This window comes from Chenopodium quinoa, unplaced genomic scaffold (genome assembly GCF_001683475.1).
Source record: "Chenopodium quinoa cultivar QQ74 unplaced genomic scaffold, ASM168347v1, whole genome shotgun sequence".
Classification (NCBI taxonomy): Eukaryota; Viridiplantae; Streptophyta; class Magnoliopsida; order Caryophyllales; family Amaranthaceae; genus Chenopodium; species Chenopodium quinoa.
Window position 1 is genome coordinate 642,139 of NW_018742225.1, and position 72,089 is coordinate 714,227.

General features: G+C 36.4%; 2 protein-coding genes and 1 long non-coding RNA gene across 8 annotated transcripts in view; 1 reads left to right on the plus strand and 2 right to left on the minus strand.

Moving 5' to 3' along the window:
- Nucleotides 1–2,814, minus strand: part of LOC110734753 (interactor of constitutive active ROPs 2, chloroplastic-like) — a 4,102-nt gene extending 1,288 nt beyond the window's left edge. The window contains exons 1-3 of one of the 4 annotated variants that reach the window (XM_021914907.1): nucleotides 2,338–2,814; nucleotides 1,051–1,261; nucleotides 1–574 (exon numbers count right to left, since the gene is read on the minus strand). The exon at nucleotides 1–574 is cut by the window's left edge and continues 1,288 nt beyond it. In XM_021914907.1, coding sequence (XP_021770599.1) covers nucleotides 1–574; nucleotides 1,051–1,261; nucleotides 2,338–2,357 — 805 coding nt within the window. In that variant the 5' untranslated portion in view covers nucleotides 2,358–2,814. The other 3 variants (XM_021914902.1, XM_021914914.1, XM_021914920.1) reach the window with 3 other exon arrangements.
- Nucleotides 2,815–13,064: 10,250 nt separating this feature from the next.
- Nucleotides 13,065–21,966, plus strand: LOC110734775. Of its 2 annotated transcripts, XR_002513915.1 has the most exons (5): nucleotides 13,065–13,502; nucleotides 14,949–15,069; nucleotides 15,499–15,657; nucleotides 21,222–21,295; nucleotides 21,500–21,966. It is a non-coding gene; the product is annotated as an uncharacterized LOC110734775 (long non-coding RNA). The 2 variants fall into 2 exon arrangements; XR_002513916.1 differs by lacking the exon at nucleotides 15,499–15,657 and having other exon boundaries at nucleotides 13,067–13,502.
- Nucleotides 21,967–34,310: 12,344 nt separating this feature from the next.
- LOC110734782 lies at nucleotides 34,311–39,420 on the minus strand. Of its 2 annotated transcripts, XM_021914932.1 has the most exons (6): nucleotides 39,244–39,420; nucleotides 39,051–39,101; nucleotides 37,081–37,410; nucleotides 36,924–36,993; nucleotides 36,668–36,813; nucleotides 34,311–35,685 (listed from the first exon to the last, which is right to left on the minus strand). In XM_021914932.1, exons 3-6 carry the CDS (start codon nucleotides 37,399–37,401, stop codon nucleotides 35,533–35,535), a joined length of 690 nt encoding a protein of 229 aa, XP_021770624.1. In that variant the 5' UTR covers nucleotides 37,402–37,410; nucleotides 39,051–39,101; nucleotides 39,244–39,420; the 3' UTR covers nucleotides 34,311–35,532. The 2 variants fall into 2 exon arrangements, 1 of the variants encoding a protein (XP_021770624.1); XR_002513917.1 differs by lacking the exons at nucleotides 36,924–36,993; nucleotides 37,081–37,410 and having other exon boundaries at nucleotides 39,051–39,414.
- Between the last annotated feature and the right edge of the window lie 32,669 nt (nucleotides 39,421–72,089).

Consider the following 72,089-nt stretch of genomic DNA (forward strand, 5'->3'; position numbering starts at 1 on the left):
TCTCTGCACTTTTCATGGTTTCCTCTAATTGCATTTGAGCCTCTCTAGCCACTTGCAGCGCGTGAGCTTCATATCCTTTGCAGTCATTAAGCTGCTTCCTCATACTCTCAACCAGCGAAAAAGTTTCAGAAAGCTCCACCCTTAAATTTTCAATCTCAGAATGTGCTGTTTCTGCATGCATACTCTGAGTAGCTTCAGACTCAGCCACCATTTCAAGCTGTCTTTTAAGTTTCTGGATCTCATTTAGGGCAGAGGCCAGTGCAGCAGAATCCATAGAGTGCTGCTTTTGGATAGCCTCAAGCTCAGATTGCCAAACTCGATCACGTTCTTGAGACAGTTTGCGGAGTTCTTGAACCCGAGAATCCTCACAAGTAGAAAGCTCCATCAGCTGCTGCTGGGACTCTTCAAGTCTTGCCGACATGACTGAGAGCTGTTTCTTTGTTTCTTCAGACTCTTGTTGGGCACGTCGCTTTTGTGTTTCAGATGAGATCAGCTGGTCCTTTGCCTTCTTAAACTCAGCTTCGAGTTGAGAGAGCTGAGATTCTAGCTCCGACAATTTGCTGGGGGTATGCTTCTGGATAAAAAAAATACCAAATGATAACTTTGTCAATAATAGTTAAAAATATATAAGATGAGGAGGAGAAATCTTGTTTGAGTGTCCGCCCATCATTAGTTCTTTCTTTCCATATTACTTATCCCCATCCGCCAGTTCAGACTGATATAATTTTACATTGAACATTTTTATTACGGAAAGTTATGCAACTGCCTTAAACATTACAAATAGTAGGCAGTCAAAGAAAGCATAATCGATCAATTTAAGAAAGAATTAAAGTATTAAACAGCATTATCTGCTTGGTGGGTTTCAAACTGAAGTTTTTCCATGTAATAGATATTCATATATTAACAGAAGCTTGCCAAAACATGTAATGTTTCTTGATTAACATAAGATGAGTTTATTCCTAAGGTGCAGCTAATTGAATACTTAATAAATTGTAGAGCATTAGAGTCTAATCCAGTTGATCAGACTCGTTTGCAGAATGGATAGACTACCTCATTCATTGGGCTTTGTGGTGATCCACGTTCCAAGACTTTTGGACTCCTTTTTTTAGGTGTCTTACTCAAAGAATTTGGAGAAGCAATTGATCCAGAACCTGATCCTGCCACCTTGAGTGGCCGAGCAATCTGATTTGTCGTGGGAGATGACTTCTGGGAAGATTTTGTGGAAGAAGGTTTCCTCTGAGGCATTTCTGATGAGCCATTCCTACTGTCCATAACCAAAAAAAAAAAAAAAACAGTAATTAATAGAAGGACAATCCAGCCGATGAATTCCCGCCTTCCCGGTGAAGGAATTACTTTGCTATTTTACTCTTTTTCAATGCTGGTTTAAACGGCCAGTAAATTTAAACAACAAGATAGGACAAGTTCACAAGCCAACAATTTTCCCTGCTAAAACCAAAACTCATTCATAGTTATCTGTTGTATCCATATGACAGTGGATATTTTCTTTAGTTGTGATTCTTGTGAACAGTGGAAGTGTCACAAATACAAGCATCTTTTCTTGTCAAAGATCTCCCTATTCTTTTATCCAATATACAACTTGCACCACGCGAGCACACACACACAAGGTAATCAAAAAGACAAAAACGGAAGTTAAAAGAGCCACTCGATTAAGTATATCATGTTCACTGCAAGTCCATTAAGAATTAAGCAGAAAAAAATTTATCTATATATCAATGTAGTTGAATGATATTCAATTCAAACAAGCAGTTTAAAAATGAACTGATACTCCATTCTCCACAGCTACACCCAAAAACAAAATTCCTTCTTGCTGCTTAGCTTAATTAAAATGAAGACAAGCTTCATTAGTAGGAAAGTTTTATTATACAAAAAAATATTATATAATCCATATTATAACCAACATACCATTGGCGTCATTTTTTCCCCCCTTTGTCTCCTTTCCTAATTCCTAGGCCAAGGAATGTGGGTAACAAAATCATAGTAGGGTATAACATGCCAGATGTGCCCTACAAGCAAACATTGTCAACAATTATGAGTGCACACCTGCACTTGAGGACAGTAATCACTCGGTCACTAAGACAAAAATAAAGCAGACATCTTATGATCTACATTAAACTGATATCCTAAGCAACCAAATTAAATACTTGACATAAAGACATTGAACATACATATTACCGCTTCAAGCACATAGCCGTGACTCATGAGCAGCGAATATGATAAACAGCAAGGTCAGGGAAACAACTTAGAAATGAGTTGAATTTAGAAAAGCAGAGATAGTTGTAAGTCTCCCTTAGGATTTAAACACAAAGCAGACATTACCTCTCTTTTGGAGTCTGCATATTTCACCCGCTCTTATAAATAACAAACAAGAAACAGCAATGGTCAAATTAGCCTTCTCCCTGACCCACCAGCGCACATATACACACAGCAATGTCAGAAGACCTCTCTGAAACTATACATGTGCAGAAAAGAAATGAAATGTTGATCAGAGAGATACCCAGCACTTAATGATAGTATTTTGCATAATACAATTCTAAGCAAAACTAACAACAACAAACAATACAAACAATCCCTTCAAAGGAACTCCTTGAATTAAACAACCGCCACTCATACCAACCAATACCCACAACAGAAAACATCTTAGGAAAGCAAAAAAAAAAAAGATCAGTTGCTATCTCAGATAAAGAGAAACACAACACTATTACAAAACTAAACAAAAGCAATCCCCACAAACCACATTTTTACGTTTCTTTTTCTTTTCCTCCTTTTCACTCCAGACCATAAACTGTTTTTATTCCTTTTCTTTTCTTTTCTTCTTTTATATAATAATATAATACTCCGTAGTAAAGCTAGATTAGTATACACATGTAAAAAAAGACACAAAAGACAATGATAGAAACGGGATTCAATACCAAGTCCCGCTAAGACTTTACCAAGTTAAAGTTAATGTGCATAAGAACATAGATTTGGTCTTATAGAACATTATTAAAAGCAGGCATATGTAACTAGGAAGCAATGACACAACACTACAACAGCAACAATAAATAATTAATCTTGGGTATATCTATTTATTTCTTATTTTTAAATAACTTCCACTTACACAATAAGAAACCATATCTCTTCTACACTACGCAATGCATTTGCATTTGGAACCCCTCTTATATATATATACGAAGTCCTTGTAATTTGCTAGATTTATTTTAGGATTACTCCAATTACTCCCCTAATAAAATAACAGCAATTAATTAACATTAAACACTAAATACAGGTGAATAAAAGCAATGGAACATTTTAGCTCAAAAACAGAGAAAATAAAAACTTGTATCTTCATTATTATAATCCCCACAACCAAATATAAGTAAAAAAGTGGGTGTTTCTTAGAGCAAGTTTAGCCCCTGGATATGTGACATCATTTTATGTGGTCCCTATTGAAAATGATGTCATCAAATTCTTTTTAAGACTTGCACAAATTTATCACTTTAGCCCTAAAAATTAAATATTTGACATATTATATGTAGAAAAGTGTTAAAAAGAAAAAAGTGATATAAAAATAAAAGTAAAGTGGGTGAAATGGCTCCAATCTCAAGTCTTTGCTTCAATGGGAAAAATCTTAACTATAAATCTTAAAACTCAAAATGACGATGTCACTTGGGGCTAAACTTGCTCTTAATTCGTCTTGAGAAAAAATCCCGTCAACATCACTAATTACCCTATCTTACCCCATAAATGGGGTCGGACAGAAACATACCTGAAAGAAGAAGGGTGGTAGAACAATGGAGAAACAGAGCAGCCGCAACTAACAATTATACTGATTGTTTTTTGGAAAACACTAAGAAAATGAGGGAGCTAGAAAACAAAACCCTACTGCTTAAGGAAAAAAATGAAGGAAAACGGTTAAGTTTCTAAATTAGCATTGGGGAATTGATTCTTTTTTGGAGGTCGAGTTGTTTGAGTTTTGCAGTAACCAAAGCTGAGCAGGTTGTTTCTTTTCTTTGTTTTTCTTTCCTCTTCACTGTAACAGTGTCAGTGCTGACTGTTGAGTGTCGTGCGAACGACCGTAAAAGAAAGAAGAAAAAAAAGGGCGGGGGCATTAGCCCAAAATCTTTCTAACGAGCATTTCGAGCATTAGATAAATAGATAATTAATTAATATTATATCACTTAAACTAATGCATGACAAAATTAAATGTGGTAAATTTAATGTTAATTTTACTTTAATATTTTTAGATTTAGTTGCTTTATCTAATGTCATGGTAGCGCTCTTTAGCATTTGCCTATTTTTTTCCCTAAATTTTATTACTCCCTTCACAATAGCATTTTGCCTAAATGCAGAATAAGATTCTACTTTCGTTTCTTATTTTGTGCAACTTTTGCCAAAAACGAATGGTTCAAGTTACGAGCAAAAAAAAAAATTAACAAAAATTTAAAAAAAAATCTAAAAAAAGGCTGGAAAAATAAAATTGCTAAAATGATCCTTTTAATGGGAGGATAGTACCCAATTATTTCTATGAAAGGAGTAGCTCCCTTGTCCCACAAGACAAAACAAGAATAAATTTTTAAAAAAGGAATTAGTAGCGTGAAGCAGAGAAGTCCCACAATACAACAGTCAAATGGATTTAAATTGGTGGCACTTGTATTCATTTAAATAGTGGAATTTTTTTGTGACTTATTACTAGTACAATTTTAAGTTGTATGTTTTATTATTATTGTTAGTATTGTTATTGTTATTGTCATTGTAGCTAGAATTGTTGTCAATGTACCATTTTAATATGAGTGTAATTTCTATATATTAATATGACATTTATTTGTACTAATTTTAGTTAAATGCTATTTAATATTATTGTGATAACATTGTAAGTCTTGTAAGTCTTAACTTGCAATTCTAACTAAATTCCTATCTTCTGACATCCCTTGTTTTATGACCACATATTCTTATTAGAAATCTTATCTTTTGACTAACCTTATTGTATTTTTTATCTATATAATTCATAAGTTTGCTCCCAATAACATTACATTTAATAAAAATCACAAAGTCTTATCTGTGGCTGGCCACGCGGTGTAGCCTTCCATAATGAGGATTACTTCATTAGTGTCATAGGGGTTACTTGTTAAATTTTACAAGGGTTACTACGTCAGTGTTATAGGGGTTACTTGGTCATTAATTATTACAGGTGTTTCGGGTTTTTTTGTGTCCCTCGGGAGAATTATAACTCAAAGACTGGATTCAGCAAGGAGGCATGTACCTGCAAAACAAACAGAGCACCGAATGGTCGGTGGTCCGCCTCCGAAGATTAAGTTAGTACGGATTCGGAGTAAAACGTGTAGAAAATAAGTTATATGCTCGGATTCCAAGCTCAGGTGTTGTCTGTTTCTTGAGGTGACAGATCAATAATGATTGGAACGTGTCCCAATAAATGGGGGAATATCCCTATTTATAGGGACCTTGGGAAGTGTGCCCTGCCTAGGGTTTGATGACCTAGGGATTAGGGCACGCCGTTTTTTAGGGGCCCCTTGGGATCTGGGCCTTGAAAGCCGCCATTCCCAGGGGGCAATATCCGCTCGACACGTGTCACCATCTGGAAGGTCCAAGTTGGCGCCCCTTCCAGTGACATTGTCATGCTCTGATTTGGCCATTTGGCAGGGTATAAAATACCCAAATCATTTGCCCCTCATAGGGGGTCACATGATTGCCACATGTTGCCTGTGACAGGTGTCGGCCTCTGATTGGCCGAAAAGTTACTTTTACTATTCACCTGAATCTAAGGTTTTTACTCTAGAAAATTTACCCCCTCTATAAATAGAAGGTTTAACCTCTCTTGGATTCAGACTTGCACAAATCTTTGGGAGAATCTTTGAATTTTTGACTTTTGAATACTTTTGACTTCTTCAGCATCCAACACTCTGCCAACTCGTCCGTCTGTTCTAGCAGACGTTCCAGACCAAGCGCCTCTTAGTACCTTCTTCTAAGGTAACCGCCTGATCTTTTATTTACTTATTTCTTTGTATTTTTGTTTTCAAAAATGGTTTCCCAAACGCACCCAGCACGACCTAGATTAGCGATCAGCTGGTCACCGGGGACGGCTGAATTTAGAATTAGGAGTTCCGAATGCACGTTCGAGAACTACCCGTTGAGTGCATCTCCAAATCCGATAGTGTATGTGCCCCTGCAAGACACGATGGCCAGAACAAAGCAGACGACTCTAAGATATAGAACGGATGGTTCTTGGTACCATTCGGAAAATGAGACGGTCTACTCGGATGGCTCCATTAGGGCGCCTGTCTCCGAGATTAGCAGAGACCCTCCTGGCAACATCAGCACCCCAAGTGACTCATTTTTAGAGGAGTGTAATGATAATTATCAAACCCTTGGGCTGAGTGCATCGGTACCGGATGTTGAGATGGGAGAGGCCACTCTTGGCACCAGCCGGCAGGCCCCCATATCTGGGGAAAATTCTGATGATTACTCTGTGTCATCATCCTCCGACAGCGCCTCCGTTGACTCGGAGGAGGCGCAGTCCAATCTTAAGGCTGCCCGAGAGTCTATCTCCGTTGAGAAGGGAGAGGGCTGGTGATGTGGATCCTAACCCCTTGTTTAGTCAAGTTTTTAGAAAAACCACAATCTTGAAATAAAGATCCGTTCTTGAACACTTTCTTGAAGATTCAATGTAGGAAACGAACCGATATGACAAGAACCCGACCACCTCCTGGAACAAATTACTTGACTGATCAAATTATTTAGACCACCTCCTGGAACTAATTAATTTGATGTTCTTAACTCTCAACTCACCTCCTGAATCGATTATTAAGCAAGCACACAAGAGAACTCACGCAAGAATAATGCAAGCAATGCACAAGTCTGTATTAATTTCAAATGTAATGTGTTTTATATTACAGCCTTCGTGCCTTATTTATAGACTAAGAATCTACCAAAATCTACTAGGATTAGCATTCCTAAGTTGGTTAGGATATCCCTAAACCGTCCTTGAACACCCTCCTACGTAAGCTTGGACTCCAAGCAAACCGAAACAAACAGCTCTTCGCACGTTTTCCTAGCAGCTTTAGTAATCTTAGACTTTCCTAAATTACATCAAATTCTAATTAAATGAAAATAAGACTAAAAACAAGTAATTAAACTAAGACAAACCAAGTAAAACGAATCCAAGTGGATCCTAAAACCTTAGGGCAAAAACTAGAAAGCAAATAAAGATAGAATAAGCAACTAAAGATATGAAGAGGCTTGATGTTTTGCATCATACTCCCCTTCTCAATAAAAGCTTGCCTCAAGCTTTGTCGAAACAAGGAACGAGATCTTGAGCATGTAGAGTTGCGCAAATACCCCTTCCTAGCAAGACTTGGTATGAGTCAAAATTCTCCCTATGAACCACCTTGAAAGGACCCTCTTCTATGGCTTCCAATTTTCCCTTGTCATTTCCGTATACCTTCTGTGCATCCAAAGATAACCACACATAATCTCCAACCTCAATTTGAGGGTCTTTGCGAATGGATAATAGATGCTCTTGCCTTTTAGCCCTTCGACCTTTCTTGTTTACCTCAAATGCATTATATGTATCAATGAACAAACTTGGAACCTTTGAAGTGCTTGTTGCTTCCTTATATGTCTTAGACATAGATACAACTCCTTTTGTAGCCTTCTCTTTTTGCTTCCTCAAATCTGCATAATAATCACTAGGAGACAAAGGTAATAATTTGATCCTTTTTTTACCAACTAGGACCGAATAGATATTGGAGTCCCCCTTGTGAATTACCTTCCTATCATACTGCCATGGTCTTCCCAATAATAGATGACAAGCACTCATTGGAATCACATCACATCACAACTCATCATTGTAATTTCCAATGGAGAAATTAACAAGAGCTTGTTTATTCATTTGTAAACCAGTTGAGTCATCAAGCCACCCCAATTTGTAAGGCTTCGAATGCCCCCTTGTAGTCAAATTCAACTTAGCTACCATCTCACTTGAAGCTACATTGGTGCAAGATCCACTATCAATAATCATGTTGCATGTCTTCTCACCAACCTAGCATCGAGTGTGAAATAAACTCTCCCTTTGCTCTTCCTCTTTGACTAGATCCACATGTAAAAGCTTTCGAAGAATTAAGTTGTTGTGAGCACTTTCCGGCTAGGCATTTTCGAATTCAATCTTCTCTTCTTCAAAAGACTCGGACTCTTGTTCAGATTCGGGCAATATAATCATGGTCTTCTCCTCTTCCTCCCATTTGTTGTATTGTTTCAAAGTAATAGCTCTCTTCGAAGGACACTCACTAGCAACATGTCCCTTGCCTTGACATTTAAAACACTTCCTTCTACTCTCAAACTCCTCACGTGGAACAAACACTTTATGCTTTTCAACCACCGTCTTTTCTTCTATTTTTGATGTGTCTTTCTTGGAATCAAAGTCTTCGTTTGGAGCTTTGTATACATTAGAACCAGACCCTTTAGAGTAGCATGATTTCGATGAACCATACCCCTTAGAAGCATACAGACCTGCCTTCTTGTCTTCATTCTAATGGCTCTCAATTTTTAAAGCCAATTGACACACATCATCAAAAGAGTTATACGTAATTAGCTCAATCTTTTTAGCAATAGGCCTATGAAGACCCTTAACAAAACGAGCAATGCTCATGGGTTCTTTTTCATTCAAATCACAAATAGAAGTTAATCTATCAAATTCTGCAATATACTCATTCACACTCAAAGTATCTTGGATTAGAGTAGTTAATTTCAAGTATTGAATTTGCTCAAAATCATCAGGTAGATACTTGGCACGCAATTTACATTTTAAATCAGTCCAAGTTGAGATCTTTTTCTTACCTGCTCTAGCACGTCTTGCTTTGAGAGATTCAAACCATGCACCTGCGTTTTTTGTGAGGCGTATGTAAGCAATCTTCACTAGGTGAAAAAAGGAAATTGGCACCGGTTCAAAACCCCTCAATGCCACCGGTTTGAACCGGTGCCAATGTGGGGGGTGCCATTTAGTGGATAAAAAGCCACCGGTTCAAACCGATGGCAAAAATCAAAATTGGCACCGGTTAACCGGTTCCATAAAAGCCCACAAAAAATTATTTCAAAGTTTTTGGCACCGGTGCCAAAAAATCCAAAAAAAGTTTTTTTTTTTTTTTTTGTCTTTATTCACTAAAAAATTATATTAACTAAAAATCTAAAATAAAGAAGAACAACAAAATATAAATCAACTATCATTCAATATAATCGAAAATTTACAGTATATAATAAAAAAAAATTTACAATTTAGATCTATAAAATTGATCAATTACAACATATAATAATACAAAAAAATCTACAAATTAAATCAAAAAAAAAAAATTCTTCAAAATCAATACTCTAAATCAATACTCTTGATTCTTCGATTATGTGCACTATTTTGGGCTTGCAAAGCAATAGTATACCTGCATGAATCGATTAAACTGAATTAGCTGTGAAAAAAAAAAACCAGAAAAAAAATCGAATCGAATAACAAAAAAACCCAGAAAAAAACAAAATCGAATTTAAACTGAATTAGTTGCGAAAAAAAAATCAGAAAAAATCGAATCGAATAACAAAAAAACCCAGAAAAAAACAAAATCGAATTTGAATTGAATTAGCTGCGAAAAAAATAAAAAAAAAACCAGAAAATAAAAAATCGAATCAAATAAAAAAAACCAAGAAAAAAACAAAATTGAATTAAAAAAACAAAATTAAAATAAAAACAAAATCGAAAATCAGTTAAAAACCCAGAAAAAAATCCAATTTAAATCGATTAAAATAACAAAAAAACCGATTAAAATAAATTTAAAATCCCAGAAAATAAAAAAAATAAGAATTAAAATAAGTTAAAACATTGATTAAAACAAACCGAAAAATCGAAAATCAGTTAAAAACCTATAAAATAAAATAAAAACAAATTAAAATCGATTAAAAAAAATCACTTAAAAATTCGATTAAAATAAAAAAAAATCAAATTAAAATCGATTAAACTAAAAACAAAAATCGATTAAACCCTATCTTGCTCATGCATGCGTTCTTGGTGGATTAAACCAAAAAAAATTCGAAGAAACCCAGAAAAATCAATTAACATAAAGCCCAGAAAATCAATTAACCAGAAAATATTTCGAATTCAAATTAAATTAAATTAAACCCAAAATTTTCGTAAATCAATTAAACGCAAAACATTTCGAAAATCAATTAACCCCAGAAAAAACCAATAAAAATAAAAAAAAAACCCAAATTTCGAACAATATTACAACAATAAAACCCAAAAAAAACAAGACATTTAATACTAACCTCAAATAATCAAACCCAAAATTCAGAGAAAAGGATAACGAGAGAAAGAGGAGATGAAAGATTGAAAGAGAAAGAGATTCATAGATCAGAGAAATAGAACAAGAGAAAGAGGAGATGAGAATGAAAAATCAGAGAAAGAGGGATGAAAGAGAAAGGGATGAGAGAGAGAGAGTGAGAAGCGGCGAAATAAGGGTGGAGAATGAAATAGGGTTTGAGACTTTGAGTGGAGAGCGTTTTTTTTTTTTTTTTTTTTTTTTTTTTTTTTTTAAAGGCTCGGCACCGGTTCAAACCGGTGGGCTTTATATTTTTGCCACCGGTTTGAATTGAACCGTTGCCTTTTTTCTTGGTTCATAAATCCGCCAATTTTTTAACCCATTTTTGCCAACGATTTAGACTGAACCGGTGGCAATAAAGGGGTGCCTTTTTAATTTTTTTCTACTAGTGCTTGATCCTTTTTGCATCATCAAACCTTTTGTAGTAAGAAATCTTCTCGACTTGCCTCTCCCACTCAAGAAAGTCTTCTGGACTTCCAAGGCCAGTAAAGTCATCGAGCTTGATACCCCTATCATCAATCTTAGAGTGTTTAGAATCACTCTCATCACCACTAGAAGACTCATCGTCGCTGTCCTTCTTCTTTTTCTTCTCTTTAGTTTCAAGAAGTTTTGCAAAAGCATCGAACCTAGAATCAGTTTGATCCTGTAGTCGTTCGGTTCTTTGGTCTATGATATCAAACCTCTTCTGGAAATCATCCATGAGTCGTTTATACAACTGCTCATCCATGATGGCAACTCACACGAACCAAAGAAAACACCACAAGTTGGCAGAATAAAGCTAAGGCAGAAACTTGTAGCAAAAGAATAAGACACTATGAATTCGTTACTGTGCGAAACGTAACCAAACTTTCCAGATCATAAATTTAGTGTTTTTAGAGCACACTCCAATTGGAATTTCTGGAAAAAGATCAATAACGAAGTCGCAGTAATCAAACACATTCAACTGCGCAGGATTTGCGCGATTCCGGACCAGTTGAGAAAATAATTCCAGATAAAATAGCAAACGCAATCAAAAAATTCTCAAACTTTCCAGTATCAACGTAGACACAAAGTAGGTCTAATTCCATGAAAGAAAAACAGAAAAATTCTCAAAACAAAAGAGAAACAGAATAAAACTTTAGGAACTGTATTTTCTGGCAGCGTAGAAGTGGAGCGATTTTTCCCTTAGAACGCCTGTAATCTGATACCAAATTGATATGGAAGCGTGGTGGGCCCATAACCCACAGGTCCCAAGATCAAAACCTGGCTGTGATACCAAATTGATGTGGATCCTAACCCGTTGTTTAGTCAAGTAGAAAACCACAATCTTGAAATAAAAATCCGTTCTTGAACACTTTCTTGAAGATTCAATGTAGGAAACGAACCGATATGACAAGAATTCGACCACCTCCTGGAACGAATTACTTGACTGATCAAATTATTTAGACCACCTCCTGGAACTAATTAATTTGATGTTCTTAACTCTCAACTCACCTCCTAAATCGATTATTAAACAAGCACGCAAGAGAACTCACGCAAGAATAATGCAAGCAATGCACAAGTCTGTATTAATTTCGAATGTAATGTGTTTTAGATTACAATTATTTATATACTAAGAATCTACCAAAATCTACTAGGATTAACTTTCCTAAGTTGGTTAGGATATCCCTAAACCGTCCTAGAACACCCTCCTACGTAAGCTTGGACTCCAAGCAAACCGAAACAAACAGCTCTTCACACGTTTTCCTAGCAGCTTTAGTAATCTTAGACTTTCCTAAATTACATCAAATTCTAATTAAAGGAAAATAAGACTAAAACAAGTAATTAAACTAAGCCAAACCAAGTAAAACGAATCCAAGTGGATCCTAAAACCTTGGGGCAAAAACAAGAAAGCAAATAAAGATAGAATAAGCAACTAAAGATATGAAAGGCTTGATGTTTTGCATCAGCTGGGAAGAGTTGTCTGCTTCACGACGATAGGAACGTGCGCCCTATTATTTGCACGTCGCCAAAGGCAGGCGGGAAAAGATGACAAAAGACTTCGGGAAATTTATTTCCGCCCATGTCATGGGACATGGCTTCTTGTTGTCCGTGCCAGATGCTGAGGACAAGGTCACCTGGCCTGAGATGGCCATTTATGGTGACTAGTGCTTCGGATGCTATGAAGCATCCATCCAGGCAAGACTGCGCTTCTTTCTTTATCCGGTTGTGGAGAGGATTTTGGACGGATATCAACTGGGTATCTGGCAACTAGCCCCCAATTCTTGGATAAACATACAGGGCTACGTTGCCGCCTGTAAGATGGTGAAGGTGGACCCCAGCTTCGAGGCGTTTGCTCATATGCACTATCTGAGAAGGACTCCACACGTAAGTGGGGTCGGCTGGTTCACCCTAACCAGCCACAGGCGCTATATGATGACTCTACGGAAGGAGAACAAATGGAAGGAATGGAGGTCCAAGTTTTAGATAATCTCTTTCCTAGATTTCCAAAGGAACAAGCGGTTTAACTGCTAGACCCAGGAACTGCCCCTCCTAGCTGGGAAAAAAGCCCTGCAGCTTGTTCCCAAGCGGACGCAGGAGGAGATTTTTTATCAGGGCCTATTTACTGTGACCGTCCGAATAAACAAAGAGATGGGGGTCAAGGAGGTAACCCCCCAAAGTTACATTCCTATTATTCGTAACAGACTAACAGGCATATTGTGCCCATTACGAATAAGTTCGTCCAATGGTTGGGAGAGGAGCCCATATCCCATTACTTATTTTTATTAGGGTTTCACTCTCCAGCCGTCAACCTTGCCCTCACCCCTCTTTATCCTCTCTCTCTCTCTCTCAATCTCTCTGTCTCATTTCCTCACTCAATCTCATCTCGACGGTATTTCTACTTCTCACTCTTCAGGATTTATCTTCACTGAAAAAATTGGGCATTTCTACTTCTCTCTTATTTTGTGCTTAATTCGGACGATGAAGGACGCTAATCTTAAGAACAACGATTCCGGAGAAAGAGGTGGCTTCATTCCCAATAACAAAATGAACAACAACAACAGTTAGATTAAGATGAAGAAATATATGCAAAGATTGGGAGGCACTGGTCTTTCTCTTGAAGCATTTGCCGATGCTAAATCAAGAAAAATTCCTATAATCCTGCTTTGTTAAGTATGTTCCTCTTTCACTCTTCTCTAAATTGCAATATTTTATGAAATTCTTGTGATTTTGGAATATGGATATTGTTCTAATGCTTGATATTTGGGCTAATTTAGAGTATTTTGACCTTTGTTGAATTCATGGTGCTAATTGTTTTCATGGTGCTAATCTTTTCTCATTTTTCTTTTTTAATTCCTCAATTCTTGTAGATTTCTATTTAAATGAGTTCAAATCTTGATGTATTTTGTCTTCTGGAAGACGAATTTTGTGTGCGGAAACATGTTGGATGTTGTTCTTTTATTTTGTGTGTGGATTTTCTCATTCTTAATTTGTAGATCTATAGTTGTTCTTTCGAATTTTGGGGAATTATGCATGTTTGGTGTTATGATTGTGTTATATATTTCATTTTATACTCAATTTTGTTATTATCTTTTTTATTCGAATTTTCGTCCTCTCAAACCCATCTTAAATTTTTGGATCTGAATTTTGATGGGTTATAATCAGTTTTGTCTTTTGAAATGGAGTGTGATGGGATGAATAATTGAACGTAGAAATTAGGTGCATTTTTTTTTTAATTTTAGTATAACAATTTTCTTGAGTAAATTTGAAGTAGAAAAACCCTTTTGATTTTGAGTTTAATCAATCTTGGCGTATGAAAAGGCAGAAAAGAGTAATTTTAGATAAATTGATAGAAATAAGGAAGTGGGTGAATTTATTTTATATAGTACATAATTTGGAGTAGAAATACCCATATTTCATGTAATCTGGATAAATGCTGGTTTGTGTGTCACTGCCATGGATTAGGAGTAGAGATAGATTACGGGTATTGTGATTACGTGTGTTGAATTTGAATTCCATATGTCAACTTGTTTACATTATTGGATATGAGTGTATTTATGTCATTGAGATAAAGCATATTCTTTTGTACCAAAATATGCTGAGCAACATTGGTCCCAAAAAGAGTTACAACATATTCTAGTTCTAGCCAAACTAATAAATAGGGCAGAACTCAGAATAATCTTGAATGTATGATACAATAAATTGTTTGTTTGTGGCAGGATTACCTTGATTTATAATGATTTAGTTTTTAGAGGCTAATTGAAGAATAGAATATATATATGCTGCTATATGATAGAGCAGGCTACGCTGATAGTGATCTAAACCCTGAAAGGTCACTCAAGAGTGAAGCATTAGATATTGAGCAACTTGCCGATCGGTTAGAGTTAGGACCCAAGTTCTATATGATTGGGGTGTCAATGGGATCATATCCTACAATATGTAGGTTGCATTAGATATTGAATTTTACAATATGTAGGTTGCAGTTAAGCCGAAGAGACCTGTGTTCATATCCGCAAACTTCGTGGAATTTTTTAATATCTTGATTTGTCTGGTTTCCCTGTAATTATCTCTACACCACTTGTACCTAGCTGAGTGAAATTCTTTCTAATGATCTGATAGGCTGGATATCGTGATGGTTTATCGAATGGAAAAATGTTGTTGCACAAGAGGGTTTTAATCAGGGTTTCAAGGATTCCGTGATGATGGGTAACAAGTGGGGCATTGTTAGGGGTGTTACCAGGTAAATTGAATCTAGGTAACTAGTACCTTTATATTTTTTGTGATGGTTTTTATGAGTCATTTGGTCCCTTTAATTTCTTAAAAGCTATCTTTCCTTATCATCTATCCACTTGAATTGTCATATTCCATATTATCTGTCACAAAAATGTTCTTCAGTTCAAGAAACCATTAATGCCAATCCAATGACTAACAACTTGTTACAATGTGGGCATAACATGAAAAGACAATGTTAAGCAATAAAATATTTTTTTTCCCTGGTAATTTGAATTCTTTTCAGTTCCTTTCTTTATTCTGCAACCTTGTTATAGTGCCTTAGCTCATATCCCGAATGAGCTGAAGCTGAAACTTGTTCTATGATATGCTAGAAAGTGAATCTGGCTCCTCTCTTTCTGGTAATAAAATATCTTTCCTTTTTTATTTTTGAATCTAGCTACACTAGCTAGCAGTGTATGAAAACAAGCCGCTTTTTTTCAAAGAGCTCAAGAAAATTTGGCAGACCTCAACAGCTCCTTCAAAAGCAGGGGTTCTGTTTTCTTAATTACACACTTTGCTGATAGATGATGAGCCTTACAAAGGCCTTCTGAATCCGGTAAATTACTGTCTCTTTAACTTGCAAAATCCGACAAATCAATCTTATGATCATGCTAAAATGAAAGCGAAAATCTTGTCCTTGCATCCAAACACTGGCATATATCCTAGGAAGTATGATGTAGGAAATCTGACTGATGATTTTCTTGGTACTCTACATTTCTGCATTGTTCTCCATGATTTTCTTACATGTTCAATTTAATTGATTTGGTTTTATTACATACTTGAGATTTTTTTTAAGCTTGCAAGAAAAGAGATTTCTTAATTATCAATGAAATATATCTTATTAACACTACTACATTTTTTATCTATTGCAACCCCTAAATTTGTTGTATTAGGCGTCAAATTCCGTTGCATTAGGCCTAATGCCACAGCCATGTACCGTGGCATCTGCAGGCGTTGCAATAGGTCTAATGCAATGGTATATGACACCTAATGCCACGGTATCAATGATCCGTTGCGTTAGATCAATACCTAATGCAACGACAATATTATTACCGTGGCATTAGCTTTAATACCTAATGCCACGGTTTCCTATACCTAATGTCACGATGCATATACCCTAATGCCACTGTTTATTTATTTATTTTTTTTTTTTTTGAAGAAAATGCTACGATTTATTTATTTATTTTTTTTTTGAAGAAAATGCCACGGCTTATTATTATTGTTGTTGTTGCTGTTGTTGCTGCTGCTGTTGCTGCTGCTGCTGCTGTTGTTGTTATTATTACTACACATGAAGCTATATAAATGTATCGAAATAAAGGAAATTTTCGTTGAAATCTAAAAATTAAGAGTACATGTATACAATTTCACACTAAGAAAAATTAAGTTACAAATTCATATATCACTTAAATCTACATGTTTATTCGTCAAAACATAATTTTTACATTGTTTAGAAAAAATAATTACAAGTTCCAACTAAGCTCAAAATTCTCCCAGCTGGCTCTCCACCTATGTTTTCATCTGAGACGACTAGCAGCCTAGCACTTTCGCCTGCAAGTCTTAGACCTGATCAAAATGTAACAAGATCTAACAACTAGATTAGCATGAAGGTAATATTTAGGCCTACTATAGCAAATGGGTATTCGCAAATAGCTCGATCTGCATTTGATACAGGAAGATAGTGCATGTCAGTATATCATATACCTATTTAATACAGCAAAAGGCAAAAAGGGAAGTAGGTTTGAGTAGTGAGATAGATGATTAAAACAACCCAGAAGATAAAGATGAGGTCCTAGATCCAAATAATCTTCTTATGGTTCTTTTGTGACTTAATTGAAGCTCATAACACAACAATATATATATAGCAGAAAATCAACCTTGATTTCAACCTCTATACAGCAAAAATGCAAATCTTAAATATAAAAAACTTCATCCTCTTTACAAATTAATTCCAACTACAGAAAGAGAAAAAAGGCAATCAAAAACTTACATCATAAGCCTCAGAAAGTAACTTGAATTTAGCTTCAATTTCCTTGTGGTGTTTCTCACTCTGATTTCCTTCCTCCGAGGAGATAATAGATGAGCTTGGGCCCCAAGTGAACCCAATCTTTGACTTGTGATTTGGGTTTGTTATCTTCCTCCTTCGAGCGTTTCATCACTCGAATAATTATACAATATCCTCCAAGCTGCTAATCTGCTTCTTACTATCAATTGAGCATTGCATATTTATAAATAATCAAATCAAACTCAATCTCATAGAATAATAAAATCGTATACACAAAGAAAGCAAGAAAAACTCTTTTCTTGATCTCCTGTTGGGTTGGGTAATAACACTCATATATTTCAACTGTAAGAGTTCATTGACCTACATATTACCAGCAAGTTATGGAAACAAAAAACCAAAAGATTCTGCAGTTGACAATTGACAATAGCAAATGTGTATTTTTTTTTCTTCCTATTTTCAAAAATGTTACTGTCATTTTGAAAGCCAATAGATAATAAGGAACAAAGTACAAGTAGCGATCATATAGAGAATGAGTGTATCTCTTTTGATTGAACCTGCACAGTCATATCAATATTAACCCCTGATTTATTTCATTTTTCTTTTTTCAGATATATTTGAAGTAAATTGAGATTTTTCTTTAAGAAAACAAAAGTAGGAAGGTTAATTGTATTTGTACATGAAGTAGACCACAAATGACATGAAATTTCTTGCTTAAATCCTTCACTTATCCTCAAACATCTCCAAACAATGCCCTCTGAGAGCCCAAAACTAACCTTGTTGTCTGACCTTGATTTATTACCTCATCTATCTGTAGTGAATAAACTGGAAATAAATAAATAATGTAGACTCAATTATACAAAGACATAATCCTAATATTTTTGTAGAAAGAAAGTGAAGGCGTCTTCGATCGGACAATGGTGGGACCATCACCATCCTTATCTCTGTCGAAAGCGAAAAGGAAATTATTGAGCTCCAAGTTGGCCGCTTGCTCCCTCGTTCCTAAGAATCAATTAATGAATTTATCATATTATAAAGCAATATGAGTTTGATCAAATTGAGATGATGCAGACTATGAACTTTGTCACGAGGGCAAGAAACAGCTAATGCACTTCATTGAAAGATAACATAGTACTCTTATTAATCAAATTGATAGAGGGTATGGACTATAAACATTGTGATGAATTGCAAAAATGATAAATTAAGGACTAAACTTCTAATTCAAGGCAAGAACAAATAATATACATAAAAGAAAAACTTTAAAGTTAGCACAAAGCATAGATAAACTTTTAAAGTTAGACTTGGCACTCCATCATTGAGTATTCTGTATGACAAAGAATTAAAAGTTAGATCCATAGTATGGCAAAATGTAGCTTTGCGGATGCTTTGTTCCCAATGATTAAGGTAATTTGTCTCCAAACATGTGTGATTAATTGCTGACCTTTGACTAGATTCTATCAAAAGAACAAGTGTATGATTGCCTTATCATTCACATATAGACAATCATCCTTCACCATGAATTTTAACATTTAAATCCTACCTAATACTCTATAACATCAAGAACACAAAAAGGCAAAAACAAAAAAGTTCTTTTTAAATTTCACTCATATGAGGCACAAAACTAGTTATCAAAATTTGTTCTCGAAAAAACTTCAATTAAGCAGACAATAGTACATTCTTAGAATAAGAACGAACAACCCATTATCTGAAAGGTATAAAATTTCCCTTCATTCAACCCCAAACAACAAAAATAATCATTTTTTAGAGCATTTAAATTACTAATAACAACCTTGATACACCTAATACTAAGAATAAATTAAAGGGAATCATTAAGTTACTAAACAAAACTAAATCATAAATCCTAATGCAACCAGCCAACAAAACCCATGAACAAAATTCGATAATAATCTAACAAAAACCAAATAAATTGCAATTTAACACATATTTTGCATCAAAAATCTAACAAAAACCAAATAAATTAACAGTTATACAACCAAATTACAACATTTTTTAGAAAAACCAATAATAATCCCAAACCACAATGAAGAAATTCATGGAAAAGGTTTCGAATTATATTCGTGAAAATAAATGAGAAATTTGAGAGTACTAATATACAAAATATAAATTCAGGAGGAGAGGGAAAGAGAAGAGAGTGTTACTGAAGAGGCGAAGAGCAGTGTGGCGACCAAGAAAAGGTATGGACTATGACAAAAATCAATTAGGTATTAGGATCATTAGAAAGCTAGGGTTTTAGAAGCCCCGACAAAGCGAACACCTTCATAAGCAGGGCCGTCTCCGGTAATTTGGTGGCCCTGTTCTAATTATAAAAATTGGGCCCTTAAATTTTTAAAGGACTATTTATAAAAGGTTTAAAATATTATTATTATAAAATGATTTTTTTTTTTGGTTTTTCACAACAAGAATCATATTTCTAGATTGAGTCAATTCTTCATTTTTTTTTTGACGTTTTTCACAACCATAATCATATTTCCTAATTTTAGGAGCCATAATTAAAAAAAACAACAATTTATATTTCAGAAATAAAAAAAATTATGCATAAATTAAGATAATAAATATATATAGATCAAGTAATCAACCTGCTCTTTAATCAAGTAATCAACCTCTGCCCACTCCAGATCCACCGAACAAGAACAGTTCGCCAGAATATTGAGTGCTTCCATTAACGTTTTTTCACCTTTTGAATTGAGTTAAAATTGAAAGAAAACTGAATTGTGTGTATTGCTTGATCTAGAAATTAGTATATTTTGTGTGTATTGCTTGATCTAGAAATTAGTATAAATTAATAAAATTTTGACCGTTAATTTCTATTGAATCGTCATTGATTTCGATAAGAGTATAAATTGTTCTTCAATTTTGCCAAAAAAAAAAGAAAAAATTAAGTGAATTGGAGATAATTAGGCAAAATAGGCGTTTATGAGTGATAATTATTGAGTGAATTTAATTTTGTTTTGGAAATCAAAAGACAAAAGAGATTGAATTTTGGATAGGAAGATTTTTTGGGTTTTGGTTTCAAAATGGAGGTTTTTACAAGGAAGAAGATGAATAGGTAAAGTAGATTTTTTTTTAAGTCAATGATTTTTTTTTTAAAAATTGTGGGCCCCTGATTTTTGGGGGCCCTGTTACGTGTGTGAGGAAAAACCTCCTTAAAGCCGGGCCTATTCATAAGCAACTACAGGAAGAGGATGATGATTTTGCTGCAGGTAATGGCGGTTTTATGGCGGTGGACAATGGTGGATAATGGCGGCGGTCGGCGGACATAGGCACACGGCTCTCTCAGGAGTACCTTTTTTTTTTGTTGTTGAAATAATAATGAGGACTGAGGATACTTTATAAGATAGACATTTGTTTTTGTTTTTTTTTTCCTTTATTTTTTTCTATATATTTTAGAGAGATTTTAAATTATTTTGAAATATTAGGAGGGAAGGATTAAAATTTTGGGACAAAATGGCGGTTCAGTCAGAAAACCTTAATTATTAGCCCTCTCTCTTTGCCGTTGCAATAGCCATTTATGCCGTTTTATTAGATCCTCTAATGCAACGGCTTAGTGTAGCCGTTGCAGTAGCCCTTCTTTTGAAGTATTTTAATATTAGACGTCGTATTAGGCTTGTCTATTGCAACGGTAATAACATTGGCGTTGTGTTAGCCCTTTTTTAACTGTTGCATTTGATGAAAAATGTAGTAGTGTAAGTAAGGTATAGAACACAAATTTAAATTATCTGAGCTGAAAGTCTTACTTAGACCTTCTGGGAACTCAACAATAATTGCATGCAAATCATGTTTAGCTGTGGCTATTTCATTGTAAAATCATATATAGGTATGGCATGCACTGTTCCAGAACCATGGCTCCATATTATGTTAGTATAAGTCCAAATTAAAATGGCAAGTCTGATACTTCACTAGTTACTAAGACTTAAAGCTTTATACGAGGACACAACAATCTTGGAAATTCCTTAGTGTCACAGTCCGGGTGTTTTGGCACCAGATCATGCACCGAGCTCTTGCCTTCAACACCCGGACCGTGACACTTAGCGTCTTAGCCTAACAAAAAGTGTAATGTTTAGTTATGACGATTCATGTCAAGCTTGGTTCTTAACTGGCAGGTCAGGGGGACAAGGAAGGAGATACTCCATAACTAGGAAATACCAAAGCTTCTTTTAAGGAGATAGCACTAATGGTATGTAGTTGACCGGGTTTCACTTTTTTTAAACAATTGAAAGCAGGTTGTTATGATGTATTAATCAGGACAAATTCTTAAATATTTGTACTGTGTTGAAAATAATTGTTATACTTTATTATTCTCGATATAGTGGTTGTAATTGAAAATGGGATTTTGCTATACCTTGATTATAATGACAGAATTTGGCTGATTTTCTTGCAGCTAGGTCAAGAATTTTTTTAAATTTTCTAGGAGATAATTACGAAGTACATTACGGTAAAGTGATTTGGAGATAGTGAAACTTTGGATTTTTTCAGGCGATATGAAAATTTGGGCATTGATCGATGCTAAAGTGATTTGGTTGCTGCTGGCCTGCTGCTCGTAATTAGTTGCTGCTGCGCTTAGCTGTTGTTCTTAGCTGCCGTTTTTCTACTGCTCTTTAGTTGCTGGGTTCTTGGTTGCTACTGATGCTTTTGGGTGCTGCTGCAGTGTTGCTGGTGGTGTTTCCTGTTTATTATTATTATTTTTAATTATCAACATTTTTAATCATACATTGTGATGGGTTTATGAGCAGTTCTAGAGATATAATATTGTATTTAGTGTATGTGTTATATTTGAATTTATGTTTTTGGAATTAAAACCAATATATATCAAGTGTAAATATAAATGTATCATATTATTTGATATAAGCATGTGAAAGCTAGCTGTCCAGCATGTGCTGGACATTTTTTTTTAATTGGATCAAAACCTATTTATAACGGGCAGATGTAATGCCGGTTACAAATAATGGGGTTATTCATAATGGACACTTGTTTTGCCCATAACTGCTTATTCGTTACAGGCACTTGTTTTGCCCGTTACTAATAACTACTTATTCGTAACGGGCACTTGTTTTACCCGTTACAAATAATTACTTATTCGTAACGGGCACTTGTTTTGCCCATTACAAATTACTACTTATTTGTAACGGACACTGCCCGTTACGAATAACATTGTTTATCCGTAACGGCCGTAAACGTAAAGCCCGTTACGAATAACAATTTTTCCACTAGTGATCGAATATATGCCGAGGAGGGCGAGCCGGAACAACAAAGGCCTCTTAGAAGTGCTGAATAGCCACTCTCTCGCCAAGATACGCCATAGCATCATACGTTCCCTGGAAATAGCGACGATGAGCGGTGTATTGCGCAGCAAGCGCAAAACGTCAAAATTGGCCCACGGCCAGCTCCTACAAAATGCATACTCATAAGATAAAATCCTACTAAAGGTATAAAAAGACAACTATATGAAGAACATACCGAGAGGATCAACTCTCGAATGTGCCTAGAAGTGACATCCGTACTGTGACAACCTCTCCAACTCGCAGCAACAGGGAGCTCGCGAGGTGAAGGTCTTGCCGGCGCAAGAGGTGGAAAGTACTCGTAGAACCAGATCTATAAAAATAGAGAAATGTCAACAAATGCCAAAGCAGATCTAGAACTAACTTTAAAAGGAATAAAGCGTACCTTTACAACTCTCCAAAAACTAGAAAGTGTGATATCTCCCTCGAAGGAGCTATGATTACTAGAAAGTCGCAGTCCGACTAGGAAGTTCGCATAGTCTAAGCTGGCCCAATCATACGACCCGACTGAAGCAAGGTCGCGAACAGTAGGCAGGTAGTAGATTAGAACTCGACTACCTCTTTCAGGAGAAAAGGTCCCTGAAAACAAGATGAGAGCAAAAATGTGCACCCGCTGCTTTGGGGTGGTCGCAGGGTCCTGAAATGCCGCCGCAAGCGTACTCCGGCAAATGAATCTAGTGCTGAGCTGCGTCAGGTCAGCCTCAGCACGAGCCCGAATAGTGATAGGGCCCAACAGCACCTCTGGAGAAAAGACCGTGATCTCGCTATCAAAAGGAAGCGGGACTGAAGTGAACTCTAATCCTATAATGAGACTAAAGTCAGTTGGGGGTAACCGTCATCTCACCCCAAGGAAAGTGAAAGGTGTTGGTGGTGTCCCAAAATAACTCCACCAAAGCACGGACTACATAGTGGCTTTGTCCGAAAGAGTACACAACCTGAGTGGCTCGCAGCAAAGGAGTCAAGCCACATGACTCCCGCAGAAGGTGCAGACCGACGTTGTCGTGGAAGTAAGTATTGTACAAAGAGATGGTCGTGTTGCCAGAACCATGGCTACGGACCCTCCCGCTGAGAATCCTTCGACGAAGGCACGCTAAAATGTGGAACTCTGGCGCGAAATATAGAGTGTGCTCATTCCACTCTAGAAACCTTCCTAGAGAAGAAGAGGTGCCTACGAGATCGTCCGCTCGATGAGTCTCCCTTGAATGAGAACGAGAACCCGAGCCTCGCTGTATAGCCATGCTATATTATGCAAAATACCAGAAAATTAAGGTTCTATAGTATCTAAGATTCGCCTAGTCGCATGATACTATGTTCGCAAAAATAGAGTACGTAGTACTAAAACAGAGTACAATTTCTATCCGAGCATAAATAGCAAATTTAGCAGTCAAATAATTTCTTGCAATATTATTATAAATATTGTGACAAATTTTGATAAAAATGGCTAACAAAAACACAAAGAACAGGCCACATTGTTCTCACGAACTCAAAGGGGTCAACAATGGCAAATCGCTCATTTCATCACAAAATTGAGTAAAATAAGTTTCAAAATGCTCTAAACATGATATATAAACATAATCCAGCAATTTCAAGGCATAAAATTCGATAAACAAAGCGAATTAAGCATAATTGAGTTTGATTTTTTCGAATACCCGTGCGAGAACAAATATGAATTCAGCATAAATTGAGTTAAGTTTAAGAAAAACTTACATGGATCCGGAAAATATACGAGACAAGCTTTTATTTGCAACAAATTTGAGCGAATTTGGTGGACAAACGAGCAAGAACAACCAAATTGAAGTTTCGAGAGAAAACGGATAGCAGCGGCAACAGCCACGGAAAATGGGGAAGAAAGGGTTTTTTTTTTTCAAAAACCCTACTCCGGCGCCAGTCGACGAGTTCGTCGCCTGGCGAAAGAGAAAAATTGCGGCGATAGTGCTTTCCAGCGTGCGCTGGTGTGGCGACAGAACACGTGGCCCTCATAAATGATTATGTGGACCTTATGCAGTAATTTTGAGCTCCTTGGTACGCCAGTTAGCCCCTATAAGCAATTTGACATGATTAAGGGCCTGTTCTTATTGACTGAACTTAGCTGAACTGAACTGAAATGAATATTTTATAAGAGAAGGAAATTAGGAGCTGAACTGAACGGAACTAAACTGAGCTGAACTGAACTGAATTTCAACGTATGAGAACAGACCCTAAGTAATTGGCTCGATTACAATAACAATAAGTGATCGACCTGATAAAAGACCGTCTCACTTAGCTTAAAGTGCCTAAACATTGGCTCATCGCAAAGGCACCGAAAAAATGGTTCATAAGCAGCAGAGGCACCAACATAATGGTTCATAAGCAGAAAAAGTGTCGATGTATTGGCACAGCGGAAATTTCAGCAAATATCACGGCAGCAAATTTCACGCGAGCTTTAAGGATCGACAAGCGTTGGTCTTCGGTAATTTTCTTCGGAATATTATCGTAATGACTGAGAATGAATTCATGCAAAGTTATCTTTGACAGCGTTCCCTAGGATGTGGAAAGTTGTCAACAAAATTGAAGATGGCTTCAAGAGGATTTATCTTCGATGACGTTCCTTAGGATGAAAAAGGTTGTCAGAAAAACTGAAGATGGCTGCAAGCGAAGTTATCATCGACGGCGTTCCCTAGCTTGTGGAGAGTTGTCACAAACAACTAAGATGTCTGCAAGCGGAGTTATCTTCGAGGACGTTCCCTAGGATGTGGAAAGTTGTCAGAAAGCAGAAGATGACTTCAAGCAAAGTTATCTTCGACGGAGTTCCCTAGGATGTGGAAGGTTGTCAAAAGCAGGAGGTGATTTCAAGAGAAGTTATCTTCGATCGTGTTCCCTAGCTTGCGGAAGATGTTACAAGGTGGTAGAAGGTCGTTTCAAGCGAAGCAATCTTTGATAGTGTTCCCTAGCTTGCGGAAGATTATCACAGCGGAAATTGGAAGCGGTTACAAGCGTAGTAGTTTTCAGGCGGTATCCCCTAGCTTAAGGAAGATCGTCAAAAAAACTCGGTTACTATTGAGATGTATGTTCTACAGTGCAAGATACGCGTTTCTTAAACTCTCTTATCTGTTTTAACTAACGCTAGTTTGCAGGTGTTGGCGTTGTAAAAAGATTTAAGATCGCAGAACGTTCTGAATCATTTACCGTCTCTATCGTTACTTTGACTTTAGTTTTCAAAACATAAGTTTCTCCAAACTCAGTCAAAGTGGGGGTTTCTATAGACACCCAATTGTGTCTCCCCAAAACCAAACCCAGTGATGAATACCTTTCACGTCGTTTGATTATCAAACAAAGTAAAAGTATGGAAAGTCTAGTGATGAGGATGTTTTATTAAAATATTTCTTTTCTTACTCCTATTTATGAAAAGTAGCCAGCCCGATTTGGTTTAGTCCATGATAAGGGTCCAATAATAGTGAAGTTGGATTGAGATCGAAAAGAGTTTTCCAATGATATATTATAAGCCCAATTCTGATGAATTATGAGAAAGTTATGGATTAAATTAAATTAAGCCCAATGATTTTCAATGTGCCCAATGATCTAGAGGAGGGCCTATTAATTATTATTCCTAAAGTGATTAGGATTTATTTTAGTCTTCTAGGAATATCTAGAAGGTTTTTTTAATTCTAATAAAGTTAGGATTGATAAATAAAGATGTTTATTTAGAATAAAATATATTAAATCTGATTTCGAAAACTGCTTGGACGCATAATTACCTACAACCGATGTTAAAGGTAATTACGCGTGGAAAAGCGCATTAACTTTTGGACCAGCGCAAGACGACTAAGTCGTCGCCAGGTGCTGACCTTCGTCGCCTGCCGACGAGCTTGTCGTTTGGCGCTGACTTCTGTCGTTTGCGACAGGAGGTATTTTATTCCGAATATGATTATCTTCGATTCCGTGCTATTTTTCCTATAAATAAGGGTCGTATCTCCCTGTTTTTAAATCATCAACACCCAGAATTCTCTAATTCTCTCTCTCTAAAATCTAGAAGCTTTCTCTCTCTCTTCTTTTTCTAAACCTTCCCTCTCTCAAAATTCCTCACTCATTAGCTCTAGAAACACCTAGCCAAGTTCAAAGTTGCCTTCGCCCTAGACGTGAAAGGTTTGATATTTCTGAGGGTTTGGTCCCAAATCCTTATTTTAATTATTTAATTGTTTGATTTAATATTTTCCTTGAAGTTACTAACGTGTGTATTTTGTTATTAGAAAGAGGTACGAGACATCGAAGTAAGTACTTTAATTGTTTTGTTATTCGTTTAATATAGAAATCATGCTTAGATTATTTTTATTCCTAGTATCATGTTAGGATGTTTTATTACTTCCTAGTATCATGTTTAGGATTAATTAATATTTCAAATATTAAGTATGATTATTGTGATGCTTCCTATTTTCTTTCCTAATATCATGTTAGTATCATGTTAGGGCTAAAGCTTTGATCTTTCTATGTTTAGTGACATGCTAGGGTTTGTTATTAATCTTGTTAGTATCATGCCTAGGATCTTGCTATTAATATTATGTTTTAACATGATTAATTTAATTATTATTATTATTTTGATTATGACTAATTCCTATTATGATTAATTTAACATGATCTTGCTATTAATATTATGCTTTAACATGGTTATCTCCTTCACCTTGGTGAGCCGTGTTGCTATTGTACGGTTGTACCAAGGGACATGGAATAAAGCAATCATCCAAGGTGTTCTCTTCCGGTCTACCTTATGACAAGGGAATAAACGCGTCGTTAATTGTCTATTCCTATATCAAATACAATTTATACAACCTAAACAAACCTAATACGAGTATAAGGCAAGCATAGGGGTCGAACCACAGAGAACGGATAAACACCACCAAATGTTATCGAAAATTAAGCTAGTCCGGAGTAAGAGATAAATAAACTAAAGTCTAAAGATGCTAAAACAAGAAATAAAACATTAAGGGAAATGGTTTAGGTATAACATTCACTTGAACATAAACAAAGGCATATAAATTGAATTAATTATGAACTAAACATGCATGAATATCGAAGTAAAGGATCCAATCTAGCCGCCTTCCGGGGTCAATTGGCTTCTCCTAACATAGCCTCTATGTTTCCACATTAGAACCATATACTAGGAGGTACTATTAAGTAAAAATCGATAGTAATGAACCTTAACTAAGTCAACTTCCGTTCCTTGTTAGCAAAGATTCACCTTTAATCAACCAACAATGTGCACTTCAAGAAGATTAAAGAATATCAAGCATCTAAAGACTTTAATCACAAATAAATCAATTCTAAACCCTAGAACATGCTCAAGATCCAACTACACCACAACCATCCCCTTAATGTGGAAATTACTCACTAATCATGCTAATAACAAGATTAATTAACAAATAACAAGAATAAACACAAGCAATCCCAACAATTAAAGTAATAATCAAAATAAAGCAAATAAAAAAAATAGAGGAGAGAGAGTTAGAGATTCTCATTGATTGAATGTGAAAATCTACAAGCAAGATGATCAATCTTCCTCTTCAATATCCAAGCTCAACAATGGTGAAACCCTTACTTTCTCTCTCTAAACTACTCTAATTCTAACCTAAACCTAGAGAGAGAATGAAGCTCCCCTAAAAACTAATTAGAGAGTAGAATAAATAGTAATTGTTTTTCTCTCCCTTTTCTAATTACCCCAAAAATGGGTATATATATATACTAAGCTAGGAAAAAATAGAAAAATAAAAGAAGGAAATAAATAAAGAAATAAAAGGAATTAAAAAGAAATAAGAAAATAGAAAGGAAAAAGGAAATAAAAATAAAAAGAAAAGAAAATAATAAAAACCCAAATCCCTCACAAAACAATCAGACTCCATTCCTTTTCTTCGATCTCTATGGCTGCTCTGATTTGTGATCATCATACCACCATCATCAACCATCATCATTGAATCACCACCATCCGATCATAATCAATGCTCCAAATCAATGGCTATCATCACTAATTGCATCATCATCATCATTATTAGACCGGTTGATCTTCATTAAAATCACGTGTGATGCTCGTGAAATGGTTCGATCAAACCTCGGGTAGGTTCGACCGAACTAAGGGGTTGGTTCGGTCGAACCATGGGTATGTTCGACCACACCTATTCAATTTAGACAACTTCAAAAGTTCCTGATTGTTTTAACACTTTTTTGCACTTCGATCGAACTCCTCAATGGTTTGCCCGAACCCGATCAATTTGTGATTTACTCTAAATTGGGGCTGTTGCTTGGGCGATTTGGGGTTGCAATTGGTGGTTGATTTGTTGCTATAAATTGTTGATGCGGCTGGTGGTGGATACGGAGGTAAGGTGATGTGAGAGATGATTAAGGGCAGTAGGGACTGCTCCTGTTGTTTGGCTTGCGACAGAGATTGATGTGGGCTGGTTTAGGTGGCTGAAGATTGAGTTACTGCTGTTGGTGGAGGTATGTGTGAAAGGTCGAGGGAGCAGGGGAGTTTTGAATTCTGATTGGTGGTGTTGGTGTTGGTTGATGCGGTTAATTGGTGGGTTGATTTGGTTGGTGGTTGCGTGGCTGGTGAGAGTGGTTGATGTGAGGGATGTTGCGGGGTGTTGGTTGCGTGGGAGCTGGAGTGGAATTGGTGGGTGATGGTGGAGGTTAGTGCAGTTAATTGGTGGGCTGATTTGTGGTTGACAACAACTAGGAAGTGCTGCTATGGTTGGAGGTTGGTGGTGGCTGCTGTTATTGCTGGAGCAGGGGAGTTGTTAGGTGGGTGAAATTGGTGGGTGATGGTGGTGGTACGGCTGCTGGTTTGTGTGGTGAAGAGTAAGGTGAAATATGGGGTGAAGGTTAAGGGGCAACAATAGATTGGTGTGTGAGCATGTCTTGTGAATTCGCCTTGGACCTTGAACCCGAACACCTACACACAAAACCGATAATAGAATTGGGACAAAGAATAAAATAAAATAAATAAAATAGAAAATAAAAGAAATAACACTAAACGAATAAAAATTAAATAAAACTATACAAGTAAATAAAATCAAATAAAATAACAAAATAAATTTAAAACTAATAAACACTATGAAAGTAACAAAGAAATGGAACGAAATAAAATAAATCGAAAGGAAATAAAAAACGAAAATAAACTAGAAACTAATTAAATAAAGAAATTGAATTAAAACATACTAAAACTAATAAATAAACTAGAAACTTTATTAAAAATAAAACAAGAGAATAAAAGGGAAAATAAACACGAAAATGACTGTAAAACTACTCCCTAAGAGTGACATAAATGTCACTCATCAAATTCCCCCAATCTAAACCTTTGCTCGTCCTCGAGCAAAGCTAAGGCAAAAGAGAACAAGATGGATTTATTGAAAGCAAAAGAAACAAAATAGAAAGAAAGAGAAAGAATGTACACTAACTCACTGCCGTAGGAATCACAGATGCATTTAGCGTATGCATCAAGCCCTTTAAACCCCCATGTCGCCAAAGAGGACGAGTAAGCTCTCGTGAGGGTTTCCTAAGAGGTTTAACCCACAACTCTTGGCAACACATAACATTCAAGGCAAAGGTGAAATCAAGAAAACTCGAGTTTTGATATTTCAAACCAAACACAAACAACAGGCTAAATGCACAAGAATACAATACTTTCTAGACATCAAAGGTAGCCAAGCAAAAGATTAGCTAAGGTTGGTACACATAAAGCATGCAAAGGGTAGAGAACTTAGAGGGACTTACATTCCTCCTTATCTCCAACCAAACTTCCGCGTCCTCTCTAGTTTTGCATCCACTTTTAAGGTGATATCTCGAGATTCCTCGAAGGAACCGGAAGAAATAATCAATGAAAAACATTTAGGCTACCCGACATCTTGGCATTGATAGCTCGCTCAATAGGCTTGGCTTGATTACCCTCCACCGGTAGTAACTAAACCTCACTAAGGTAAAAAGGTCTTAAAAGGGTTGAAACGTTTAGGCTAGGGTAAAGGGCGTGGAAATAAATTTGAAAATTGGTGGTAAACTTAGAAGTGAAGCAAGGTTGATCATTCCTCAATTCAAACTACCAACTTTCAAATCAAAAATTCTAGCAACTCCTCCCCCAAGCTTATTCTTTTTCAACCAAACAACAAATATTTTTGTATTTTCTTAATTTTTTTTTCTTTTTCTTTTTCTTTTCATTTCTTTTTATTCTTTGCTCTCGCCTCTTTTAACTTTGAGCGGCTTTTTCTTTCATTTCTTTTATTTTCTTCTCATTTGCTCAAACCATTCAACACAACAAAGATAATCACAAGTACGAAAATTTGAGTTTTGCACTTCTTTTTCATTCTTTTTCCCACTTTCATTAACCAAAAATACAAATCAAGCCCAAGAATGCTTCACAAAAACTAATAAAGGTGAAAATAAAGCAAAGGTCCATTGGTTTGTAATGTGGTTATGCCAAAGAAGGGAAAATGGCTCAAATTGGGTTACTAAATGAGCAAATGCAAAAGAAAAATAAAAGAATGGAAAATAATAAAATAAAACAAAAATCCTAATTGCCTTCGTCTTCCCCTAGGTTTGTTCGGTCTCTGTCTTGGGTAGATTAAGCCAAATTCTCGATATAAGCTAGCAATGCCAAGGATCCAAACGCCACACATGCAAGAAATGTAAAAGGCTAGAACAATATAGATACATCCTCACAAAAATGACGGTAGTGGAATAGTAAAAATCACCTTTAAAGCTTCAACTAGCTAGAGAGCGACAACCATCTTACCACAAACCAAGTGAGCTAAGGTCTCATAGCCCTTAAGTTCTACTACCTTGGAAATGTTATATGTGTGAACCAACCTCGACATTTAAGTGCATGAAAACCTCTAACAACTAGCAAAGAGGGTATTCTAGGTGCTAAAGCCCAATTATGTCCAAGTTTAAAACAAAACATTTTGAAACTTTGCCTTGAATGCCATTAAAAGACACTATACACACAAATATTCACAAAAAAAAAAAAAAAAAACTCATGAATGCATATACAACTGTGCAAGATGAAATCATGATCAATTAAGACTACAAATACCAAAAGCCAACTCAATAAGGCGCTCACGGCCATCCAAACATAGAAAACCAATCTCAATAATAGACTTTGGCAAGTATGGGAGAAATAAATCAAGCAATCATGAGACTATGGATTAAGAAACCACCAAGAGATATAGATAACCCCCCAAGCTAGCAAATAGCTACTCCCCAAGCTAGAATGGAGCATTGTCCTCAATGCTCAAAATAAAGGCACAAAGGGGGGGAGGAAGGGGAAGAAAGAAACCATATCCACACAACAAATCATATTCATTCAATCCAAATGCATATAAGAAAGCAAATCCAAGATGAGGGAAGAAGGAAAGAGTAAACAAAATGTGAGGTGGGTGTTGAAACCCGCAATTGAGCACATTGTCCACAATTTCATCTAATTCCTCGTCTTTGTTGCTTTTCCAAATGCAAGCAATCATTGGTGTGCTTCTTCTCAAGGAGCTCAATCCAAAATCCTTGCACATGAGTATATGCATCGAGTACCTATACACATAGACAAGAGAGTAAACAAAAATGAGTAGCATAAAAGAAAGAAAAAGAAAGCAATAAAACACAGATTACTTCCCAAGAAAGGCTTGCTTAACGTCCAAGCATGACCAATCTAGTAAATAACCCGACAAAGAACGCAAAAGCTTGTCATATGCACCGGCAAACATATCAAGAAATAGAGCATACGCGATGCTCATATGACAAACAAACATAAAGTACAAGGAGACTTTATGCTTGAGAGAAAAGAGAAAAGAAAAAGTAAAAGAATCAAAAGAAAAATCAGGAAAATAAGAAGAAAAAAAAAGTAGAAGAATAAAAAGAAAAATAGGGAGGCAAACTCTCCTCACAAAAATCTTTTTGGTTGGCATTGTAACTCTTTTCCTCATCAACAACGAAATAGTTGGGGTCTTCGGAAGCATGGATAGGAAGAGGACCCCTAAGAAGTTCTTTGAGAAAAGAAGGGAGGAACATAGGATAGTAGGAGATATGGTTAAATCTTTGGGAGAAAGGTGTATGAGAAAGGGAAAAAAGGGTAGCTAATCCCTCATCGCAAGATCTCACATCACTAATGAGGGAATGAAAATCAATCATGGAATCCTCAAATGAAGAACCCTCACATTCTACATCTCCCTCAAGCTCAAAAACTCCAAGCGATTCAACCTCAACCTCCTCTTCACAACCTTGAACAACATCTCCCTTAAATTTCTCAAGGCCTACCATCTCAAAATCAAGAGTGAATGGGGGCAAATTTCTCTCAAACTCATCTCTTTCTAATGAAGCCTTATCCATGAACTAACTCATAAGGTTATGGGCTACCGTTTGAAACTCGAGAAATAATTGGGCCATAATATCAAATGAGTCCAAATCATCATGGATAGACGAGTCAAAAGCCTGCTCATTGGAATCATCTAGGGGACTATGGGGAACACCTTTAGAATTCATGCAAAAATCGGATGCAATATGAGAAAGAACATACACTTCATCATCATTAGAATGTACCTCATTACATTGAGCTATAGAGGGAGGGGAGTTGAAATCATGCATTACATAGTCACTACGGGGAGCATCAAGCACATCATGGGAATTCATATTAGACAAATCATGACAATTAGCATCAATATTTAAAGCATGAGAATCCCGAACATAAGTCTCATGATTAGCCCTCTCCCAATCATAATTATCCCTAGCTAACCATCAATAGAAATCCCAAGCTTCATCCGAAGACATGTCTTGAAATTTACCATTTAACATATTATCAACTACTCCTCTAAAATTCTCATTTAACCCAAATTGATGATTTCACAATAATCACCCTTGGTTAAACCTTTAACACCATCTAGGAAATCCTCAAGTCTATTGAAATACACCCAAAACGGTTCCTTATCAAATTGAGGAATAGAAATATAAGCCATTTTTTCAAATAAAGCAACACAAATAAAAACCAACAAATCAAAAGAAAATTATAAACAACGGACTAGTCTCAATAAGATAACACAATGGTAATGGAAGCGGTTCCCCGGCAACGGCGGCAATTTGACAAGGGAATAAACGCGTCGTCAATTGTCTATCTCTAGATCAAATACAATTAATACAACCTAAACAAACCTAATACGAGTATAAGGCAAGCATAGGGGTCGAACCACAGAGAACGGATAAACACCACCAAATGTTATCGGCAATTAAGCTAGTCCGGAATAAGAGATAAATAAACTAAAGTCTAAAGATGCTAAAACAAGAAATAAAACATTAAGGGAAATAGTTTAGGTATAACATTCACTTGAACATAAACAAAGGCATAGAAATTGAATTAATTATGAACTAAACATGCATGAATATCGAAGTAAAGGATTCAATCTAGCCGCCTTCCGGGGTCAATTGGCTTCTCCTAACATAGCCTCTATGTTTCCACATTAGAACCATATACTAGGAGGTAATATTAAATAACAATCAATAGTAATGAACCTTAACTAAGTCAACTTTCGTTCCTTGTTAGCAAAGATTCACCTTTAATCAACCAACAATGTGCACTTGCAAGAAGATTAAAGAATATCAAGCATATAAAGACTTTAATCACAAATAAATCAATTCTAAACCGTAGAACATGCTCAAGATCCAACTACACTACAACCATCCCCTTAATGGGGGAATTACTCACTAATCATGCTAATAACAAGATTAATTAACAAATAATCAAGAATAAACATGATTAACAAGCAATACCAACAACTAAAATAACAAAATAAATCAAATAAAAAAAATAGAGGAGAGAGTTAGAGATTCTCATTGATTGAATGTGAAAATCTACAAGCAAGATGATCAATCTTTCTCTTCAATATCCAAGCTCAACAATGGTGAAAACCTTACTTTCTCTCTCTAAACTAATCTAATTCTAACCTAAACCTAGAGAGAGAATGAAGCTCCCCTAAAAACTAATTAGAGAGTAGAATAAATGGTAATTGTTTTTCTCCCCCTTTTCTAATTACCCCAAAAATGGGTATATATATACTAAGCTAGGAAAAAATAGAAAAATAAAAGAAGGAAATAAATAAAGAAAGAAAAGGAATTAAAAAGAAATAAGAAAAGAGAAAGGAAAAAGGAAATAAAAATAAAAAGAAAAGAAAATAATAAAAACCCAAATCCCTCACAAAACAATAAGACTCCATTCCTTTTCTTCGATCTCTATGGCTGCTCTGATTTGTGATCATCATACCACCATCATTAACCATCATCATTGAATCACCACCATCTGATCATAATCAATGCTCCAAATCAATGGCTATCATCACCAATTGCATCATCATCATCATTATTAGACCGGTTGATCTTCATTAAAATCACGTGTGATGCTCGTGAAATGGTTCGATCAAACCTCGGGTAGGTTCGACCGAACTAAGGGGTTGGTTCGGTCGAACCATGGGTATGTTCGACCACACCTATTCAATTTAGACAACTTCAAAAGTTCCTGATTGTTTTAACACTTTTTTGCACTTCGATCGAACTCCTCAATGGTTTGCCCGAACCCGATCAATTTGTGATTTACTCTAAATTGGGGCTGTTGCTTGGGCGATTTGGGGTTGCAATTGGTGGCTGATTTGTTGCTGTAAATTGTTGACGCGGCTGTTGACGGGTTGTGATTGAGAATTGTGGTGCGGCTGGTGGTGGATACGGAGGTAAGGTGATGTGAGAGATGATTAAGGGCAGTAGGGGCTGCTCCTGTTGTTTGGCTTGCGATAGAGATTGATGTGGGCTGGTTTAGGTGGCTGAAGATTGAGTTACTGCTGTTGGTGGAGGTATGTGTGAAAGGTCGAGGGAGCAGGGGAGTTCTGAATTCTGATTGGTGGTGTTGGTGTTGGTTGATGCGGTTAATTGGTGGGCTGATTTGGTTGGTGGTTGCGTGGCTGGTGAGAGTGGTTGATGTGAGGGATGTTGCGGGGTGTTGGTTGCGTGGGAGCTGGAGTGGAATTGGTGGGTGATGGTGGAGGTTAGTGCAGTTAATTGGTGGGCTGATTTGGGGTTGACATCAGCTGGGAAGTGCTGCTATGGTTGGAGGTTGGTGGCGGCTGCTGTTATTGCTGGAGCAGGGGAGTTGTTAGGTGGGTGAAATTGGTGGGTGATGGTGGTGGTGCGGCTGCTGGTTTGTGGTGAAGGGTAAGGTGAAATGTGGGGTGAAGGTTAAGGGGCAACAATAGATTGGTGTGTGAGCATGTCTTGGGAATTCGCCTTGGACCTCGAACCCGAACACCTACACACAAAACCGAGAATAGAATTGGGACAAAAAATAAAATAAAATAAATAAAATAGAAAATAAAAGAAATAACACTAAACTAATAAAAATTAAATAAAACTATACAAGTAAATAAAATCAAATAAAATAACAAAATAAATTTAAAACTAATAAAAACTATGAAAGTAACAAAGAAAAAGAACGAAATAAAATAAATCGAATGCAAATAAAATACGAAAATAAACTAGAAACTAATTAAATAAAGAAATTAAATTAAAACATACTAAAACTAAGAAATAAACTAGAAACTTTATTAAAAAGAAAACAAGAGAATAAAAGGAAAAATAAACACGAAAATGACTCTAAAACTACTCCCTAAGAATAACATAAATGTCACTCATCACCTTACCAAGAGCAGCCTACAAATAAAACATGGAATAAGTGATACTAAACTATAGAAAGGGGAAAAAAAAAGTATACCAAATTGGGTTCCCCAGGTAACAATCATTACATTCAATGATTCAATTAACCGAACAAAAAGGCTATAATAGGGTTACCCAACTAATAATCATTACATTCAATGAATCAATTAACAGAACAAAAGGCCACACAAGATATTTCCCCATGTAAACTATGGAATTTATCCAACTTAACAGTAGTGAAAGGCCTTGCCTAATATTTCTCTATACAAATGGAAAACACTATAGACTACAGTAAATGCATCCTCTAGCAAGTAGCAACTATTATTTAGGAAATTAGTGCCTAAGCAAGAACATATTCTATCAGAGCAATACCTTGTACCGTAAAATTGAGAAGTATCTAATTAAGCACAGATCTTTGACACTTAATTTGCCATCTGTAATAAGGTCCAGATCACTAAGTGTCACAGATTTTTAAAATCTCTACTTGTAAAATGAAAGACGGTTGAAGCATACCCAATAATGGCACTAAACATATCCTTAAGCATACTTAATAATGGCACTAAAAACCAACATTCTACCTTTGCTTTATACCCACTAAAATTACTAGAAACCAGCAGATTCTGTCCCGATATATTCTCGAGATGGGTCTCTTGTGGCGCATGTTTTTGCTGCATCCGTTCTTGAACAGAGTTGTGCCCTAGCCTCGTAGATGTAGTCACAGCACCTAAATTCAAAATTGAACTAGCTAAGCCATTTTCTATTTAGTTAACAATAAATACTTGAAAAAAAAATGATATTGATGCAAACAAAGATACAGCAAGACAGAAAACATACTTAAAGATTTTGTCTCTATATAATTGACACCTTTTTTCTCATGAGGCATGCTTCTTTCTCTACCAACAGCCTTCACACAAAATAAATAAATACAATTATGACATAAAATGTATGTTTGATGGATTAATTGATTTTTGTTTAAGAAATTTATATTTACCCGAGGAGGATTGCGAGGTTGATAAGGGTGAAAGCTACCAGGCATACATGATTCAAGGCCGAATGACATGGCCTCTGAATTAATAATGCTGGGACTAGGAACAGTGGCTAAGGAAGGCTTTACTGAGGACGTACATTGGTTGGGAAGATTTAATGTAGTATTTGATGTTACTGGTATAGTATTAAGTTCAGTAGTCATGTTCATGTCATAGGAACCACTGGCATCGTCAAAATCAATCTCCATGTGAGAAAGCTGAGAAGGGTGCAAAATCCCTTGTCCTCCAGGCAGACACATTGGATGCAAACTCACTCCATTCCTCATTGATAGCTTCTAATATTTCATTACAACAAGATTTGTAGAAAGTGAGCACTAGTACTCTATAAGTGAATCAAAATCACTCCAAAACATTGCTTAAATTACTAATTTTGATAGAAAGAACACAAAAATATAATTTTGATAACCTACCTAAGATAATCTATTACAAACAAATAGCCTGCAAAGGAGCTTAATGGGAGTGTAGTATCTTGGTTACTCAAATATTGTTGTGTTATAAAAAATGCATTAATATATACACTTTGACTATGATCTCAAGCTTTAAATGATTTAAGTTATAAGAAGATAAAAAATAACCTATTTCCTAATCAGGCCTAGGTAATGATCTTTAAGAAGAGTTCAAAGTAAGTCTTTCCACACACCCAAGTAAAGAACCAACCAATAAAGGTTATCAGAGAACGAGAGAAAGAAAAAAAAAACAAGTCTTCAACAAGGGTATAAGCTGCATTCAATGAATTTTTTGAAACTATGTACAATGAATCAGTTGAATATCAGCACCCCCAGAATACAAGATGACGGCACATGGCCAGACCTCTAAGTCTCAATTCAGTTACTTGGAAATCGGGGTATGTTACAGGAGATGTTTATTTGATTTATAACCACCAAAATTGATGAATTTGTTTTCTTCCTGCCTGTTGCATTGGCAAATGGCAATTATTGCATAGTCATCCTACCAACGTACATGGATGACCCTAGCTTACTAGTATCCCTAACAAGCCAAGTTTGTTTTAGCGTCATTCTAGAGCACACCAAGTTATTAATATCTAATTTTAAATTTGCAGATATTTACATTGTTTTCAAGGTATACAACTTTTAGTCAAAACTAGCAATTTACCATCAATGGTTTAAGAATTTAATACTATTAATAAATTCATCTAATCAGGAAACAAAATGGCCATAATTAAAGTGACTAAGACCACATCGGTTACTAGAGGTTGCCATTCAAATAGAGATAGGGCATTAGAAAGGGGTAAATAAGCAGAATTTATGCTAAGTGATTTGCTTAATTAATGCAATGGTTTTTATTGGATTGAGGTGGAATAGATTGAGAATACAAAGTTCTTCAAAACTAAAATGACCGAAAACGTTGTCCACGGACTAATGGCAAATACACATTCGAGGTTGGATATTATATGAACACATGAACATAGGGCACTAATGAAAAGACGAGAGTGTTCGAAATCCATGGGTGCAAGAACGAGAGCAAGTATTATAATTATAAAATGCAGTAGGAATTAGGCAGTATAGATCAAATAATTAAAATGCAAGTGCAGTCAGTCCCGAAATCTAACAAATTAAGAAGAACATAATCAAAATTGGCAGAAAAAGCATATAATAATGAGAAATTGACAAAACCCAAAACATTAGTTAAATTAGTTGCCTGGGTTATAGCGAAGCAAATGAAAATTAGGCAAAATTAAAAGGGGAAATTAAGCTAAACTAAACAATTAATGAAAAAACCTTTACCTTAGGCTGAAAAAATTTAGAAAATCCAAACAAACAAGCCATATAACAAACAAACGACCCTTTTTTTTTAAAAAAAAAAAGGAAAATTTGAAGAAAAACAAATTTGGAAATTGAAAGCACGATTATGAAATGAAAAACATTTAAGTGTCTAATTAATTGCAGAAAATTACCTGATGCGCCGTGAATGAATTCTTCGAAGTATCGGTATGGCAATGCTTATTCTGTTTCAATTCAAAACCGTAAAAGGCCAAAGAATTTTCGATTTCAACTAGAGATTAAAGAAAATTCATGAGAAATTCGAACATTATACTATGCCCTATATGAAATTCGAACCAGATATTAAGGAAAAGCAAGAAAGTTTACGTCTATTAATCGATGAAATTGATAAGTTGAAGAAGAAAATTCCCACAATTTCAAGAACGAATTTAAACCGAGTGATGAATTAATCGGAAATTATTTTAGATTTTGGAATGAATTTGAGTGGAAAACAGATAGGTGGATAAGGCGTAGCAAGTTAGCAAATCTGATGATCTAACCTAGGCGGTTTAACTCTAGGGGCACGTGCGGGTCATGTGACTTTGTCGACGCTTTATAGTGTCCATAGATTACTTCGACTCGGAAAAGCGTCGACAATAAGAGGAATATAGATTCGTACATTGACGCTAGTACCACATCGTCAAGGTAAAAGCGTCCATAAAATACGGAAATTGAAGTAGTGTAATTATGATTGTTATTATTGTTATTGTTGCTTGATATGAATTATTATTGATATTGCTAATATGATTATAATTCAAGTGATCACCAATAATAGATTTGTTTGTGCAATAATATTCAACCAACATAGATAAACAGGTTTAGGGTTAACCAATTGGTTGCATGTTAGTCAGAAAGCGCACATGAATACGAGAAGAATAAAGTAGAGGTCTATTATTAGACATGTTCAATCTCTTTTAGGTTGGATTTGTACTTTCATCCCCGAACTTCCAATCATGGTTCCAGACCTATTGGATTTAACGATCTCCTGGATTGTTAAGGGTTTAACCTTCACACTGTGAACAGTTTACAAGTTCCTAAAACTTGTTGGCGACTCTTTTACTCTAGCTTCCTTTCCTTTGCAAGCCACCATGCTTAAGTGTATGATCACAGTGGGGCTCAAGTGTGGGATGGCTTGAAATATTCCCTACACATGGATATAAAAAAAAAAAATGAGAAGATTTTGCACAATGAATAAAAAAGAGAGAAAGAATAAAGAGTTGTTGAATGATGATGAAAATTTAAAAATGTTTGGCAACGTACTTCAAGTTTGTGGCAATGTAATTTAAAATTAGTAGATGGTTGATTTTGGAAAAGAGGTTTGATTACCCTTTGTTTTACGATTAGGCTAAGCACCAATTTCCATATTACCCACTAGCCAACGTTACAACCCTCTTAATGCTCTTTTGACTTAGGGTAGTTGAGTCACTAGTCGGTGGAGGGAGATATATTTCAAGCATATGGAGAGAGCATGAATTGGTAAGATGTCAGGTTTCCCTACTTTGCAATGTTTTATCTTTGTTCCGGCTCCTTCGTTGAGTCATGAGATTCTACCTCCAAGGGTGGATTTGAATCTAGATGAGGGAACGCGATAAGATTGTATGGAATGCGGGGGGATTGGTGCATGTTAGAGTTTTCTATGCTTGGCATGATTTATCCTTCAATCGACCATTGGCATCCCCTTGCGTGCTTACTTTCACTACTTAGAAATTTTGACATCCACTTATGCTTGTTGTCTATAAAAGCTTGATTTGATTATGATTTGCATGTCCTTGATGATTCGTATTCTTGTTTTCTCCTCTTGGTTTGTCTTGGACGCAATTTTGTAAGATTTGTGGGGAAAGATCTTTGGAAACCCTCACGACCTTGAAGGTTAAATGGCTTGTTGCTTACGCTAAAAGCAAATTCGATTTAACTTTGTTGGCTTTGGCTTCTTCTAGACTTCTTTGCTTGAGGACAGGCAAGAGGCAAGTGTGGGGGAAGTTTATAAGTGACATTTATGCCACGATTAAGAGCTCATTCTAATGGGTTTTCCCCGTACTTGTAGCTAATTTGTACCCCTTTTCTTACCTTTAGTTCTCCTTTCTTTTGTCCGTCTTCTTCCCTAGTTTTTACCTCCTTTGTGTATTTTCTATTTTGGTTTTCTTGTTTGTGTTTTGTAAGAACCATGGTGTTGAAAGAAGAAGACCTTAGGCCAAGAAGATAGTGCTGCGCGCCAGCTAGAGAGAGCGTGCATGGACACTGCGCGGGCGCGCAGCCCTGTGAGAAGGCGTGCAACCCTATGAGAAGGCAAAAAAAGGAAGAATTTAAGGGGCTAAGCAGAATGTTTTGTGTGACCACTAAGAGACCATTACGCGGGCGCGCATCCAACACAGCACCGGCGCGCAGCCCTGCTAGAACCTGCGCCGCCGAAGTTTGAGGAGCAGAACAAAACCAGAGAGTTTTGCACGCATGCTGCGCGACCATTGCGAGAGCGCACAAAATTGTGTGCGACCGCATATTTCAAGGCTTCACTTCTGTACCCACGAAGTTGCGGGTGCACAACAATTAGAGAGGACGCGCATTGTTCGTGTGCGGACACACATAGTTAGGTTCCCGCTTTTTACTTTGCCTTGTTACTTCAATTTCTTCCGTTTTAGAGGCACCCATATATATAGTCTGTACTCTCCTTTGGGATGTAATTATATTATCTTAGATTAATTTTATGATTTTTTTAGCTTAAGCTAGAGGGATAAACACCATTAGTTTTGGCATTTTAGAGAGAGAAAGTGTGGGTTACTCCATTGTTAAGCTTGGATTTTGAAGAAGAAGCTTATTCAACCTCTTTATAGAACTTCAAATTCAATGAATGAGCATTTCGTTACTCTTTTCTCTTTTCTCTTTACTTTGCTATTTTATTTTGTTTTAAATTGCTTTTGTTTTGTTAATTACTCATTAATCATGCTTTTGCTTGTTAATATCATGATTGATTTGATGATTGCCATGGATAGTGAGAAGTTACTTAGCTAAGGGTTTGGGGATGATGTAGTTGGAATTTGTTCCTGTTTATAGTGTTGGAATTCAATTTGATTATGATTAAAGTCTTTACATGCTTGATTGTTCTTTGATATTCTTGCAAAGTGCACGTTGTTAATTGATTAAAGGTGAATCTTTGCTACATGAAACGGAAGTTGACTTAGCTAAGTTCATTTGCATCGATTGTTAATCCATTGCACCTCCCAATATATGGATCTAAAGTGTAAGCATAGAGGCTATGTTAGGAGAAGCCAATTAACCCCAGAAGGTGGCTAGATTGGACTCTTTATATCGATATTCATGCATGTTAAGATCATTATCGATTTGTTTCTATGTTATTGCATGTTCAAGTGAAGCCTACATCTACTCATTCCCCTTGGTGTTTTCTTTATATTGTCTTTAATTAAATTTTCTCATAGTTTAATCTCTTAGATAATTCCATTCTTTGTCTTGAGATAGCTTAATTCATTAGTAGTGATCACTGTGTTTAGCTTCTCCGTGTGGTTCGACCCTTTGCTTATCTTATACTTGTATTAGGTTCGTTTAGGTTATAAAAATCTTATTTAAACTAGGGGTACACTTTTGACGACGTGTTACTATTCCCTTGTCAACGACCTGCTATTAAGATAGAGCTTATGTTCCTAAGTTCATACGGCTAGCAATATGGTCGAGCTTCTTGGCCGAGTGAAACAGGAAAACTTGCCATCTGAAGCATACATGGTCGGCCATCACAAGGTGTCCGAGTTTCCCTTGAGTAAGGAACTATCTTCTCCCTTTAAGGCAGACACATGCCTTCGAGCGGTCAACATGCTTTGTTTTTTTTAGCCATCCGAGTTCGTTTAAGGCTCAAAAAGGCATTTAAACATTTTTCGAGCCAAATACAATAAGAAAATTTAATGTAATGAATAAGTGTCAAGGCCGATGGTATTACCATGATGCGAAATCATTATTATGATTCTGAATATTAATTAAAAAAAATAAAACAAACCCGTCCGAGCTTGCCGTGGCAAGGTGTCTGAGTTGCTATTGAGCAAACGACCTCCAAACGAATTTCAGGTGGATAAGTACTAGGTCGATTATGGCTAGGTGTCCGACCTGCTATTGAGAAAAGGACATCCTAATGACTTTCAGGCATACAGGTAGTTAGTCGGCCATGGCTGAGTGTTCAATCTACTACTTGGCAAAGGACCACCCTCTCATATCTAGGCGGATGTTGTCTTATTAAGCTAGGTGGAATAGCTGCTATTGAGCAAAGGAACCTCCTTCAAGTTTCTAGGTGGCCTTTGCAAAATAAGTTAATCAGCACAAACAATTCAACACTAATGTAGAATGACTAGTTACTAGTTCCCTCACCAAATGTGGATATAAAGCTGAGCAGGCCATAAAATGAAGCTAGCTAGATTTGATAAAATAGGTGACATGAATTATATTGCCAAGCATATGGCACAATCATTGCTAAGTGGGCAACATCTAAGGCCGACCAAGTTGCAGGCAGCCGATTGTTAAAGAATCCTTATGACTTTTAGATAAACGTTGCATGTCATCTCTTGAATATGGTGTGCTAGATAACTTTAAGCCAAGAGCAGAGATACTATGGACGACCCTTTTCAAAAGACTAAGCTGCTGGTAGCAAACCATGTTGTAGACATCCAATTGTTGAAGAATGGGTAGGGTCTAAGCGGCACACATGCCGAGCTGCCAAATTAAGAGTACTACAGCTTGTACAAAGGGCAAGGGGCAGGAAAATAGTTGTTCAGACTTAGTGTGCTCAAGCCGAATGGCATCAGTACTAAGTATTTAGCAACATCAATGGCAAGGCTTTAAAAAATACTAAGCGGCTGGCATTAGTACTAAGTATTTAGCAACATCAATGGCAAGGATTTAAAAAATACTAAGTGGCTGGCATTAGTACTAAGTATTTAGCAACATCAATGGCAACATCAAATGGCATCATCACTAAGTATTTAGCTACTAATGGACGACCCTTTTTAAAAGACTAAGCGGCTGGAAACCAACCAAGTTGTAGGTAGCTAATTGTTTAAGAATGGGCAAGGGCTAAGCGACACTCATGCCGAGCTGCCAAATGTAGTATCCTACGCCTTGTACAAAGGGAAAAGGGTAGCAAAAGAGTCGTTATGACTTAATATGCTCTAGCGGAATGGCATCAGTAATAAGTATTTAGCAACATCAATGGCAAGGCTTTAAGGCCCTAGCCAAATCATGCAATCAGTCGGATGAAGGCATGCAATATTTGAAGATTAGGCCTTTTAAGAGTCGATCAACAACAAAATGAAACCGAGAACTCTAAAAACAATCAAACGACCATGAAGCCAACCAAGCACATAGTCCTAATAGGGGCTAGTACACAAAAGATATCAAAGCTTAGTGCACAACAAAGAAACTAGTCGAGCTAGTCGGCCCATGCATGAGCCAAAAGGCCTAGCTTGAGCAAATAATAATCCTCCTTTCAGAAGACAAGTTTGAAGAGTCAAAGTGCCGACCAGCTAAAGAGCAAATAACCTTCCTTTAGGAAAATAAGCGGCACTTGTGAATAGTCAAGTGGACGAGGACCATTTGGCCTCGACTATTTACTAAAGACCGCAACCGGCAAAAAATTTCTAAATTATAATACAATTAGGCCAAGTAGGCCCTCCATGAAATCAAGATTCCTACTAAGTTTCCAACCATCTACACAAGCATTCATTGTTCGCAAGATAGCTTCAAGGCTTGGTATTGTTACAATATAATCAAGTTGGTAATCAAAGTTAGAAGAAAGCCTATTAAAGATAAGGTAGGGTGGCCTCTAGTAATTGAACGACCAGATCACTAAACCAAATTCTAGCAGTAACATTATATTCGAGTCTTTAAAAAGACAAGCCACCCCAAAGGGGAAATAAGGAAAGACTAAGGTCCATATGTTCCTTATTAAGCAACTACTTCATGGAATTAATGACAAAAGTCCTATAGTACAAGTCTACGACCCAATAAATGTAAAAGGTATTAATAACTTTGGATAAGCCTCCCTCAATAGGGAAATATACAAATCACATATGCTCCAATCATATGTTGAATGGCTCCTTCATCTGAACAAGTACAAGAAACTCAAGAATAGATTGAAATGTTCATACAAAGCCCTTCCATGTTCGAGTAAGACTTGTTATAAAAAAGAGAACAAAACGGCACATGTGCCGACCTCCTATGAAAGGAGTATGCCAAGATGGAAGATACATACGGCAACATTGCAAGTATAATCTCCAATACGATGGTAAAACACTGATTATAATCCCAAAGATTTACTCGGCTTAAACTCCCAAAGTATAAGGATTCTAAGCGACAAATAAGTCAAATAGAAATATCAAAGGTATTCCAAAATGCGGGAATTCTAATCCTATGCGCAAAATAGAATTCCGAAGGCAAGGGCTAGAAGTGACAGATAATCATATTTTGCCCCAACTAAGTTCGAGCCCGATTGAGTCATAAATGACAAGGGCATAGGATGAAACTTCTCGTTAATAAGAACTTGAAGTTATTGAATAATATAATGTCAATTGACATCTTATACGTTAGTCCAAACGACTACAAAATTGTTGGATGCCTAGAAAAGACAAGGGAAATTCCTCCCACGCAGCATAGAGACTAGACTAAGAATCTCGACAAGTGTTAAATTTTACTTGGAATTTTCCTAGTCTAAGTTAATCAAAACTTCTTATTCAAGACCAAATGTCGAATAAAAGAAAAAGAGACATCTAAGACTAATTGGCCAATAAAGAAAGAATTGTATAAATGGCAATATCTTTGAACAAGCTTAGGTCCAAAGATAATAGGGCAAATGTCATTCAAATGAATAAGAGGAATTGAAAAGGCTTAATAACCAATCAAACCTTGTAAAAAGGTTTTTTTAAGTAACCTATTAGTAGCAAAGACAGTTAAAATGGGGCTTAAAAGTATAATGATCGACATTTGTCTAGTTCAAGATTAATAACAAACCCTAGCATGTCACTAAACATATAAAAATTAAAGCTTTAGCACTAACATGATTATTAAGAAAGAAAATAGGAAGCTTCATAGAAATCATAATTGATATAATTAAGAAACTTATTCTTTATCCTAAACATCATACTAAGAAAATCATCCTAACATGATACTAGGAATCAAAACAAGAACCTAAAAATGATTTCTATATCATAAGATCAATGAAACAATTAAATCACTACTTGGATGCCTCGTATCTCTTTCTAATAACAAAATAAATACGTTAGTAACTTCAAGGAAAATAATAAAATCAAAACAATTAAATTAAATAATTAAAATAGAAATTTGGGATCAAACCCTCAGAAATATCAAACCTTTCACAACTAAGCCGAAGGCAACTTCGAACTTGGCTAGGTGTGTCTAGTGCTAATGTATGAGGAATTATGTTTGTAAAAGGGTTGGTTTAAAAATAGAGAGAGAGAGAGAATCAAGAAATTCTTGATGAGAGTTGGTTATTTGAAAAAGGGGAGATATGACCTCTATTTATAGAGAAAAAAGAGGGTCGAAGAATAAGAAAAGAATCCGAATCCAAATCGAAATAAAACTCGATGGACAACAGTTTTTGCGGATTTTGTTTTTAACATATCGTTTGATCCAGAAGTCCAAATAAAACATATAATATATCGTTGGAAAGATATTGAAGTCTAATTTCCAACCCAATTAGAATCAGATTAAAATATTTTGTAGATAAAAGATATGGCCGAAATAGTAGGACGGTATTAGTTTTGGATAGAGTTTCGTATTCCATTTATATCTTTTTCGTTATAGCTCGGAATTAAAATTATAATATATCTTTGGAAAGATAATTTTAAGATCTATCAAACAATATAAAATTTGGATAAATATTAGGAGGCAAGAAAATAACATCTGAATATATTCCATCTCGTACAAAACAAGGTTATTAAAAGGAGTAGTTTTATTTAATTTCAAACTCTTTGAAACATTATTATCAATCTTAACTCCATTAGGATTCAAAAGAATCTTATATAGTATTCTAGAAGACTATAATCAATCCTAATAGATTTAGGAATGATAATTAATAATAGGCCCTCCTCTAGATCATTGGGTCGTATGTAAGAACCAAACCGGGCCCAGTCTAGTATTTTGGCCATAAGTTCCTCATTATTCATCAAAATTGGGCTTGTAATATATCGTTGGAAAGCTCTTTTCGCTCCCTATCAAACTACACTATTATTGGACCCTTATCATGGACCAAAATAAACTGGAATGCACATTTTTCATAAGTAGGATAAGAAAAGAAATATTTTTAAAAACAGAAAGAAGAGATATTTTAATAAAAACATCCTCATCACTTGACTTTTTCACACTTTTGCTTTATTTGATAATAAAATGACGTGAAAGGTATTCATCACTGGGTTTTGTTTTGGGGAGACACATTTGGGTGTCTACACACCCTAAGTCTTGTTTTGTTTCTTTCCTTTTTTTTTGATAGAATAAGAGATTCATGCTGTCGAATCTACTTATTTTGTACTCTCATTAATTAATGAATAAAAAATATATTTTCAATTACGTCTATCTTGTTCTCTTTTCAATCTCTTTATTGTTATTTACTCAAATTAAATAAAATGTATACATACAAATAGGCAATATCAAAAGGCATAAATACTCAATACTTTAAGAATCTTGATGAGCTTTGGCTTACAAGATGTATTGAATGAAAAGAGGTCCATATTAGGCCCACAAAGAAAGGATATGATGATTCCACCAACACAGGAGGCAACTTGAAAATCCACAAATATAATCCCATGTTCTTAACCTTAGAGAAAATCCATCTTTTTGGCAGCCCTTTTGAGCCTCGTCAATTGAGCCTTAGTTATTCAACCTACATTATTCCATACCTCAGGATGGGAATGGCGAAAATATACAAATAGGAAATTGGGGGAACGAAACATAAGAGGGGGACACAAAGTTAGTCTAAACACAAAAGGAAAGATCAAATGTAAAAGAAAAAAAAAGTCGTTCTAAACCCAAAAAGGAAATTGTCAAAAAAAAGAGAGAAAAAAAAAAACAAAAGAGAGATGACAAGGAAAAGGCACCTAATGTAGTAAGTTGCCACACAAATCAGAAAGGGTTAAATTTGAGAAGCACCAAAAGTAAGGGATTTTGGGAGTATACTTGAGCCTGTCCATTCTTCATAACCCCAAGCTTAGCCACGTTACAACCTTGGAAAGACCCTCCTTGAGGTAGACCATACCGTATACCAAAATCATCATTCAATGAAAATATGACCAATCTTAGGCCTTTGCACATATGGAATTACTATTGAGTAGTCATGCCCATATATAAAATGCATGAAGTGTTGAGTTATGATTACAAGATCATATTAAAAAATATATTCTAATGATTTGGATGATTTGATAGCTATTGTCTTGATTACATCATGTTAGTGAAGCAATCGGATCAAACTAAATTTGATGTTTTCCATATCTTTTGCCAAAGAAAAATGAGATGATTATCACTTAAAAAAAACAATCATCTTATTTTATTTAATAATAGGGCTATTTGTTACCAAGGTAATTCAGGTTCTATATAAATTGCCTAGAAAGAAAAAGAGTTAATACAATAAATTGATTTGATATATCGACAGCCTTGACGCCAACTTTAGATGTCTTTTACAACTCTTGAGCATTGGTCTTCTCACTTATCATGAGCAACTATGTCTGCCTGCGTAGGATATCTCCATCTTCTCTAAGCGAGGAACATTGATTGAACATGATCGCTACTGATTAGGGGATTTTGCTCCCACCAATCGGAATGCGCCACGTGGGCCAATCAGGTCCTGCCAAGTGTCCCCCAGTTGGAACTGTCAGGGCTTGCCACATGGCACACGCTTATTCGTCCACCTTGGACTTGTTATGTCATGACACGTGGCATACTCCATGCCTAATGGAGAAACCGGCCACCCAGGCCCAACTTCCGAGGGAAGCCCAATCAGCCCTAGGTTAACCTAAACCTAGGATTAGCACGTTTCCCAAGGTTATAAATACCTCCCTTAATCCTCATTAAGGGGAGAGGACAGAGATTACACATTAATTACAGAGATAATAGGCTGATCACGCTAACGAAGCAGATTACGCTAAAAACTCACATTAAACACTCTCACCTAGAGAGATCCAATCACTTTAGTTTCCGCATTAATTACTCCTTAATCAAGTACTAACTTGACCGTTGGAGGCGGAGCTCCCACCACCAGGAGTCTCCGTTGTTTTGCAGATACATGCGTCCGGTTCCAGTCTCGGTATTGTAACTCTCCCGCAGGACATCAGAAAACCCCAAAACAGCTACATGAAAATATGATCGATATCGCTATCACACGTATACCTCACTGCCAAGTCATCACGACGATTCAAATATTAAGTCAATAATCCTTGCTTTTTGAAAACATGTCTAATTTTCTTTCTTAATTCTTCTATGGGAAAGTTGGATTACCCTTCATTTTTATACAAATCCGTCTTTTTTGTTCATTTCTAAATTAGGGGGGTAAGTCGGATGATCTCTCCCATTTGACAACTAAAATACTCAAAAATAGTATAATTTTCTCGCTCTTTGCCTCAAATTGGGGGCTTAAAAAAGCCAGGACATCCCCACTTCTCTCTATTTACAGATTTGAACATGCTATTTATGCTGCAAAATCAATGTCATGCAAAGCTTATTACGAACCATCTTAATAACTTTAAATGACAAAGGGAAGAGTAACACTTCCTATTATATGACCAAGATAATTAATTATGTTACTTGACCAAACAATTTATGATAAACATATGCAATATTCCGCAAATCAAAAATACAAATCTTGGGGCCTTAAATAAACATGAGAAACATCCCCTAGCATAAGTATACATGAATTCCAAACGCCACCTAAAGTCTACGCTTGGGGGCTTCAAATTAAAAATATAGGTCTCACCTTAACTTTCATTTTGAAATGAGACCAAGTTTTGGAAAGTGATTCGAATAATTTTATAAATTATTCTAACACTCTATCAAACCTAAGTTTGGTAAATATTCATTTTCAAACTACGACATCTTTTAATTGGAAGAACTCCACTTTCAATTAGCAAATTATGACAAACATTTTAAAAAAAACATAAACAAAATCAAATATACGAAAGTTTGCTCACATTGTCATATCTTTGTTAAATAAGTGGCAAATTACAACTTACCTTCATCAATCTTGGACAAAAAAAGTCACGCTCAATTACGAGGTAGACTTTCTTTCCATTTTGGGTCCAGTTTTGAAAATAATAATATTATGTATTTTGGCAACTATTAAAAGTTGATTTTCAAAACAAACTTTCATTAAATTATTGGACCCTTTCCAAATTTTGAATTCTACTAGTTTGAAATAACCTGTCTCTAATAAAAAATAGTATTCAAAATTTACTTTCGGAATTTTTGTTTCATTTCCTCAAATAAATTAATTTTCAGATTCTCAATAACCGTTTGGATAATACGTGTATGTACATTTATATTTTCAAAAGAAATAAACTAAGATTCGACTTCTTGGCTCGAACTTTTTCTCATTGGCTTAAGGATGCTAAACAAACCACCTGCAGGTCCAAAATCAATGATTGATAAGAACAAAGAAAATATTTTATGTTCTAAATCAACTTTGAGAATAAAATCATCACAATGACCTTTACAAACGTTTAGGCATTTGGTATGATATACTAAACCTTAAATACAATTGTTTTGGTTTTGTAGGGAATATTTCAAGCATTACCCCAAACTTGAACCCCACTATGATCATACACTAAAGCATGGTGGCGTCTAAAGGGAAGGAAGCTAGAGCAAAAGAGTCGCCAACAAGTTTTAGGAACTTGTAAACCGTTCATAGGGTGAAGGTTACACCCCTTAACGATCCAGGAGATCGTTAACTCCAATAGGTATGGAACCAAGATTGGAAGTTCGGGGATGAAGGTACAAATCCAACCTAAAAGAGATTGAACCTGCCCTAATAATAAGCCTCTACTTTATTCTTCTCGTATTCATGTGCGCTTTTTGACTAACATGCAATCATTAGGTTAACCCTAAACTTATTTATCTATGTTGGTTGAATATTAATGCACAAACAAAACTATTATTGGCGATCACTTGAATTATAATCCAATAAACCCTAAATAAGATTATTAATTATGTTATTAAGCGTGATTACAAGTACCAATTCCCTTTAAACATGCATAAAAGGTGTGATCAAGCAATAACAATAAATACAATAAACATCAAGCAACATAATAATAAAAATAATAATCATAATTAAAACAATCATGAAAATAATCATGTTAAAGCATAATAATAATAGTAAGATCCTAGGCATGATACTAACAAGATTAATAACAAACCCTAGCATGTCACTAAACATAAAAATCAAAGCTTTAGCCCTAACATAATACTGACATGCTATAAAGAAAGAAATAAAAAGCATTCTTTTAATCATACTTGATATTAGGAATTTTTAGTTATTACCCTAAACATGATACTATGAAAAGCATCCTAACATGATACTAGGAAAAGCATCCTAGCATGATAATAGGAATCAAAATAACAATCTAATCATGATTTCTATATCATAATATCAATTAAAAAATTAAAGCGCTTACTTGGATGCCTCATATCTCTTTCTAATAACAAAATACACACGTTAGTAACTTCAAGGAAAATATAAAATCAAACAATTAAATAAAATAATAGAAATAGAGATTAAGATAGTTTAGACTAGATTTGGGACCAAACCCTTAGAAATATCAAACCTTTCACGTCTAGGGCAAAGGCAACTTCGAACTTGGCTAGGTGTGTCTAAATCTTGTGAATGCGGAATTTTGTTTGTGAAAAAGTTGGTTTAGAATAAGAAAGAGAGAGAGTATCAAGAATTTCTTGATGACAGTTAGTGATTAAAAACGGACGTTTAAGGAGGCTATTTATAACGAAAATCAGCCGGAATATGATAAAAAAGAATCAGAGTTTGGAAAAGAATAAAACACGACGTTGTCGCCACACACACCTCTATCGCCGACCGATAGAGACTGTCACCGAGCGACAAACGTGTCGCCGCAGCGACAGGCCTGTCGCCAGGCGACGACCTGTGTTGCGGCGCTGCAGACAGGTTTTTTGCACGTTTTCATATTTTGATAAAATTTAAGTGTACGAGGGGTAAAACTGCAATTTCATTTAAAACACTTCTTTTATTCTAAATAAAACTCTTAAAACTCAATTATCAATGCTAATCACATTAGGATTCAAAAGAACCTTCTAGAAGATTATAGAATACTATAATCAATCCTAATTGCTTAAGTAATGTTAAATCATAATAGGCCCTCCTCTAGTTCATTGGACCGAATATAAAGATCAAATCGGGCTCAGTTTAGTAATTTGGCCATAATTTCCTCATTATTCATCGAAATTAGGCTTAAAAACATATCGTTGGAAAGCTCTTTTTGAACCCAATCCAACTACACTATTATTGGACCCTTGCCATGGACCAAACTAAACTGGATTGGCTATTTCCATAAAATAGGTTTTCAAAAACAGAGAGAAAGAAGAGAATTAAAAACTAACCGTAACACTAGACTTTCCACACTTTCACTTCATTCGATTATGATTCGACGTGAAAAGTATTCATCACTGGGTTTGGTTTTGAGGAGACACAAATGGGTGTCTACAGAAGCCCCCACTTTGACTGAGTTTGGAGATACGCAAGTTTCGAAAACAAAAGTTAAAGTAGCGATAGGGTCAGAGAATGATTCAGAACGTTATGCGATCCAAAATCATTCTTGTAACGCCAATACCTGCAAACCGGCGTTAGTTAAACATACAAAAGAGTAAATAAACGCGTATCTTGCACCATCGAGTACACGTCTCTGAAGGTAATAGATTTGTGTTGCATTTGCTGTTGTGATAACCTTCCACAATCTAGGGAACGTTATCTTGAATTTTTTATGTTGATATGTCCACGCGTCTCTTAACAAAGAGCTTCTGAATGATATGCTCACGCGTCTATGAGCAAAAGAGCTTCTAAATGATATTCCCAGGCATCTCTGAGCAAAAGATCTTCTGAATGATATGTCCACGCGTCTCTGAGAAAAAGATCTTCTGAATGATATGCCCACGCGTCTCTGAGAAAAAGAGCTTGAAAGGATTGTCTACGCGTCTCTGAACAAAGAGCTTCTTTTTGTTTGACGATTTTCCTCAAGTTAGGGGATACCGCCTGAATACTGCTACGCATGAAGGCTGCCTCCAATTCCGTTGTGATAGACTCCTACAAGCTAGAGAACCCTATCGAAGATTGCTTCGCCTGAAACGATCTTCTAGCGCTTTATGACCATCTTCCGCAAGCCAGGGAACATGATCGGAGATTGCTTCGCCTAAAGCCATCCTCATTTGTTGCGATAATACTCTGAAGAGTGTCACCAAAGACCAACGCCTGTTGATCCTTTAAAGTTCGCTTGAACTTTGCTTTTTCTATGCTAGTGCATCGGCGCTTTTGCTGCTTGTGAACTAGTATGTCAGTGCCTATGAATTTTGAACCATTGTGTCGGTGCCTTTTATGAACCTTTATATCGGTGCCTTTGCGGTGAGCCAATGTTTAGGCGCTTTAAGCTAAGTGAGACGATCATTTATCAGGTCGATCACTTAATGTGATTTTAATCGAGCCGATTACTAAATTATGTCAAATTGCTTATATGGGCTAACTGGCGTACCAGGAACCCAAACTGCTGTAAGAGGTCGAAATAATCGTTATGAGAGGCTTCGCGTTGTGTCGCTGCTGCAACGTCACTGGCGCCGCGATTTTTCCCTGTCGTGCGGCGACAGAGCTATCGAGCGACGCTGCTGTCGGGATTTTTGCATAAATCCCCTTTCTCCCTTATTTCGTTGCTATTGCTTTCATTCACTCGAGTTCGCCGCGAAAAACTTCAAATTACTCGTTCTTTCTCGTTTCTCAACCAAATTCGCCCAAATTTGTTGCAACTCAAAGCTTAGTTCATCTAGTTTGCCGATCTATGTAAGTTTTTTCCAAACTCACTCGAATTTTTATGAATTTCGTTCATTTTTATCCACAAATTTCTTAAAAATTGGAAACTTATATTGCTCAATTTGCTTTGTTTGTCAAATTTTATGCCATGAAATTGCTTGATTATGTTTATATATTGCCTTGGGAGTATTTTGAGACTTGTTTGACTCAATTTGGTGAAGAAATGAGCGATTCACCATTGTTGAACCTCTTAAGGTCGGGAAAACAATGTGGCTCGTTCTTGACGTTTTTGCTAGCAATTCTTGTCCAATTTGTCACAATAATTATCTTATTATTGCAAGAAATTGTTTGATTGCTTGAAAAATGCCATATATGCTTGAATTGTAATTGTGCTCTGTTTTAGTACTACGTACTCTGTTTTTTGCGAACATAGTATCATGCGGCTAGACGATCCTTAGATACTAGAGAACCTTAATTTTTGTCAATTTTGCATAATGTAGTATGGCTGGACAGCAAGGTTCCGGTTCCCGGTCCTGAGACACATGACGGGTGCACGAGCCCGTTTAGGAGGACGCCGATCCGTCCACCTCTCTCGGTCCCTTCCCTAAGTGGGACGAGTGGACGTTGTTCTTTGCCCTCAAGCACCACATTTATGAGAGGGTGCGTCGTGGGATTGTTAGTTGTAGGACACGCAGCCATGGCTCGGGCAATGACACCCTGGGCAAGCTGTACGGAAAGTATTTCAGGGACGATGAGGGGTTGTGCCTTCTTTAGGAGTCCTGTGGGCTGACTGCTCTGTTCCGGGCTACGCAGGCCATGTACTCGTTCGACGCAATCCACCACGTGGTTCGTGGTTTTGTGGAGTTCTTCTAGGACACCACCAACACTTTTCACTTTCCTTGACTGTCAACCCTTCTGACTTCAGTCTCATCTCGAGACTGGAGTTTAGCTTGACCGCGCTGCCGTTCGATAGCTCAATTAGTGTTTTCTCTCCTGTGGTCGACGAGCTGTTAGGTCCAATTGCTGTTTGGGCCCGTGCTGAGGTGGAGCCATCACGATTCAGCTCAAGCTGCATTCGCCGATTGACTCTGATGATGGCTTTTGAGGACGATGTGACCACCCGAGAGCAGCGGGTGCGCATCTTTGCACTTATTTTTCTGTCAGGGACCTTTTCTCCTAACAAGTGTAGTCAGGTGCTGCTTTACTACCTTCCTGCTCTCCGCGATCTTCAGCTGATCGGGACTTACCATTGGGCCAGCTTGGCCTATGCTGACTTTCTCCAAGGATTGCGAGACTCCTGTCGGCATAAGTCTTACATAGGAGACATCGCTCTCTCTAGCTTCTTGAGAGTCGTAGAGGTATACTTTATCTCTTAAAAATTAGCTCTAAACTCTTATTAGCACCTGTTGATATCTTTTTTATATTTGTAGATCTGGTTCTACGAGTATTTTCCTTTGCTTGCGCCGGCGAGATCATCTCCACGCGAGCTCCCTGTTGGCGCTTGTTAGGGAGGTCGCTTTACTAACCAGGCGACTACTGCTCGTGTCCGAGAGCTAATCCTCTCGATATGTTCCTTTTTGAATAGTTAACATATTTGTATCTCTTTTGGTAGAGCTTTATCTTATAGACATTCTTTGTAGGAGCCTGATGTATTATACCGGCCATGAGGCGGTTTGGTTATTCCTGCATAGTACACTGCTGAGCGTCGCTACTTCAAGGGGACGTATGAGGCGGCGGTGTACCAAAGAGAGAAAGTTGCTATTCAGCACTCCTTAGAGATTTTTGTCGTCCCTGTTCCTCCGCCACGCCACATGTTCCATGACGCGATGCTACTCAACTTATCGAAGAGGTCGCCTGCTGGTACCCTTTGGTGATCTCATGCTAGCTCGGGGCGATGCTACGAGGAGGATTTGCTGCCGTTTTTATCTCCGATCCCTGTTTTGTCTGATGAGGCGGCGATATGATTTTGTCATTTTTTTTTGGCTAAGTAGCCCCCAAGTAGTATTTTATTCACTATAGTTTGCTTTTTTCCAGACCGAGCCTACTGAGTTCGTTCCCCCTCGTATGTCCATCCACTATCAGGGGACATATGGGCCTATTGAGGAGATGATCCCTCCGGCTCCCGAGGATCAGCGTTTCGTTGAGCGATCTATCCCTCGTCACCAGACTCGGGTGAGTTATTTACTTGCTATTTGTTTATATCTGTCTTGTATTGTTGCTAAATTTATTTCTTTGACAGTTCTAGCGCGAGGTGATTACGACGATGGCGAGGTGTATAGACGCCTTTCGGAGCCAGCTAGTGGGGATGAGGAACGTGGCTTCTTGTCGCCGCGACGACACTGTTCAGGAGGTAACTTTTCCTCTTTATTTTTGCATTGTTTATATTTCTATTTTCTTTGCATTTGACTTGATTTCTTTTTGCAAGGACAACCTATTCCTTCCCGTACTCGGATGAGACTTGAGGCTTGAAGAAAGCCGGCTAGGTCTAGCTCGAGGCGTTGTCGCACTACTTCCGGTGGTCGGGGTGGCCAATCTGATGATGCTCGGACTGAGGCGGTGGAGGGCTCGGGCTCTTCATCTGAGAGTGCACAGGCTGGGCCGATGGGACAAGGAGAGGCGACATCGGCTCCGGTAGGTGGTGGGATGTACGAGGTCTTCTCGTCGTCGCAGCAGCCTCCGCAGCCTCAGCCTTTGCTGACTCATCACCAGGGCGACCTTGGGTGGACTGGTCATGAGTTGATTTTCCCTCCTCCTGGTGAGACTGGAGCTGGTGGGGAGCATACTCTTCGATCTGCGCAGTTCTTTGATATGATGAACATTCCTCATCATATGCGTCCTCCTGCGCCGTAGTTGTACCTGTGTTTATTTATTTTGACTTTTATAGGACTTTGCCTAACCGACACATTTGTTAAAAATATTTTGTATATACAGACTATTATCTATAATGACTATATTGTCTTTGAATTTATTTTTCATTTTTATGTGCATAAGTAAAAAATTATGATTAATTTGCGCAAAAATTCCGTCATTTTATTACTAATGGAGGGTATCGGATTTTCTCCCCCAAAAAGAAAGAATGACAAATAAATCGGACTTAAAACAAACCTAACTTGAATTAATTTTGAATAAATCCAAAAAGAAAAGAGAAGAAAAATATATTAAATTAATATATATGGGGTATTTGAAGATAGGGCGAAATTGTAAAGTCATTGTACGAATTTGAATCATAGCCAGAAAAACGCGGTTTGCTTAGCACATTGAGGAAGTGCTGCAGCGCCGCGTGTCGCCACACATTTTGCGCTGTCGCCGAGCGCTCCTGTTGTCGCCAGGCGACATGCCTGTCATTCGGCACTGTAGTGCGCTGCTTTCGAATCCTTTTAGGAGTAAAACTGCATCGATTTTGGAAATAAATAGCCCCCTAATCTGCCGATTTTCTTGTATAGTTCAAACAGATTAATTATAACTTTAGATTCTCAACAAATAATCATGTCTTTAGTCACTAAGAGAGAAAAGAACTCAAATTTTTTCACATGGGAGGTATTTATGGTATTAAGGGGGTAGATCTTGATATAAATTTTATTCATACCGCCTTAGAATATTGGGACACAGATACACATTGCTTTAGACTAGGGTGTGACGAAATTATCCCTTTACAGGAAGAATTTGGTGCCATCCTAGGCTTCCCTTCATTAGATCTTGCGGTAATCCCTAGAATAAATGAATATTATTGTAAAGATTTTGAGCGCTTCTTTAATTTAAGAGACAGAGATCTAACAAATATTGTAGATGGTAGTGTAGTCAATCTAACAGAATTTGCACGCCACTACTTTGATAGACCTTATTCTGAATATTTTCATGTTTATAAAAGAAGGGCTTTTCTCTTTTGCATGCTTAATCAATATTTTCTCACTAGTGGTAGAACTAATGAGGGTTAAGCAATTACATTAACTGTTTTGGAGCAAATTGAATCTGGAAGAAATCCAATGCCATTAATTATTGGAGAGACTATGTTTAGTCTTGATGAATTAAAGAAAAATCCAAAAACACATTTTCGGGGCTCTCCAATTTTATTACAGGTAAAAAAAATAATATTTTTAATTACAAAAATCAAAAACATATTTTTGTATAGTAATACTAATTTATTTGCATTGAATTTTTTGCAGATATGGCTAATGGAGAGACTAGAATTAATTAGTCCTCTTGACAATATTGAAAAATATACTCCAAAGTGTTTTGTGAGACACAAGAAACGTTTCTCCAAGATGGGGCGCCATGAGTGGAATAAAGTCATTGCTTCTTGCAATTTTGCTATCAAGCGGGTCGTCCCATGGTGGAAAATAGAGAAGATAGTTGGTGTCAACAAGAAACCCTTATGCCGTCTTCGAAGCTTAACCAAGATGACTTTTTATCATCCCTGCAAGGTAAAAAGGCAGTACGAACTACTTCAAACAATTCCTTCTGGGGATCTCCGTCGTCCCTATGAATTCCCTATTTCACAAGAAGTAGAGAAACTTGACACATATTGGAGTGCTATGCCTTTATGGGAAGTGATTACCCAAAAAGTTCCTCCTTCCTTGCCCAATGATGTGAAGAGATGGCTTCTTAATAAGCCTATGAAGAAAAATCAGAGTAGAACCAATGTGAAGAATCGTCTAGGTGACAAAGTGATTCATGTTAAGGAACACTTGGGGGAAAAGATTGAATTCAAAACACCAGTGATGCCTAAGAAGAAAAATACTATAAAGGATAAAGGGAAAAGAAAAACTAACACTTCAGAAAAGAAGGTTTGGGTAGAAAAGAAACATGGAGTCCTAGCTAAGGGAGAAACCATTTACTCTAAGATTGAATGTAGGTCCTCTAAAGGATGCCTATTAGCTAAAGTCATGGACGATGAAGAAGATACAGATAAAAATTGAAAAAGGACAAAGAAAGAGAAGAAAGATTGACGCATTTCTTAACTTCAAATTTATTAGACAAGTTTAAATTTAAAGTTAATTTTTTTATTAAGCTTTCATTTAAATTCCATCAATAATGTAATTTTTATTAATGAAATTTCAGCCTTTTTTTTAATTAAATCAACTTCTTTAAATTTAATTTATTAAAGCAATGAAAACAAATTAAATTATTTTGTTTTCTATAAATTTTCTCGGGTACGGAAGTCGAAAATTTTCCGAAAAACACCGAAATTTGCCCCGATATTCCAAGAAAAACGGCGCTGCTATTTTGCAGTTGTCGCCAGGCGTTGCTGTCTATCGATGAGCGAAAAATCTATCGCTTTGCGCTGCAGTCTGTAGGCCGGCGACAAACCTCTTTCTGTGGCGCTACTATTCCGTCGAATTTCTATTGCTTCATAGATGTGAGGTCTGCGAAAATTAAAGTGGCCGCACCCTTTAAAGGGTTGCCTACGTATTCTTTCCTAAGGAATCAGGCCAAACGTAGCTCTCTTGAGTGTCCTACTCAAGAAATTATGGGTAGTACTTTTTAAGTTGGTCAAGGTTCGTCATGTTTAAGAACTCGTCGCCATCCATGTCAGTAAGTTTTGCTGCACCTCCTAATAGGATGGTTTTGACGATATATGGTCCTGACCAATTAGGCCTTAATTTGCCTCTTGGATCCAAAACATTTTACCTTAATGCTTTTAACACCAAGTCTTCTACTTTGATGTTTCTTGTTTTGACCTTCTTATTAAAGTGCCTAGCCATACGGGTTTGATAGCATTGGGTATGATGTAGAGCTTCTAGTCGCTTTTCATCAAGTAGAATTAGCTCTTCATACCTTGCTTTAGTCCATTCGACTTCATCGAGTTTACTTTCTAATGCAATGCGTAGAGATGGTATCTCTAGCTCTACAGGTTGTACGACATCCATTCCATAAACTAAGGAGAATAGCGTATTTCCTGTTGATGTGCGAATTGACGTGAGATAACCCCAAAGTGAAAAATGGAGTTTGTCAGGCCAGTCCTTGTAATTTTCTATCATCTTCTCGATGATAGTCTTTAAATTTTTGTTAGCTGCCTCAACTGCACCATTTGCCTGAGGTCTGTAAGGGGAAGAATGATGGTTTTGAATACCATATTTTTGTAACAATTATTTACATTCAGCTTGAAAGTGAGTTCCATTGTCACTTATCAACTCATGAGGGACTCCGTATCGACAAATAATATTCCTTTCGATAAAGAGTGCTACATGTTTCGTAGTGAGTTTAACATATGATTGTGCTTCAACCCACTTTGTGAAGTAATCAATTGCTACTAAGATGTATTCGTGACCTCCTGTCCCAACAGGGGTAATTTTGCCGATAATATCAATTCCCCATGTAAAGAATGGCCATGGTGAAGTGTAGGCGTAAGGTAGAGACGGAGGAACATGTTGTAAATTGGCATAAATTTGGCATTTAGGGCATCTTTTTACATATTGATGACAATCCCTATTCATGGTAGTCCAATAGTACCCTTCTCGCATTATCTTTTGGACTAGCATTTTGCCATTTACATGGGTTCCACAAATGCCTTTGTAGACTATCCTCATAACTCTTTGGGCATCCTTTTTTCCTACACATAAGAGAGCTCGACCCTTAGGCAACCTTTTATGTAACACGTTGTCTATGAGTACGTTTTGGGAAGCCAAGAGTCTTAATGCTCGTTTTACTCTTTTGTTAGCCTGAGGAGGATATTCTCCTTTGGTGAAGTAATTAAGTATATCCGTATACCACGATTCTTCTTCTTCTTCTTCTTCATCTTGGATTACTTCATCATCTTCTATGGCTTGAATATAAGCCAGTTTATGCCTTTTCTCTATGTTTAAAGGCATTTGCTCGATTTCAGTAGGAATCCTAATCATTGAGGCTTGAAGGCATGAAGGCTGTTTTGGTACTTAAGATGCTTGGAGTACTTTTCTTGGTGTTTCTTGATAAACAAACTCACAAATTCTTTGTCGCTTGGTACTTCAATCATCCTAGCAGAGGTTTCTCTCCATTTATTGAAGAAAGAGGTGAAACCTTCATTCTTTTTTTTCTTAAGTATTTCAAGTTCCTTATGGTCAATTTTAACTTGAATATTGAATTTATACCTATCAATGAAAGCGTTTACAATTGATTCCCAAGTAGAGGTTTTCTCTTTGTCAAGGGAAAAGAACCATTGTTGGCAAACGGTTTCAAGAGATAAGGAAAATAAAGAATGAAATACTTTTTTATCAATACCCTTAATATTCATTATTGTTTCAAAAGATCTCTAATGAAATTAAGGGTTATCAGTTGCCTTAAATTTTGGGATGTCTTTGGCATTGAACTTCTGCGAAAGAAGCTCCTTGTCCACCGAGACCCCTTGTGAGCTAATGCCCTGGAACCTGTAATCATTGGATATCTTGATCAAGCTTTCTTGCATGAGCTCCATTTGTTGTTGCTTCATAGGGTCATTGATTTGGAGGGTTAAGGTCTTTAGCAGTTCAGTGACACCAGCCATTTGCTTCTTGAGCTCATTAACTTCTTCTTAACTTGCCATTATCTTCTTGGCTTTCCATTATCGATCGATTGGTTTTTCAAAAAGCTGTTCTTAAACGAAAAGGTTGTCTCTGATCAAACGCCCTTCTTTCTTGACCACGCGCTGTAAATTAAACCATTTTTTATTTTAATGACTTGACTCAAATTGACTTTGACTTTACGGGTTTATAAAGAAAAAGAGAAAAGCAAAAATAGGGTGTATATTTTTGGGAATCAAGTATAGGGGTTCAAACAAGTGGTTTAATTGGAGGATTAATATCCGACATACCCCCCCTAAAAAAATGACGGAAAACACGTGCATACAAGACTCTCTAGACATGGTCAAAGTGTATATATATGTTAGTGTGTGCTTTATTTGTGAGTGCAAGTGACATGCTTTGACTCTTGTGTAAGACCATAGGACTAAGTGCCTAGACTCAAATAAGGACTAAACAAGGGTACTGTTATTAACAAAATAATCGAACTGATTAGCAAACTGTTTAATTAGACTCCTAGTGATGACTCGAGCAAAATCCTTAACTGTCGCCAAAGCAACATGACTGTCACCGCACACTGCAGTGCAGCGCCAGACGATAGCGTTGTCGCTTGGCGTTGTACAGCAGCGTGTGGCGCTGCAGCCCAAATTTTAGCGCCATTATTGGAGCATTAATCTAGGACTTATTTCAGTATTTTTACTCTACGGGACATGCTTAAAGTCGTGCTAAGTCAATTCTAATTAATTCATTAGACTTTAATTACTCCAATTAATTACTTAATTGATTAGGCAAAGTCCTTTTAGTCATTAATTAGTTATTTAAGGCTTAAACACAAGTCAAACAAACGGTTAGGAAAAACACATAGAGTATGCACAATAAATAATGCACAATTAGTCAAGTAGGCACAATATGATGCAATGAGTTTGCAACCTAACCATGGCTTCAGTTCTCTAAAGTTCGGGATATGGGTTAGTCAAAGAGGGTCCATGATTATGAGTCCGGATGCACTGCACAGAAGCCTTACCTTTGGAAGGGTTAGCGCGTGTGGATGGGACCCCGCGAGTTAAACTCGCATCCATGGTTTGGTGAATTCAACATTCTCGGATGTACCCTTTGTTGCTCAGAGCTTTCAATCAGGTAGATGGAACATGAATTCCCAGAGGATTATGTCCATATGTAAAACGCATATGGGTTTTAGAAAAGTGAGAAAAACTCAATCGGGAAGTAGAATCGAGCCAACAATTCTAGAACTGGTCGAAATTAGAACTCATATTTCTGGCTCGGTATTGGAAGAACGCATTGCCAGCCAATAGGGACTGTCGCCGCGATATAGCCCTGTCGCCTGGCGACAGAATTGTCGCTCGGCAACAGAGCCATATCTTCGGCGACAGGCTTTGTTTGCTAGACGCCAGTTCCTACATGCCTCAGCAGCTTTCTGTATTTGTAAAATTTCCAGTTTTTCGCAGCATTATTTCCGTTCTACTTGTGAAATATGTTTCTCAAATTTTCTACGTGTAAAAATCCTATGTTTTTGACTCATTATGGATGGTATTTCCAATGAGAACCTTTTTTATGCATATGACGATAATGTTAATCAAAATTACGCACATGAAATACTTAGAACTTTTCGAGTCTCATCCACTCATTCTAAATCATTGCCGAAATAAATTTCAGGATTTAAAATAGAAATCCTCCTCAGTGGAGTCGCCAAAAACTGTAGGGAATATTTCAAGCATTACCCCAAACTTGAACCCCACTGTGATCATACACTAAAGCATGGAGGCGTCCAAAGGGAAGGAAGCTAGAGCAAAAGAGTCGCCAACAAGTTTTAGGAACTTGTAAACCGTTCACAGGGTGAAGGTTACACCCCTTAACGATCTAAGAGATCGTTAACTCCAATAGGTCTGGAACCAAAACTGGAAGTTTGGGGATGAAGGTACAAATCCAACCTAAAAGAGATTGAACTTGCCCTAATAATAGGCCTCTACTTTATTCTTCTCGTATTCATGTGCGCTTTCTGACTAATATGCAATCATTAGGTTAACCCTAAACCTGTTTATCTATGTTGGTTAAATATTAATGCAAATTAACCCTAAATAAGATTATTAATTATCTTATTAAGCGTGATTACAAGTACCAATTTCCTTTAAACATGCATAAAAGGTGTGATCAAGCAATAAATACAATAAACATCAAGCAACATAATAATAATAATAATAATAATAATAATAATAATAATAATAATAACTATCATAATTAAAACAATCATGAAAATAATCATGTCAAAGCATAATAATAACAGTAAGATCCTAGGCATGATACTAACAAGATTAATAACAAACCCTAGCATGTCCCTAAACATAAAAATCAAAGCTTTAGCCCTAACTTAATACTAACATGCTATTAAGAAAGAAATAAGAAGCATTCTTGTAATCATACTTGATATTAGAAATTTTTAGTTATTACCCTTAACAGGATACTAGGAAAAGCATCCTAACATGATAATAGGAAAAGCATCCTAACATGATACTAGGAATCAAAATAACAATCTAAGCATGATTTCTATATCATAATATCAATTAATCAATTAAAGCACATACTAATGGCTCGTATCTCTTTCTAATAACAAAATACACACGTTAGAAACTTCAGGGAAAATATAAATTCAAACAATTAAATTAAATAATTGAAATAAAGATTAAGAAAGTTTAGACTAGATTTGGGACCAAACCCTCAGAAATATCAAACCTTTCACGTCTAGGGCAAAGGAAACTTCGAACTTGGCTAGGTATGTCTAGATCTTGTGAATGCGGAATTTTGTTTATGAAAAGGTTGGTTTAGAATAAGGGAGAGAGAGTATAAAGAATTTCTTGATGAGAGTTGGTGATTAAAAATGGAGGTTTGAGAAGGCTATTTATAACGAAAATTAGCCGGAATATGATAAAAAAGAATCAGAGTTTCGAAAAGAATAAAACACGACGCTATCGCCACACACACCTCTGTCGCCGAGCGATAGAGCCTGTCTCCGAGCGACAGACGTGTCGCCACAGCGACAGCCTGTGTTGCGGCGCTGCAGAAAATTTTTTCACACATTTTCATATTTTGATATAATTTAAGCGTACGAGGGGGAAAACTGCATTTTCATTAAAAATACTTCTTTTATTCTAAATAAAACTCTTAAAACTCAATTATAAATGCTAATCACATTAGGATTCAAAAGAACCTTCTAGAACCTTGTAGAAAACTATAATCAATCCTAATTTCTTAAGGAATGATAAATCATAATAGGCCCTCCTCTAGATCATTGGGCCGCATATAAAAATCAAAACGGGCCCAGTTTAGTAATTTGGCCATAACTTTCTCATTATTAATCGGAATTGGGCTTAAAACATATCGTTGGAAAGCTCTTTCGAACCCAACTCAACTACAGTATTATTGGACCCTTGTTATGGACCAAACTAAACTAAATTGGCTATTTTCATAAAATAGGTTTTCAAAAACAGAGAGAAAGAAGAGAATTAAAAACTAACCGCAACACTAGACTTTCCACACTTTCACTTCATTCGATTATACTTCGACGTGAAAAGTATTCATCACTAGGTTTGGTTTTGGGGAGACACAAAAATATGTCTATAAACAAGCAAAGAACTAACTTGCTTTCTTGAACATGACTTTAACTAAAATGTGAAAGCCATGTCATTGTCCTAACTATCTCAAAACAAAAATAGGACATATACATAGGTTCATCTCAATATCATGATTATATAAATGGCCTAAAATATAGCAAGTCATTAGAACTACCCCAAATTGGGGGCTCCAAGACTTGATAAATAGCAAGAATGCGCATAACCCGACACATGGCCTGGGGGCTCCCATTTCCACAAAGAAACAAAATGAGATATTCAGGCCATTCGAGCTACTTTTGAGAATCGCCTAAATAGTTGTAGATCTCGAGCCTTATAATTTTCAAATGCATCACAATGATTTAATAATCATTTTGTTCCTTTGAAAACTAAGTTTGCAACTGAACTTGGCCATGAAACAAGTTACATATTCGAGCCATTTTCAAGTCAACTTCAAGAACTAATCTTAGTGCATAATTGTTGTTTCAATACTTCAATTTACTCTAGAGATTAGAGAGTGTGACTAGTATAGAGCAACAAAATCATAATACTTGCTCATAGGAAAGTTTAGTACTTAATCCTTCATCATGAAAATTGTATCAAGACACATTATTAACATATGAGAAACAATTTCATGAGTTAGAATGTAAACAAAAGACTCCTAAATTCGAAATTAAGGAGTCTTCAATCTAAATTATTCTCCATTGTTGCACACATTGGAATTTCTCCAGGAGAATAACATCTACTTTCTCGAGCTTCAAAAAAGTGACAAAATTTGAACTAAAAAGAAAGAATTCAAAAGTAGCAAGAATAGACAAAAAAATTGAACAACATTTCATTTTTTCCCCTTTACTTGTTCTAATGAATGACCAACATTACTAGACTTAGCAAATTTCTTTGTTAAAACTATGAATGGTAAAAAAAAGCGATTTAAACACACTAGTTTAATCATTTCCAAGATCCTAATTGTTATCATAATAAGAAAAAACATGAGCTTTCTAGACCCATTTCAAGCAACATGAAAGGGTCTAATTATTAAAAAACAAACAATTCATCGAAGTCACCCAACATTGGGGGCTACAATATTCGAAAAAATAAAATGGGTGCTCAAAAGCCCGAAGTATAGCCAAACTATTCCAGTTCGATGATCGCTTCAAGAATTTCCTAAAACTAACTAGTTTTGTGGAAATCTTGAAATCACAATTTTATAAGTCTATAATAATAACCATTGGTTATTTTTTATCATGAATAAAACCAATTTTGCAACTTACGCATGAAAAAATAAACATGAGTCGCAAGAACAAATTCATGCTATTATAAAAGTTCAAATTTTCATTTATAATTTTATGGCATAATAATTGTTGTTCTAAACACTTCAATTTACATTAAAATTAACAAAGATAGTCTATGTGAGCAAAAAAGAGAAATAAAGTTTAAGCACAAAGTCAAAATTAGAATGAAAAAAAAAACACATATATGCTTGACATGCTCATACAGGATCAATACATTACAACTTTGCATGAAATTTGTTGCAATATATTTCTTAAAACAATAACATACAAAAAAATTCATGAAAACAAGTCGAATCAAAAACCCCAACTTCAAGTTAGGATTCTTCATTCAATTTCTTCATTTTATTGACCAAGATCAAAGTCTGGTAAAGTAAAAGGAGCAAGATTTACTTTCCTTAGCTTTAAAACGACAACCAAAATGGAAAGAGATCAAAATTAGAGAAAGAGGAGAAGAGGAGAGTGAGATGCAGATCGCGCTTCTCCAAATCTTTTTAATAATTCAAATGTTGCGCGCAACCCATCAAGTTGCGCGTGGCATCCTAGCGTAACTTAGTTTCTTGCGTGCGCCTGGCCATCACGACTTACTATGTTGTGTGTGGACACTGGTAGCTTAAAAGACCAGTACTCAGATTTCGATTTGTTTTGAATTTTTCCCAACGGTTTTGTACGTTATTAGACATAATAACGTGCGAATTATCGAAATCTTTTAAAAATGCTTTACATCCAGTAGTTTCTTTTCTTCTTTGATAGTTTTTTGCATCATCTTGCATGCACACCGTGCTTTGTGCCTTCCTAAGCATACGCTTTTTGAACGTTTTTCGTAAAAGTGTCTTAAGACGTTCCGTAGTGGTGCTTTACGTAAAATCTCCCATAGACAGGTTTGTCATTTTACTGTACTGACATTATAAATGTCCGACTTTTCTTCTTTTTTCACATCCAAAGCAAAAAGGAATGCGTCATCATGCAGCGTAAAAATGCAAGGCGTATCATACAACGTAAAATGGTATGGCTTAGGTGCTGCGTAAAATTTCACTTCAGCCCAAGCTTTGCGAGATCTACCTCTCGGAACTAAAAGGTAGAGGATTACTTTAGGCGTTAGCTCACGAGTCAACAGGCACGCCGAACCATTAGGAACACACACTTCTTTATTAAAAGCAAATACAGTAGTTAGTAAGCTTACTGGCTTACTGGACAGTTAGGGTGTCCGTCCACCCCCTATATAAAGAGCGAAGAGACGATATCGCACCTATGTAGTCACGTGCCCCCAATCCTGAGACACGTGTACTCATCTTGTGGACAAAAGTGCTGAGAGAGTTGCTGACTTTCTTCTCTCTCACTGGATTTGGATATGTGCCTCCAGTCCCGAGACATGTATTTCTATCTTGTGGACATCCGGATTGAATGCCGAAACATTTAAGCTTGAATGCCGAAACATTTAGGCTTGAATGCCGAAACGTTTAGCCTTGAATGCCGAAAACGCCTTTTTCATCTTTTAACTTTGTTAAAGTCAGACTAAATTTTTAATGACATATTGAGGGACTTTAGACCAATGATGACATGATTAAGAGGAAATCATCCCCTTTACTCTTTTTTTAAACCTATCTCTTTTCATGACTTGACATCACCCTGAACACCTTTACTTGTAAAAGTGTTCTACAAATGTAAAGGACCAGTCTATATTCTTTAGCCCGTTGAGACTAGACATAAATTTTTCTATCCTTAATAGCTACTTGTTTGAATCACTTAGCGAACCAAGGATCATTTTGACATCCTTAACATTTATGAAAGATTCTCTATTCTTAGGGAACTTCACAGAATGAGTCTCATATTTATTTCCTTGACTACTTTGATCATCGTATATTCTAGACTCGATCAAAGTGGGGGCTAACTGTAGATACCTACTTTCGGCCTTGTTCCGAAAGGAAGTGCCATGATGTTACAAAAATCCGTTCTTCATGCTAGATCAAAGTTGAAGTGTTTATGGACTATGAAAAGAATTATGAAGTAATTTAAAACCCATATTTGAGACCAATTTATCTTAGATCCTTTTTTTATTACTAATTAGTCCTAAAACATGTTCATACATGCTTAAACTTGATTAATAAAGGACCTAAATGCGTCAAATGCAATGATTAGATCCAATGGAAACTACATTGTTAAAAAACCGAGTCGAACAGATGAACCAAACATAAAAATCTCATGAAAGGTCTATACATATGGATATCTCTTTCAAAGATCTTTCCAACGGTATATTATAAGCCCAATTCTGAGCTAAACCGAAGAAGTTAAGATCAAAACACTAAACCGGGCCTTAAAACCGACACCCTTGCACTCCAACGGCCATATCTTTTGATATATAACATAATTTAACCTAATTTAAACAATATTGGAAAGTAGACATCCATATAGTTTCAATGATATCTCACACTCCTAAATCCGGCTTTTCAATCAAAAGTTATGGAAGTTTTAAAATCGCGTTTATGTATAAGGGAAACCGCAAACCAGCGCAACTCAATAAGTTGCGTGCACGACTCATTGAGATGCGCGCGACACCTAGCGCGAATCAGAGAGTTGCGCGCGCCACCTGAAGCCACAACTCTAAAATCCTAAACCTAGATTCCTACGCCTATAAATAGGGGTCTTTGTTCAGCACTAAGCACACAGAAAAATCAGAATACTAAACCCTAAATTATGCAAACCCTAATCTCTCTCAAACCTTCTTACTATCATACTACTTTTCCCTCTTTCTTCCCAACTACTATTCAAACCTAATGCATCCATTGAAGCTATTGAAGGTACGAAGAAGAAAGAAAGTCCATAAACGCATAAGACGGAGATTTAGCATAAAAGAAGAAGGGTTAGTTTCCTGAGCACTTAGATAAATCACTTTCCTTCTATTATTTAAATAACTTTAATTGATTAATTAGTTTTGTTTGATCACTTTAAAAAAAAATTTAATTAATTAATTCACATAGTACTCTTCATTAATCAAGACTATTATTTGAATAATTCATTGTTGTTTTATCACTTAAGACAAGGCGAATATTGTTTATTTATTGTTCATTCACGAATATTGATTAAATAAGAATAAAGACTTTTGCAATGTAATTCCTACATGATTAATGCATGTAAATAAAATCAACTAACTTAGTTTTAGGTATCGCGTTGCATATATTTTTTGGTGATGAACTTGTGAAAAAGGAAGAGCTAGTAGAGGCCACACTAAGGCTAGAATAGCGATTCCTCCCTAAAAGAACGTTATTTTAGTACCCTCGCTCCCGAACTCATTTCTGATTTATGTAGGCCGATTTGGGCATGGGTAAACTTATGATTCGTGCTAATTATCTCATGAACTCCACATGGGAGAAAGGCATGAATGAGTTTTATGAGTTTTCCTAAAACTCATTGGCGACTCCCTACTTGTTTCTTATAAAAAACGTGATGACAAGATCAATTTTAATTCAAGGTCCCCCAAATAGTCAGGAATTCAAATCCTAATACACCCTAACAAGTGTAAAGTCCTAGTATTTTAAATGGACATGGGCATCTAAGGATGGACCCCCTACGATGGGATCACCCTCCTAACACCTTGCAGGGGTAATAAAAAGTCAGTTTGGATAAGCTAGGAAGACGACATAAGGGTTGCTTGTTGACACCAACCATCTTCTCAATTTTCCACCATGGAATGATCCATTTGATAGCGAAATCACAAGAAGCGAATATTTTGCTCCATTCTCGGCGGCCCATCTTTATGGAAAAACGTTTCTTTCGCCTAACAAAGCAGTTTGGTGTATATTTCTCAATGTTGTCAGGAGGACTAATTAATTCTAGCCTCTCCATTAGCCACATCTGCAAAAATTCAATGCAAATAATTGGTATTACTATACAAAAATATATGTTTTTTTTTATTTCTGTAATTAAAAATATTAATTTTCTACCTGTAATAAAATTAGAGAGCCTCAAAAAGGTGCTTTTTGATTTTTCCTTAATTCATCCAAACTAAGCATAGTTTCTCCAACAATTAATGGCATTGGATTCCTCCCTGATTCAATTTGTTCCATGACATACACTAAAATTTCTTGACCCTCCTGATTATTTCCACTAGTGAGGAGATATTGGCTAAACATGCAAAAGAGAAAAGCTCTCCTCCTACAAATATGAAAAGATTCAGAATATGGTCTATCAAAGTAGTGGCGTACGAATTCTTTCAGATTAACTACAGTTCTATCTACAATATTTGTTAGATCCTTGTCTTTAAGATTAAAGAAACGCTCAAAATCTTTATAATAATATTCGCTCATATTAGGAATTACCACAAGATCCATGGAAGGAAAGCCTAGAATCGGTAAAGGACTAATTTCATCATAGCCTAGTCTAAAGCAATGGGTGTCTGGATTCCAATATTCTAAAGCGTTATGAATAAAATATATATCTATGTCTACCCCCTTAATACCATAAATACCTCCCAGGTGAAAGAAATCAAGATCTTTTCTCTCCTTAGCAGTCAAAGATCGGCACCACTCACGAGTAAAATCACTAAAACTTTTAGACACGATTGCTTAAAGAGAATTAATGCTACAAATATTGTTTTAATCTGTTCGAAATATACAAAACTCGGAAGATTTGGGGGCTATTTATGCACAAAACTTGCACACTTTGCTTCCTAAAAGGATTCGGAGAAAAAAAGTGTAGTGCCAGACGACAGGAACAGCGTCTGGCGACGAGGCCTGTCGCCTGGCGACAAGAACAACGTTTGGCGACAAAGTCAGCGTTTGGCGATAGAGAGACGGCTCGACGACAACTTCTTCGCGCTTTGCAAATCATGTGTTTTTATTTTAATTCCAACTCGATTTTGTACATTGACTTTACGTTTTTTGACCTCTTTTAGACACTTTTCGATTAATTTAAGCTTAATTAATTTTAGGCTTATGTTAGTCAAAATTAATTCTATTTTTCATTTTTTTCTTTTGGGGGAGAAAGTTGGAAACCCTCCATTAATAATAAAAATGACAGAAATTTTTTGCGCAAAAATGTCACAAATTTTCACACACTTACATTCACATAAAATAAAAAATAAAAATGCAAAGATAAAATAAGCATAATAAGTTTGTATACACAATGTTTCTAACATAGAAGTCGTATAATACATGTTAGAAAAGTCCAAAAAGTCAAATAAAATAAATACAGGTACAGCTATGATGCCGGAGGACGCAAATGGTGAGGCACTCTCAAAGTGTCAAAGAACAAAGTAGATTGTGGAGTATGTCCCTCACTGGCTTCAGGATCGCCAACATTGTGGATCGACAGAATAGGGCCAGCCCTCCCAGGCTCACCCTGAAGCTGAATAGCTAACGGCTGAGGCTGCGGCGGCTGCTGCGACGACGAGCCAACCTCGTACGTCCCACCACCCCTTAAAGGAGTCGATGGCACGCCTCCTTGGCTTGTCGGCCTAGCATGTGCACCCTCACACAAAGAGCCTGAACCCTCCAATCTCTTAGCAGGAGCCGTCTCTAATCGGCCACCCTCAACCTTGGAAGAGGTACGAAAACGCCTTGAATCGGACTCATACCTCTCTCTCCTAGCCTCAGGTCTCGTCCGAGTGTGTGGAGGACGAATAAGTTGTCCCTGCAAAAGTTAATCATGTCAGATTCTAAATGAGTAAATAAAACATGAAGTAAGGATAAGAGAAATACCTATGCAGTGTCGTCACGGTGACAAGAGGCTCGATCCCTCAATCTCACTAGCTGGTAACAAA

Bases quoted from the DNA above. Each gene is read 5' to 3' on its own strand.
- LOC110734782 (XM_021914932.1), bottom strand. From the start codon at position 37,401: ATGAGGAATGGAGTGAGTTTGCATCCAATGTGTCTGCCTGGAGGACAA. The intron at 36,994-37,080 runs GTAAATATAAAT...TTTTGTGTGAAG, and splicing joins AACCTCGCAATCCTCCTCGG to GCTGTTGGTAGAGAAAGAAG. The intron at 36,814-36,923 runs GTATGTTTTCTG...TTTTGAATTTAG, and splicing joins TATAGAGACAAAATCTTTAA to GTGCTGTGACTACATCTACG.